General features: G+C 44.7%; 4 protein-coding genes across 7 annotated transcripts; 1 reads left to right on the forward strand and 3 right to left on the reverse strand.

The window, feature by feature from the left end:
• Positions 1–12,655: 12,655 nt before the first annotated feature.
• LOC125542752 (glyoxysomal fatty acid beta-oxidation multifunctional protein MFP-a) lies at positions 12,656–20,868 on the forward strand. 2 transcript variants are annotated; one of them, XM_048705925.1, is made up of 18 exons: positions 12,656–12,775; positions 15,234–15,305; positions 15,445–15,510; positions 15,606–15,662; positions 15,758–15,825; positions 15,910–15,991; positions 17,298–17,353; positions 17,448–17,750; positions 17,845–17,931; positions 18,005–18,179; positions 18,289–18,410; positions 18,493–18,656; positions 18,732–18,986; positions 19,127–19,248; positions 19,359–19,480; positions 19,933–20,081; positions 20,197–20,335; positions 20,603–20,868. In XM_048705925.1, exons 1-18 carry the CDS (start codon positions 12,679–12,681, stop codon positions 20,639–20,641), a joined length of 2,175 nt encoding a protein of 724 aa, XP_048561882.1. In that variant the 5' UTR covers positions 12,656–12,678; the 3' UTR covers positions 20,642–20,868. The 2 variants fall into 2 exon arrangements, with proteins under 2 accessions (XP_048561882.1, XP_048561881.1); XM_048705924.1 differs by lacking the exon at positions 12,656–12,775 and adding an exon at positions 14,067–14,386.
• A 1,593-nt stretch (positions 20,869–22,461) lies between these two features.
• Positions 22,462–26,461, reverse strand: LOC125542753 (putative uncharacterized protein DDB_G0270496). 3 transcript variants are annotated; one of them, XM_048705928.1, is made up of 15 exons: positions 26,281–26,461; positions 25,286–25,478; positions 25,185–25,196; positions 25,027–25,154; positions 24,850–24,922; positions 24,645–24,719; positions 24,431–24,541; positions 24,283–24,322; positions 24,146–24,209; positions 23,698–23,800; positions 23,499–23,594; positions 23,380–23,409; positions 22,982–23,081; positions 22,808–22,892; positions 22,462–22,731 (listed from the first exon to the last, which is right to left on the reverse strand). In XM_048705928.1, the coding sequence occupies exons 2-15, from the start codon at positions 25,457–25,459 to the stop codon at positions 22,605–22,607; spliced, it is 1,218 nt and encodes a 405-aa protein (XP_048561885.1). In that variant the 5' UTR covers positions 25,460–25,478; positions 26,281–26,461; the 3' UTR covers positions 22,462–22,604. The 3 variants fall into 3 exon arrangements, with proteins under 3 accessions (XP_048561885.1, XP_048561884.1, XP_048561883.1); XM_048705927.1 differs by having other exon boundaries at positions 25,027–25,196; positions 25,286–25,460; XM_048705926.1 differs by having other exon boundaries at positions 25,027–25,196.
• A 4,383-nt stretch (positions 26,462–30,844) lies between these two features.
• Positions 30,845–41,343, reverse strand: LOC125546637. Its single transcript, XM_048710815.1, has 11 exons — positions 40,739–41,343; positions 40,308–40,406; positions 39,617–39,720; positions 37,183–37,982; positions 36,967–37,089; positions 36,802–36,890; positions 36,510–36,710; positions 35,799–36,206; positions 35,360–35,443; positions 32,818–33,735; positions 30,845–31,336 (listed from the first exon to the last, which is right to left on the reverse strand). The coding sequence occupies exons 1-11, from the start codon at positions 40,916–40,918 to the stop codon at positions 31,040–31,042; spliced, it is 3,303 nt and encodes a 1,100-aa protein (XP_048566772.1). The 5' UTR covers positions 40,919–41,343; the 3' UTR covers positions 30,845–31,039.
• Positions 41,344–41,629: 286 nt separating this feature from the next.
• LOC125542755 (cysteine synthase-like) lies at positions 41,630–45,243 on the reverse strand. Its single transcript, XM_048705929.1, has 10 exons — positions 44,901–45,243; positions 44,487–44,596; positions 44,324–44,381; positions 43,928–44,191; positions 43,688–43,825; positions 43,546–43,597; positions 43,352–43,431; positions 42,936–42,995; positions 42,118–42,198; positions 41,630–41,999 (listed from the first exon to the last, which is right to left on the reverse strand). The coding sequence occupies exons 1-10, from the start codon at positions 45,141–45,143 to the stop codon at positions 41,907–41,909; spliced, it is 1,179 nt and encodes a 392-aa protein (XP_048561886.1). The 5' UTR covers positions 45,144–45,243; the 3' UTR covers positions 41,630–41,906.
• Positions 45,244–70,600: the final 25,357 nt, after the last annotated feature.

A 70,600-nucleotide genomic window follows, 5' to 3' on the forward strand; every position in this document is an offset into this window, starting at 1 on the left:
ATCCTCGAGGGATCGATGCCCATTTTCCGCACTGTATCCTGGTAAAGCAGGTTCAGGCTGCTGCCGCCGTCCATAAGGACTCTAGTGAGGTGAAATCCGTCAATAATTGGGTCTAGAACCAATGCGGCGAATCCTCCATGACGGATGCTAGTGGGGTGGTCCCTTCGATCAAAAGTGATCGGGCAGGAAGACCATGGGTTGAACTTTGGGGCGACTGGCTCCATCGCGTATACGTCCCTTAGCGCACGCTTCCACTCCCTCTTGGGGACGTGGGTTGCGTATATCATGTTCACCGTCCGCACTTGTGAGGGAAAACCTTTATGTCCACTGTTGTTCGGCGGCCGGGGCTCCTCCTCGTCATCGCTATGCAGCCCCTTGTCTCTGCTTTCGGCATTTAACTTGCCTGCCTTCTTGAACACCCAACAATCCCTGTTGGTGTGATTGGCTGGTTTTTCGGGGGTGCCATGTATCTGGCATGAGCGGTCGAGTATTCGTTCCAAACTGGACAGGCCCGGAGTATTTCTTTTGAATGGCTTTTTCCGCTGACCGGGTTTAGAGCCTCTGAATCCGGCATTAACTGTCGTATCCTCAGTATTGTCGCCGTTAATGCGGCGCTTTTGCTTGTTGCGACGCGACCTGCCACTGCTGTCCTTGGTATCCGAATTACCAGGGCTCTTGGTCATGTTATTGCTACTAGCTAGCCAGCTATCTTCTCCCACGCAAAAGCGGGTCATAAGTGTCGTGAGGGCTGCCATAGATTTCGGCTTTTCCTGTCCTAGGTGTCGTGCAAGCCACTCGTCGCGGATGTTATGCTTGAAGGCTGCTAGGGCCTCTGCGTCCGGACAGTCGACGATTTGATTTTTCTTGGTTAGGAACCGTGTCCAGAAATGTTTGGCCGATTCCTATGGCTGCTGAATTATGTGGCTTGGCTCATCGGCGTCTGGTGGTCGCACATAAGTGCCCTGGAAATTGTCAAGGAATGCGGCTTCCAGGTCCTCCCAACAACCAATTGATTCTGCTGGCAAGCTGTTAAGCCAATGTCGAGCTGGTCCTTTAAGCTTGAGTGGGAGGTATTTGATGGCGTGTAGGTCATCACCGCGGGCCATGTGGATATGAAGGAGATAGTCCTCGATCCATGCCGCTGGATATGTTGTGCCATCGTATGATTCGATGTTCACGGGTTTGAAACCCTCGGGGATTTGATGATCCATTACTTCATCTGTGAAGCATAGTGGGTGTGCGGCACCTCTGTATTGGGCTATATCACGACGCAGCTCAAACGAGCTTTGTCTACTATGTTCGGCCCGGCCGGATTTACTGTATCCGGCGTGATGAGTACCGTCTCGTGCCGTGGGGCACCCACGTGATCCGTAGATTGATCTTGTTTGTCTTGCCTTGTCTTCCAATATATCTCGCAAGTCTGGCGCGTTTTCCCGTTCCTTGGTATTTTTTAAGCGGCGCCGGGGTGCGGCTTGAGTGGAGGGCCGAGAGGCCTCTCTGTCGCGGCCACGAGGTGGCCGGTAGGCCACGTCATGCGCTGGTGATGTAGGTTTAGGTGCTTCCTCCTCTAATCGGGGTAGCAACCTGCGCTTTGGGTAGCTCTTGGAGGGGCGTTCGAGTTCATACTCTTCGGCCGCAAGGACTTCAGTCCATCTGTCGGCTAGCAAATCTTGATCAGCTCTAAGCTATTGCTGTTTTTTCTTGAGGCTGCTCGCCGTGGCCATAAGCCTGCGTTTGAAACGCTCTTGTTCGACGGGATCCTCTGGCACGACAAATTCGTCGTCGTCGAGGCTTGCCTCGTCTTCGGAGGGAGGCATATAATTATCGTCCTCGACCTCTCTGTCTGCCGCTCTCTCATGAGGGCTGGCTTCTCCATCCTCCTATGCTGAATCTTGCTGGAGGTGGTTGTCTTCGGCACTGTCCAGGGTGTTATTATCTCCCGTGCTGGAATCACCGTTTTTGCTTTGGCGGGATTTAGAGCGGCGCCGCTGACGCTGGCGCTTAGGCTGCTTCTTGGAGGGGTCATCCTCCGCTGTTCCATCGCCATTGCTTTCTTTTGGGGTGTCCACCATGTATATATCATACGACGAGGTGGCTTTCGAATGCCCTGTAGGCGCTGGTTCTTGATCGTCTCCTGCATCGGCGTCCATACCGTCGATGTCTTTGGAGTCGAAGTCGAGCATGTCGGTTAAATCATCGACAGTGGCTACGAAGTGGGTGGTGGGTGGGCTTATAATTTCTTCATCATCCGCATCCCAACCTTGCTGACCATAGTCCGGCCAGGGCTCTCCTGATAAAGAGAGAGACTTTAGTGAATTCAGAATATCGCCGAAGGGCGAGTGCTGAAAGATGGCCGCGGCGGTGAACTCCATGATCGGCGCCCAATCGGGTTCGATCGGTAGGGGCGTGGAGGGCTCGGATTCTGGAGAGGAGTCCGGCTCCTTGGAGTCATGGGCTTCGCAGAGAATAGGGCTGGTGTTCGGCTCGATCGCCGTAGAGATTGCAGCCCCCGAGGCGGTGTCCAACCACCCATCCTCGATTGGCGCAGTTGGCTCTGAATTAAGGGTCAGAGCTTATGCGGGTGCGGCCTCCAGGGCACTGTTCGGTGGCAGAGCTAGATCATGCCCATCATGACAGTGCGGCGCGCTTGGCTGCGGCTCGAATCCGTCGAAGATCAAGTCTCTGTGGAGGTCGGCCGTGTAGCTCAAACTTCCAAATCTGACCTGATGGCCAGGGGCGTAGCTTTCGATCTACTCCAGATAACCAAGCGAATTGGCCCGCAGTGCAAAGCCGCCGAATACGAATATCTGTCCGGGGAGAAAGGTCTCACCCTGGATCGCATCGCTGTTGATGATCGGAGAAGCCATCGGGCCTAAAAGTGACGACACAGAGGAACTCCCAATGAAAGCACCAATGTCGGTGTCAAAACCGGCGGATCTCGGGTAGGGGGTCCTGAACTGTGCGTCTAGGCGGATGGTAACAGGAGACCAGGGACACGATGTTTTTACCCAGGTTCGGGCCCTCTCGATGGAGCTAAAACCCTACTCCTGCTTGATTAATATTGATGATATGGGTAGTACAAGAGTAGATCTACCACGAGATCAAGGAGGCTAAACCCTAGAAGCTAGCCTATGGTATGATTGTTGTCCCTACGAACTAAAACCCTCCGGTTTATATAGACACCGGAGAGGGCTAGGGTTACACAGAGTCGGTTACAATGGTAGGAGATCTACATATCTGTATCGCCAAGCTTGCCTTCCACGCCAAGGAAAGTCCCTTCCGGACACGGGACGAAGTCTTCAATCTTGTATCTTCATAGTCCAGGAGTCCGGCCAAAGGTATAGTCCGGCTATCCGGACACCCCCTAATCCAGGACTCCCTCAGGCGGCAAGACCGCTAATGTTGTCATTGGAGACATTGACATGAAGGATGCTGGGTATGGTATATTTCCCACTATTCTTTCAATATGTCATTCTCCTGATTGGTTGATTGACACGGGTGCTAATGTGCATGTATGCGGTGATATTTCCATGTTTTCATTTTATCAGACCGCAGGGACTTCAACCGTGCTGGCGGGCAATGGTTCAAGTGCTTATGTTCGTGGTGTTGGCACGGTCGATCTGAAGTTTACTTTGGGGAAGATCGTGCGGCTGAAGAACGTGCATTATGTCCCCTCCGTCAATAAATATCTTGTTAGCGGATCTCTTATGTGTAGAGATGGCTACAAGCTTGTCTTTGAGTCGAATAAATTTGTAATATCCAAGTATGGAACCTTTGTTGGTAAAGGCTATGAGTCAGGAGGCCTATTTCGTTTATCCTTATCAGACGTTTGCAATAAAGTTGTTAATCATATTTGCAACAATAGTGAATCAAATGTGTGGCATTCACGTCTTTGTCATGTTAACGTTGGTTGCATGTCGTGACTAGCGAAGTTGAACTTAATCCCTAGTTTCACCATTGTCAAGGGATCCAAGTGTCAAGTGTGTGTGCAAGCTAATAAACCTCGTAAGTCTCATGTGACTGCAGAAACGAGAAATCTTGCACCACTAGAACTCATACATTCAGATCTATGTGAAATGAATGGTGTTTTGACAAAAGGTGGAAAGAAATATTTCATGACGTTAATTGACGACTCCACTAGATATTGTCGTGTGTATCTTCTGAAATCTAAGGATGAGGCTTTGAACTTTTTCAAGATCTATAAAGCTGAAGTGGAAAACCAACTTGATCGAAAAATCAAGAGGCTTAGGTCTAACCGTGGTGGAGAGTATTTTTCCAATGAATTTGATGCTTTTTGTGCGGAACATGGTATAATCCATGAGAGGACGCCTCCCAATTCACCTCAGTCAAAAGGGGTGGCCGAAAGAAAGAACCGTACTCTAATAGATTTGGTTAACGCCATGTTAGACACATCGGGTCTCTCCAAGGCATGGTGGGGGGAGGCGATATTGACTGCATGTCATGTCCTAAACCGAGTTCCCACAAAGAATAAAGAGATAACTCGATTCAGGAATGGGAGAAGAAAATATTAAAACTCTCTTATCTACGAACCTGGGGTTGTTTGGCGAAAGTCAATGTGCCAATTCCAAAGAAGCGCAAGCTTGGACCAAAGACCGTGGATTGTGTTTTCCTAGGATATGCTTTTCATAGCATTGGTTATAGATTCTTGGTTGTAAAATCTGAGGTACCTAACATGCATGTCGGTACGATCATGGAGTCGAATGATGCGACTTTCTTTGAATATATCTTTCCCATGAAGGATATGGCTACCTCATCTAATCAGGAGATGCCTAGTTCATCGAATCAGGAACCAGTTACAATTACTGAACCTGCCATTTCAATGGAACACTTTGAAAATCCTGTGGAGGAGAACAATGAAGTTTCTACTAGGAGCAAGAGACAGAGGACTGCAAAGTCCTTTGGTGATGATTTTCTTGTGTATCTCATAGATGATACTCCCAGTTCTATTCCAAAGGCCTATGCATCTGAAGATGCTGACTACTGGAAGGAAGCGGTTCATAGCGAGATGGATTCCATCTTGGCGAATGAAACTTGGGAGATAACTGATCGTCCTTATGGGTGCAAACCTATAGGATGCAAATGGATATTCAAGAATAAGCTTAGGCCTGATGGTACTATTGAAAAGTACAAGGCTCGACTCATGGCTAAGGGTTATACCCAAAAGGAAGGTGAGGACTTCTTTGATACTTACTCACCTGTGGCTCGACTGACCACTATTCGAGTTCTACTTTCACTAGCTGCCTCACATGGTCTTCTCATCAAATGAATGTTAAGACTGTTGGAAATATGCCCTAGAGGCAATAATAAATTAGTTATTATTATATTTCCTTGTTCATGATAATCGTTTATTATCCATGCTATAATTGTATTGATAGGAAACTCAGATACATGTGTGGATACATAGACAACACCATGTCCCTAGTAAGCCTCTAGTTGACTAGCTCGTTGATCAATAGATGGTTACGATTTCCTGACCATGGACATTAGATGTCATTGATAACGGGATCACATCATTAGGAGAATGATGTGATGGACAAGACCCAATCCTAAGCCTAGCACAAAGATCGTGTAGTTCGTATGCTAAAGCTTTTCTAATGTCAAGTATCATTTCCTTAGACCATGAGATTGTGCAACTCCCGGATACCGTAGGAATGCTTTGGGTGTACCAAACGTCACAACATAACTGGGTGACTATAAAGGTGCACTACAGGTATCTCCGAAAGTGTCTGTTGGGTTAGCATGAATCGAGACTGGGATTTGTCACTCCGTGTAAGCGGAGAGGTATCTCTGGTCCCACTCGGTAGGACATCATCATAATGTGCACAATGTGATCAAGGAGTTGATCACGGGATGATGTGTTACGGAACGAGTAAAGAGACTTGCCGGTAACGAGATTGAACAAGGTATCGGGATACCGACGATCGAATCTCGGGCAAGTATCGTACCGCTAGACAAAGGGAATTGAATACGGGATTGATTAAGTCCTTGACATCGTGGTTCATCCGATGAGATCATCGTGGAACATGTGGGAGCCAACATGGGTATCCAGATCCCGCTGTTGGTTATTGACCGGAGAACGTCTCGGTCATGTCTGCATGTCTCCCGAACCCGTAGGGTCTACACACTTAAGGTTCGGTGACTCTAGGGTTATAGAGATATTAGTATGCGGTAACCCAAAAGTTGTTCGGAGTCCCGGATGAGATCCCGGACGTCACGAGGAGTTCCGGAATGGTTCGGAGGTAAAGAATTATATATAGGAAGTGCTATTTCGGCCATCGGGACAAGTTTCGGGGTCACCGGTATTGTACCGGGACCACCGGAAGGGTCCCGGGGGTCCATCGGGTGGGGCCACCTGCCCCGGGGGGCCACATGGGCTGTAGGGGGTGTGCCTTGGCCTATATGGGCCAAGGGCACCAGCCCCAAGAGGCCCATGCGCCAAGAGAGAGAAAAAAGGGGAGAGTCCTAAAGGGGGAAGGCACCTCCGAGGTGCCTTGGGGAGGATGGACTCCTCCCCCCTTGGCCGCACCCTTCCTTGGAGGAAGGGGCAAGGGCTGCGCCTCCCCCCTCTCCCTTGGCCCTATATATAGTGGGGAAAAGGAGGAGCAACCATACCTAAGGCCTGGCGCCTCCCTCTCCCTCCCGTGACACATCTCCCTCCTCCCGCAGCGCTTAGCGAAGCCCTGTTGGAATCCCGCTACTTCCACCATGCCGTCGTGCTGCTGGATCTCCATCAACCTCTCCCTCCTCCTTGCTGGATCAAGGCGTGGGAGACGTCTCCGTTCCGTACGTGTGTTGAACGCGGAGGTGCCGTCCGTTCGGCGCTAGGATCATCGGTGATTTGAATCACGACGAGTACGACTCCATCAACCCCGTTCTCTTGAACGCTTCCGCGCGCGATCTACAAGGGTATGTAGATCCACTCCTCCCTCGTTGCTAGATGACTCCATAGATAGATCTTGGTGACACGTAGGAAAATTTTGAATTTATGCTACGTTCCCCAACAAAGACTGCTTTCCTAAATGGAGAGTTGGACGAGGAAATTTATATGGAACAATCAGATGGGTTTGTACTAGATGGTCAGGAAGGAAAAGTGTGCAAGTTGCTGAAGTCTTTGTATGGACTCAAGCAAGCACCCAAACAGTGGCATGAGAAGTTTGAAAGAACTTTAACAGCTGCAGGCTTTGTTGTAAACGAAGCTAATAAATGTGTGTACTATCGCCATGGTGGGGGCGAGGGAGTTATCCTTTGCTTGTATGTTGATGACATACTGATTTTCGGAACAAATCTAAATGTTATTAAGGAGGTCAACGATTTCCTGTCTCGCTGTTTTGAGATGAAGGATTTAGGAGTGGCTGATGTCATTTTGAACATCAAGTTGTTGAGAGACGATGATGGTGGGATTACATTGCTTCAATCTCACTATGTGGAAAAGATCTTGAGATGCTTTGGCTACAGTGACTGCAAGCCCTCTCCAACACCATATGATGCGAGTGTGTTACTTTGAAAGAATCAAAGAATTGCTAGAGATCAATTGAAATATTCTTAGATTATTGGCTCGCTTATGTACTTAGCCAGTGCTACAAGACCTGACATCCCTTTTGTTGTTAGCAAACTGAGTCGGTTTGTCTCAAAACCAGGAGATGTGCATTGGAAAGCTCTAGAGAGAGTTTTGCGTTATTTGAAAGGCACTGCGAATTATGGAATTCACTACACCAGGCACCCAAAGGTGCTTGAAGGGTATAGTGACTCAAACTGGATCTCAGATGCTGATGAGATAAAGGCCACGAGCGGTTATGTATTCACTCATGGAGGTGGCGTTGTTTCTTGGAAGTCCTGCAAGCAGACCATCTTAACGAGGTCAACAATGGAAGCAGAACTCACAACACTAGATACAGCTACGGTCAAAGTAGATTGACTTCGTTGGCTCTTGAATGACTTGTCGGTTGTTGAGAAACTTGTACCAGGTATCCTTATGAACTGCGACAATCAAACTGTAATCACGAAAGTGAGCAGCTCAAAGGATAACATGAAGTCATCAAGACACGTTCAAAGAAGGTTAAAGTCTGTCAGGAAAATGAGAAACTCCGGAGTTATTGCATTGTATTATATCCAAACGTCTAAAAATCTGGCAGATCCTTTTACTAAGGGTCTATCACGTAATGTGATAGATAATGCATCGAGGGAGATGGGTATGAGACCCACAATATGAGTTGTTCACAGTGGTAACCTATTCTTTGTGATCGGAGATCCCGTGAATTAGACGTGGAAGACAAGTTGTTGATCAACTGAGTGGAGAGTATCCTTACTATTAACAATACCACTCCATGAAGATGCAATACTCTCCTAATCTGCATGGCAGGTTGATATATATCTTAATGTGTTCTAAGAGGCTCATTGAAGCAGAGATGTCGTCCTGCAGAACATCTTTTGAAGAATGCACCTATATGAGTCTAATTGTTAAACGTCGCAATCTATGAGAGTAGGGTTCTCTCTAGTAAACTCATGAAAGGTCTCGGAGTATGACGCATAAGCTCCACCCGCGGGGAAGACCCACAGTAGCCACGTATCAGTCAAGGCTTTATGTGAAGCTAAATTTGCAGAAAACTTGCAGTTCAAGGCCCAGTCCACTGTTCAAGTTGCTTACTAGTGTAGCATAGAGTTCTAGCTGGAAGTTCAACTTAACAGTCTCCACTGCAGTAGCGGTATATAAAACAGTGTTTTGAAACCAAAGGCAAATTTTGTGTGCCTCTGGGATCTGGTGGGGGATTGCTGGAATTTTGTCTATTTTGGGCCTAGCCCAATAGCAGTTTCAGAAATTCCTAATAAATCCTAGAGGCCCATGCAGCCCATTCGTGCAAGGCAAGAGGTGGACTAAGGTTTAGTCCCACATTGCTAGTTTAGAGGGAGTTGGACCTCTTTATAAAGGAGGCTCTTTCTCCACATGTATGAGGATGAGAACAAGAGGGACATCCACACGCGCTCCTCCTCCGCCGCCCGCCACGCCACGCCTCGTCACGACGCGTCGCGCCGCGCGGTGGGTTGCGGGAATGAGCCGAGCCGATGTCTAAATTTTTGCCATGCACGACGGGTATACGAAAGGTCACACAGAAGTTGAAACGTTTTGTTGTAGTGGAGATTGAATACAAACGGCGCACCTCTTCGCCTGCTGTCTGTTCGTTTCGTCTCCCTCATTCTCTTCAGCTCCCGGCGCAGCCTCTCGCCTCCTTCTCTTGCGCCTATAAAAGGGAGGTCGCTCCTCCCAGAGAGATGCACCAGAACAACACAACCCTCTCGCCTCCAAGTTCCTGACCACTGAGCTACTGCTATGATCTTCCCCATCCTGGCTTGCGGCATGCACCGCAGGTCGGGACAGTAGGCCTTCGAAACCGCACCTTTTGAATCATGTATGGGAGAAGGGTGATAAGGTTTTTGGGGAGCTCTCAGCGCGACTACTGACTTCTTCGTTACGGACGCCCCGGACTCCGACGACTACTTCCCCGACGACGACTTCTTCCTCGACGTCGAAAACCTCCTCGACGACATGGCTGGCGAGGACACCGACCCCAAGTCCAGTGCTACTGCTGCTGTTGTCCCGTATGTGCTCCTCTCCTTTCTGTTCGAGGTCTTGCCACAGTTCCTGGTTCTGCTGTTTGTCCTAGATGTGTTAGATTCTACTTCATATATGAAACTTGCCCTACTGTCTGCTCTAGATAAGCTTGATTACAGTTCATATATGCCCATGTTATTTACCTTCTCTCTGTCAAATCACATGACTAGTTTTATCCCTGTTATATTAGTCATGCTTTATCTAATATTTCTGTTCATAAAATCATTCGGTAAATTGCTCATATTTCCAACAGGAAGCCCTATGTGGTTCTAATCTCCTCTCTCTAATTCTAGGGCGATGATTAGCTCTGGACGGCGAAGCGCTGCTGGATCGTGAAGACCGTACGCTTGCAACCAAGTAGAGAGGCTATGATTTCGGTCTTCAGTTCGAGGGATCGTTCGAGGACAGTTTGTGGGATCGTCATCAATGTTCGAGGGACTTCAAGTACGATCTACACCGACTCATGTACTTCCGCTACACTATGGAGTCGGTAACGATCGTTGATCACAACCCGTTATGCATCTTCATATTGTTCTTAGGTGATTGTAGGTGCGAAATTTTTGTTTTCTACTATGTTTCCCAACACCCCCTCTGGCAAAGGCAAGCCCCATACCCTCGCAAGACCACGGCGCCGCCCAAGAAGAAGCAGCTGACGCCCGGTCAACGGGCTGTGTAGTCGGCCAAGAGGAAGGACCGGAGGCACGCGGAGGATGCAAGGGACGAAGCAGAGGCCGTTGTCGCCCTCAGCACTGCCGCACAGCAGGAGGAAACCAACGCCCGAGTGGTGGCGGCAACGAGGGATGCCCTTCTCTACCTAGGGTTAAACCCTAGCTAGCACGGGCTCGTCAATGCCTCCGTGGCCGCGGTCAGCACCGACTCATCCGCGTTTCCTTGAATGGTGCTGCCAGAGTTGCGCCCGCATCTGCAAGCACCCAATTCCCAGCTTCCACGTCTATCCACAAGCCTCCCGGCTCTCCGAGGAATGCTCGCCGGAGGTGAGTGTGGTGGCGCCTTCCACTCCGCGCCTGTGTCCATCGACCTCAACGCCACGCGGTGGCCGACGGAACATCCGGAGGGTCAAGGAAACATCAGCGGGTGATGCCAGCCGACGTGCTCCTCGGCGCCCGCAACATGTTCGACAAAATGCCGGCGGCTGTCGACGAGGAAACGGCCAATCATTTCATCATGGAGAACATCATCTTCGACGGTGGTGCGATGGCCGCTGCCTCCGTTGGTGGTGCCGCCGCGGCTGCGTATGATCACGAGGAGACCCGAAGCCAGGACAGTCGAACGCCATTCACGCCGGCGGCCTATGATCAAGCTACCATGCAAGACGCCTACATGCAATATCAGGTCGGCTTGGACCTGGACGGCTTCCTGCTCGACCACGAGTTTTCAGAGGACTACGGCCTCGAGGAAGAGGATGAGTTGGACATCGACGGGAAGCCTTTGTTCGAGGATGAGCTCGCCAACCAAGCCACCAGGATGAAGCCAAAGCGCAAGAGCAAGCAGACGAGGGCATACACGACGGCCGAGGACAAGCTCCTTTGTGAGTATTGGAGGGACATTGGGCAATACCCCAAGGTCGGCGCCGAACAAAAGGCATCAACCTTTTGGATTCGTGTCCACCGTGAGTTCCATGAACGCAAGAAGTTTACGCCGTACCAAATGCATAGCACGCGCGGGTGGGTGTCCATTTTGAAGCGATGGAGGATGATCCAACAAGAGTGCAACAAGTTTTGTGCCACTCTTGAGAGCATCAATGCATGCCCCGTGAGCGGCATCGGCATGCAAGACATAGTATGCATGCGCCCTTCTTTGTTTTCATTCTGTTTATGCTTGCATATCCATTTGCCCATATGCTTGCATGCTATTCATTTGTAGGCATTCAAGGTCCAACATGAAGGCAATCAACGGGGAGGAGAAGTTCAAGGCACAATATGCCGCCCTCATGGCGCGTGGGGGGGGGGGGGAAGAAAGCCGTGGAGGAGGTTGGGGAGGGCGAGAAGCCACAGCCGCGGGGGAAGACCAACTCCAAAAAGGAGGAAAAGCGGGATGCAACGTCCATCGCCTTGATCGCAATCGTGGAGGGCATGATGACCAAGAAGGACTCAAGGGAGAGAAGCGTCGGCAAGACAAGGAATAGAAAATGAACGCCTTCATGGAGATCCAGAGGAGGAGGCTTGAGATGGAGGCGGAGAAGCAAACAGGGATGCTTGACATGGAGGCGGAGAAGCAAGCGAAGATGCTAGAGATCGAGCCCTCCAATGCCAAGGCCAAGGCGAAAGAAGTGGCTCTTGCTAGCATGATGACGGGGGTGGAGAACATGAACGTGGACCTCAACACCATGTCGCCGAGGAAGAGGCTGTGGTTCGAGGAGATGCAGGGCGACATGCTCAAGTTCGACGACAAGTGATCTATGGCGACATGCGCCATCCCTTTTTGTATGCCGGCAAGTGTGCTGGCATGACCACGCCCGAGATGGCGTGGTCGAACTCGCGCCCCTATTTTATGTGTTGGCATATGTGCCGGCCGCTGGCAAGTGCGCCAGCAAGAACTGTGTGATGCTCTTTTTGGAGGCTGGCATTGTATGCCGGCCGCTGGCATGGTGCTGGCATGAACTTGGAGCATCCGCTGGCATGATCTATGGCCGCGGGCCTCTTAAAATTTGTACGTAGACATGAAATGGGTCACTTGCGTTGGACGCACGACCAACCCCAAAAAAATAAGGCGGACGGCCGACCCAAACGAATGAAAAGCAGACAAAATCGCCGTCCGTTTGGGTCGGCGTGTTGGAGTTGCTCTAAGTGAGATGAGATGGAGCGGATTGGCCTCCACAACCGCACTCCAAAGCTTGCAAGGGTGGGAGGTTTGATGGCGCCAGCGTAGCGCAACAGCCTCTACAGTAGGCCGCTATAAATAAATTTCGGAGGATAGCAGATAAATCCTGCAACCGCAAGCTCCCAACTCCCCCAAGCAACCTCAATGAGACCTGCAAGAAACAAATACCGGGCGGCAGGAGGGATAAATCTTGGGAACCAGCGGAGTCGATGGCGGCCAAGGGGAGGACCGAGATGGAGGTGGGCGGCGACGACGTCGCCGTCATCACCATCTGCAACCCGCCAGTCAACTCCCTCTCCATCGATGGTCCGTACCAGCAGCATCCATCCTCGTCCTGGACCCCATCCCAGTCTGTTGCTCTGCCTGTTTTATTTCTCTTTTCTGTTGAATTCTCCGTGCGTTCGATAGGAGCAACTATAGTGTATAACTCCACCAATAAAATAGGTTGGTTCGCTAAAGAAACTAAAATAGATTGGTTATCGCCTCAGTATCTGGATCTTGTAGGTCTATTAGCTGGAATACAAGTTGTCACAACGGTATGGAAATATATTTTTTAATTGCTAGCTCAATGTATTATTAACCGTCAATGCATTCTATCAAGTCCTGAGCAGTATTTCTTTTGGACAGATCACTCTTTTTAACCAAAATTGATCCCAAAAATCATGCAATCATTTTTTTTACTAAATTTAAAGAGGTTATATAGAGACGGGGAAGATTTGATACGAACTAATGAATTCTTTCCAAACAAAGAAATTCTATTTTCAACCATTTTGTTGGCAAAACTGCTAGGCCTAGAGCAATATAAATGCCCCTAATCATCATGTATTATCTCCCAGCAAATACAACTCGCACCTTACAGATATAGACTTGCAATAGTTAGTACCAAGGCGTCATCCCAAGCCAGACCATGGGAAATAGCCTCCTATTTGCTGTGGCCATTGTAGCCATTTGCGCCATGGCTGTTCTTGGTGCAGGTCCACCAGTAGATATCAACAATCCACACATCCAATGTCTTGGCAGGTGGGCGGTGGAAGAGCACGTCAGGCTAGTACAGGACGGGATCAAGTTCAACAAAATGCTGAGAGCCGAGAGTGACGATGAGTCGGAACTAGGCGTGCTCCTCCACCTCTTCATCGATGCAACCAACCGAGATGGCAAGGAGCCAAGTACGAGGCGGTTGTGGACCAGATTCACGGGATATATAAACCCGATCTCTTGGAATTTAAGCCGGCTAACTGAGAAAAAAAAGCACGATGATCATGTTGATGCAATGATTAATTATTTGACGCAATAAGCAATGTCTATGTGCATTTCGTATAGTACGGAAGTTTATGGACTCAATTTTGTATCTTTGATGTTTCATAGTCATATAAAAAGTTTCTTCACAGTCATGTCTCTCTCTTCTAGATTACCTAGTACTTTCTTCGTATAAATAAAGAAATATAAGAACGCTCTTATATTTTTTTTACGGAGGGAGTATTTATTTTACTCATTTACTCATTAGCAATTCATCATGGAGAGGATCATCTCGCTCAAATCCAATGTCCCTGGCCAGATCTGACGTGACGTTTAAGTGAGATGAGATGGAACGGATCGGCCTCCGCAACCGCACTCCAAAGCTTGCAAGGGAGGGAGGTTTGATGGCGCCAGCGCAGCGCAACAGCCTGCCTATACAGTAGGGCGCTATAAATGAATTTCGGAGGATAGCAGATAAATCCTGCAACTGCAAGCTCCCAACTCCTCCAAGCAACCTGAGCGAGACCTGCAAGAAACAAACACCGGGCGGCAGGCGGGATCGATCTTGGGAACCAGCGGAGGAGATGGCGGCCAAGGGGGCGACCGAGATGGAGGTGGGCGGCGACGGCGTCGCCGTCATCACCATCTGCAACCCGCCGGTCAACTCCCTCTCCATCGATGGTACCGTACCAGCAGCATCCATCCTCGTCTTGGATCCCGTTCCAATCTGCTGCTCCGCCTGTTTTGTTTCTCTTTTCTGTTGAATTCTCTGTGCGTTTGATGGGGAGAGGCGTGATTCGATGCCAAGAATTGTGCTTTCTAGCTGTCGCTAGGCTTACTTAATTTTCACTCCTTGAGGTTGAGGGTGGTGCCTGGTTCAACAAGATTGGAGGTCTGTGTGATACTGGGGCAACTCTCTGGTGGAGGCGCACACACACAGCCACAGCCACTGGTACTCAACTCCGGCCGGCGAGATTCCAGGTCGGAGACGCACACATACACAGCCAAGACAAGGATTTGGTCCTTCAACATTGGGGATTTTTTCTCTCAGCTCACTCTGCTTTGCTGCTGGGGCAGAGGGCCTTAGTAGTAGTACAACTTAGCGCTTTACAAAATCAGAAATTCAGTACTAGTATCTCCTTTGCGCGCGCACAAGCGCGCGCGTTGCTTTTAGCGTGATCTAACTGCCGCCTCTATAGCCAAAACTGTTGCTGTTACCTGTTAGGCTGCTGTTACAACAACTATGCAACGAGTAACATTTAAACTTGACTGTTTTGCCAATATTTTGTACCAAAATCACATGGCATTCTACGAGCCGTAAGTACTGCGTTTGTATCTGATGACCACATGTTTATGCACCAAACAATTGGCCAACATTAGCGCTAGTTTTCTTCTCCTAACATAGCGCATGTGTAGGATAATTAGATGGAATGTAATTAGAATCTGTTGCCTCTGAAGATTATGCAAAACATTATTGAAAAATCTTTTGGCGATAGTTCTTTTTTCACCATGACTTTTTTTCTTTCAGTACTCCTAAGCTTAAAGGAAAGCTATGAAGAAGCTCTTCAGAGGAAGGATGTCAAAGCTATTGTTGTTACAGGTATTTGTCAGTTCATTTTTTTCAGGCAATATAAATGCCACAACTGGGGGCGCACTAGCCCATGTCTGTGCATTTGAAGAACAAAACACTATTTGTTCCAGTGAGGAAGCCGTTTCTTATTATTTCAAGCCTTTCACAGGGAAAGGAGGAAAATTTTCTGGAGGATTCGATATTAGTTCCTTTGGGGATCTTCACAGTGGAAAAAGTATGTTATACTCGTCTCATTGTGTTATTCTTCTCGTTTCATTACTGTTTGAATAATTCTGTAAATCTCATCATTTTTATATATGTTTCTAACAGTTGAGCAGCCAAAGGTTGGTTACATATCAATAGACATTCTCACTGAACTTCTGGAAGGTATATGATTAGTCTGCCTCGTCTCTTCATTCATTACTGCCATTATGTTAAATTATTTTTTGTTGAATATTTCCTGTACTTATTGTGTTAAACAGGTGCAACAAAGCCATCGGTGGCTGCAATTGATGGTCTTTGTCTTGGCGGAGGATTAGAAGTTTCCATGGTACTTTTCTTCTTTATCCTTCCCTAGATCAGTTAAATCAAGAGGTTTTATCTTATATGAATTTTTTTTTTGGTGCTATATTAGGCATGCCATGCACGTATTTCAACTCCCACTGCTCAATTAGGTCTTCCAGAACTTCAACTTGGGATCATTCCAGGATTTGGAGGTAAAATTATTTGAATCCTTTTATGCATAAAGTGAAGTGGCTCTTAAACCATGCATTTTCCTGTTAGTTTTGTAGCACAGAAACTTTGATGTAATGTTTGTGTTCGTTTAACACTCAGAAATATATTAGGAGCTAACCAACATTCATAATTGCTAACAGCCAATTCTTCCAATTACAAAAAATTGGCAATGCATTAACAGCCCGATTAGCGTCCCACTTACTCTTCACCAAGCTTACGATTTGAAGACACCACATAAGTCCAAGAACCTCCTTTGAATCAGAAAAAGGTGATCTGTTCATTGTTGGCACAGAAAGGAGACAATGCACATAGAGGCAATCAGTTTCTAGGATTATTGGAAGGTGCAAATCAAGTGCCAACTGAAGACACCCCCATCCCCACCTGCAGAATCCAGCGACACATTACATCCTGCATTAACGATCCCAGAGCCCAGCTCCATGGTGGGGGATTCCATCTCTCCTTGACCAAATATCCCAGAGCCTTATGATTAGTAATCCCCACAGGTGAAACAAACAAAGGAGCCTTTCATTCTGGTTGGAAAAAAAGAGAGCCTTTGGTTTGCTGCCACTAGAATAGCCATCCCTACTCGACAAACCAAAGAATGAAGAAACATTGCTCTCAAGATAAAGAACCGATGCTGCAATTGAAGCCTTTCCTGTCTGAAAATCACATCATTTTGAAGGTGCCAAGCTCTTTAGAAGAGGAAGAATAACTTACAGCCAGTTCATGTGTTTTCATTCATCTTTCATCTATACATTGAGGAACCAGTCTGGGCCAGAATTAAAGAAACAATTCTCACCTTGAAGCTCCCATGCTGAACTGAGCGTGTATCGGGGGGCGACTTCGTATAATTGATCAAAGGATGGAAACCATCCTCATCTTCACTTCTTCAGTACCACAGATACTACAAATTGATTGTACAGCAAGGTGCCTCCTGCATCTATTAGATTGCACCACAAGACTTGTCTGTGGCCACTTTCCAAGCAACCATTTTAATCTTCCAAGAAACATCTGTTAGTCAGATTGTATTCCAATTTTTTCTATCTCCATTGGTTGCCCCACTGTTTTGCCCAGGGTCATCACTTCTCATAATATGAGACGGGTACTGAGCATTGCATCCGCATCATGATTTGCTTTTCATCCCTAATTTATTTAAATATGAACGATATGAAATCCACTGTTGCTTTGTATCTTTTCTGTCATATGCTTATCCCCAATGTGAACAGAATTATATTCAGCCTTTTTTTTTGGCTTTTCAATGTGATGACCCATATACATAATTTATAGGAACACAGCGACTCCCACGTCTTGTTGGACTGACAAAGTCACTGGAAATGATGTTGGTAAATACTGCTTCGGAGCCTATGGTTTTCTTTTCTGTGGCTGAACTGGTTTAATTCAACTACTTCACTTAACTAAATAACCCATTTTCATCAGCTATCCAAGCCAATTAAGGGCGAAGAGGCACACCAACTGGGTCTTGTTGATTCCTTAGTTTCTCCTAATGATTTGGTGAATACTGCTCGTCGTTGGGCTTTGGATATCTGTGAGCTCAGAAAGCCATGGATCAAAAGCCTTTACAAGACCGACAAACTGGAACCCCTTGGCGAGGCTAGGGAGATTCTCAAGTTTGCAAGGGCTCAAGCTCGAAAGCAGGCTGCAAATCTTGAACACCCACTTATTTGTATTGATGTCATTGAAGAAGGTATAGTTTCAGGACCTCGAGCTGGGCTCTGGAAGGTACTTGATGCTACTTATGCTGTTACTGCTACTTCATTTAATTTTCATGTTGTGAATACAGAATTTTGGATTCACTTCTGTAATGTAAATGCAGGAAGCAAACGCATTCCAGGGCCTTCTTTTCTCAGATACATGTAAAAGCTTACTTCATGTATTCTTCTCTCAGCGTGCAACATCAAAGGTATGAAGGACATTTTTTTTAATTGTTTACTATCAAATTACACCATGTCTTAACCCTCTAAAATATGCGACAGGTTCCTGGTGCTACAGACTTGGGTTTGATGCCTAGGAAAATAACGAAAGTCGCCATTCTAGGTGGTGGGCTTATGGGTTCTGGAATTGCTACCGCAATGATACTAAGTAACTATCCTGTGCTGCTGAAAGAAGTAAATGAGAAATTTCTGAATGCTGGAATTGACAGGATCAAAGGTACTACAAACAGGATTAAGCCTCATCATATCTATTTTTTGCTGGGAATCTCTTACGTTGCATCTTTGTAATAAAAAGATAAGATTATCTTACTGGTTCGCTTCACCAGCCAATTTGCAGAGTCGTGTGAGGAAAGGAAAAATGACAGAGGAGAGATACGAGAAGGCTTTATCTCTTCTCAGTGGTGCCCTTGGTTATGAAAAGTTCAAAGAAGTGGACTTAGTTATTGAGGCAAGTCTAAATCTTATTAATGACCCGGAATTAATTACAGTCACCCATTTATGCTTATTTCTTTTATTTCTCACAATCGCAGGCTGTTATTGAGAATGTGAAGTTGAAGCAGCAAATATTTGCTGACTTGGAGAAGTACTGCCCTTCCCATTGCATCCTTGCTACCAACACATCTACGATTGATCTTAATCTAATTGGAGAGAAAACAAAGTCCCAAGACCGTATTGTTGGTGCACACTTCTTTAGGTAATGCAGCATATATTGATTGATGCACAGTAATTCTGGATGTACATCCATTAACTGATTGCACCATGTATGCAGTCCTGCGCATGTGATGCCACTCTTGGAAATAGTTCGTACCCAGCACACCTCAGCACAGGTTGTTGTTGACTTGCTGGATGTTGGGAAGAGGATCAAGAAGACACCAATAGTGGTTGGGAATTGTACTGGTTTTGCAGTCAACAGGATGTTCTTTCCTTACACCCAGTCAGCACTCCTGTTTGTTGATTATGGCATGGATGTTTACAAGATTGATCGTGCATGTACCAAATTTGGAATGCCCATGGGTCCATTCAGGTCAGATATATAGTTCTGTATTGTTTTCCTGAATATATATAAGCTCCTACGACATTCTTAACGTTTCTTATGATAGTTTTCTAGCAATGCCAGATGGACTCAGTCTAGCTACTAACTATTTTATGTGTGTATATATGCAGGCTTGCAGATCTTGTTGGTTTTGGTGTTGCTGTGGCTACTGGTATGCAGTACCTTGAAAATTTCCCAGAGAGAGTCTACAAGTCCATGCTAATCCCTATTATGATGGAAGACAAAAGATCAGGTAAAATTTATCAAACAGCACTAGTATATCATGCATATTTGTTCTTTTGCAATTAATGATTGTACTGGTTTCTGAAATGTGTTACCATGATTGACCAACCATTCATCTAGGCGAAGCCAGTCGGAAGGGATTTTACAAGTACGAGGATAAAAGGAAGGCAACTCCTGATCCTGAAATTATGACGTATATTCAGAAATCTAGGAGCATGGCAGGAGTCACTCCAGATGCTGAGGTTTGGTTTGGTTCATCTTTTGATTTTTGGCTAATCTCTGTTGTATTTTCCTAGAGAATTGCGCAGCTTTTTGATGAAAGCATGTGCAGTAATAGAATTACTGTAGCGGTTCATTCTTGGCATTTATTTTTCTGGTCTGCTCTTATGATTCTAGCATTGAGATGGGGATATTAATTAGGAATAGTTCTAAAAAAATGTCTTTACCTTTTGTTAACTACTATGTTGCTGGTTGTGTTTTTGTGGAAGAAGCAAAGCAGAAGTAGATATTTATAGTGTCCTGTACTAGCTAGATGAGCAGATATAGCTTGGGGGTTTATATTGAATGGATGGTTATATATAGTGGTAGAAATATCAAGCCTAAATCAACAAGATCCTTGTAGTGGTTAAAGTAGCATTCTTGCAAAAGAAACAAGTTATTTAGTGCTAAAACTTACTGCATAAATATATGCCAGTTGATGAAGCTAAGTGACAAGGACATAGTAGAGATGGTGTTCTTCCCAGTCATAAACGAAGCATGCCGTGTCCTTGATGAGGGCATTGCGGTCAAGGCGTCGGATCTTGACATCGCCTCAATCTTTGGCATGGGTTTCCCACCTTACAGGTCCGTTTTTAAGACACCTGGTCAAATATCCCTCTCACTATGAACCTTACAAGCCCTGTGTAGAGATTTACTAGTAGCAACTACTTAATTGCCTGTCTATTGGTGCAACAACCAGGGGAGGGGTCATGCTATGGGGGGATTCCATCGGCGCAAAATACATCCACGGCAAGTTGGCGGAGTGGGCGAAGCGGTACGGCAGCTTCTTCGAGCCTTGCTCCTACCTTGCCGAAAGAGCGGCAAAAGGGATTCCTCTGGTGAGCATGCGTGCCATTTCATTTCAGCTGAAAACTTTAATGCCTATTTTCTTCAGTACTACTCCCTCCGTTCCAAAATAGATGACCCAACTTTATACTAAAGTTAGTACAAAGTTGGGTCATCTATTTTAGAACGGAGGGAGTAGTAGTTTCTGTTTGTTTCAGAGAATGAAAGCCTGTACCTCAATATTAGACTACCAATTAATTCATCTTGTTCTGATACAGTGAAATGTGATACAGTATATGATACTAAATTTTCATGTGCAGAGTGCACCAGCAGCAAGTCAAGTCAAGGCCCGGCTATAGGTGTTGGTAGGTCTGGTATTTCTGTCAGCTGAAGGAAATTATGTCACCGAGTAATAATGCGCGATGAAGGTGGTGATTAGTGTAAGGGGCTGAATAATAATAACAACACGTGAGCTGTATATTAGGAAGCAAAGGAAACCGTAACTAATTGCGGTTGGACCCTTGAAGAGTTTTATGTAATATATGTGCAATGATTCTTAAATAATATTGCAAATATGCTCTGTCAATTCTTTTGTTATGCACCGAATCTGTCCCGCAACAGCGTGAATGTCAAAACCTGAATTTCTGAAACAATGTGTGCTCAATGCGCTGGTGTGCTGAACCTCAACTGCACAACCTAAACCTGAACTCCTTTTTATCTTAGGTAAATACTGCAAAGCTTTATTTATCCAGTTATGATGTTTACAGGAACTAACATAGGATCACAAGGATGGCCTAACCAGACATGGCAGCCAATACCGTGAGAAAGAGCTTTGCGGGGACTCGTTGTGAGCTTCAAAATTGAAGTTTCTAAGTTCATGAATAAAACTACAGAAAAGGAACATACCACTGCCCGCGACCGCCAGGCCATGCTGGGAGGCCCGTCCCTTTGCATTGAATTGCGACCCTAGGCGGCTAGGGTTTCTCTACCCGCTGGCTCTGAGGTTCGAATGATCACTTGTGGAAGGGAAAATGACAACGACTGTGTCATGCGCTCCTTTCCTGTGGAAAATTTGCATTTCTTGAGCTCCCCGTTTGGATTTGGTGACGAGGGAGAGGAAAGCGACGACACTGCACATTTGTATTGGGAAAAGGAAAGCCTACAACGCTTTCTTCCCATTGCCCACGGCCGGTATGACTATCTCATGATCTGACCCTTTTGGCCTACAATGCTTTCTTTTCACCACCCATGACAGAATATACTCCCTTTGTTTTTATTTACTCTGCATATTAGTCTTTTGTTGTTGTAAGTCAAACTTTATAGAGTTTGACTAAGTTTATAGCAAACAATATGAAACATTTGGAATAACAAATATAATGGTACTGATTTAGTATTGTACTAGATGTTATTTTTTTTATAAAGTTGGTCAAAGTTAATAAAATTTGATTGAAGATAAAGCCAAATATACAGTAAATAAAAATGGAGGGAGTAATAATCCCCATGATGTTGTTATGTCAATTAGTTGCTCAAATAAGAGACATGCACCATGAGAGCTATACTTATTAATCTGCAACTTTTATGTCAACATTACACAACTCAGAGAAGAGGGCGTTGATGTTTATTGCTTTGCAGAATACAGTGCTATGGCCTTGCTTTCATTCCCCGAGCGCAAAAAAAAAAGAGTGGAAAGTACTTGGTTTCGTAATCAACAGTTGAAGAATACATAGATAACTCTCTTGCTAATTCTCTTTTTTATGTTTAACAGATGAGATCAGCAACTGATATTCATAACACTCATCATCATACATAGGGCAGAATGCAGATTTGCAGCACCCGAGCTCCATTGCTATCTATATTTGAACATTTTGAAATTTGTTTTTGAAGTTCCGAAAAACTGGGAAATTTTTCCCAGGGATACATATACACATTCCAAATACCAGTGGCAAGTTTCGGTAGAATCTCGTTTTGTTTTGGGATATAGGGAAAAAAACAAATTTCTGACAGCATACAGGAGAAAAAGGGTGCCATTTCTGTCAGAAATTTCTCTTTTTTGTATTTCCCAAAATACAAAGTATTTCTTTTCCAGATTTTTACCTGGACTTAGGAATATGCGTATGTATTCATGTATTTGTTTTAAGATTTTTTTGCGCACCGGAAGTGTGTTTTAAAAAAAAACAAATACCAAGAGCCATGAAGCTTGGTAGCTGTTGGCACTTTTCGATGGATGTGCGGGTACAAATTTTGTGGTATTACTTCAGTTTCACATACTACCATCCATCACGTGAAAACTAACTTTAACAACATTTTGGACATCTCTTAAAATCAGACCACGGCTGACTTCTGCAGGTTGCCCATTCCAAACAAATTCTCGAACAATTTTGAAGCCATTGGAGGAACCGTCATAGGCACCGGGGCCATGAAATTAGCAATCTTCTCGTGAACGCTGTACCTGAAAACTCACATAATAAACAAGTTAATACACAATTGCCTGCAAGAAAAACCAACTGCACCGAAAGTCACTCTACCTTATCTTTCTGCTCTTTGAAGCGCGGCGATCGACGAGTTTTCTCTTCTTGTTCTGCTTCTTCCTCAGAGCATAAAATGCAGACTCTGCAACAATTGCAGCAGTATGGCTCATACATGCATTCAGGGCTTAAAAAAAAGTAGCGCAGATGCACAATTGTTGGATATGAACTAACCAGATGCTCCATTATCGCATGACTCGAGAAACTCCTTGAGAAGTTGATGGTAAAATTCAGAATCATCAATAAGTTCAGGATCACCTTCCACATCCTTCCCCTGAATTGAAACAAGGGGTGAGCATATGAGACCAGCAAGTGCACTACACATACAGTGTATATATAATTCGATCGGTGGTGGAAATATCCCTGAAATCAGTCTAACTTAATTAATCGGTTAGATTGATAACTGAGTCTAACTGGAATACATAACACGAAATTTGAATAGAACAAAATGGGAGACAGGCAGGCAACAACAACAACAACAAAGCCTTTAGTCCCAAACAAGTTGGGGTAGGCTAGAGACAGGCAGGCAAGCTTGAAATTATTCCAAGTAAAGGATGAAGTATTGCTCAAACCTCAACGGTAGTAGCAGGCTCTGCTGCAGTCTGCAAATTGAATGAGAAGACACAAATTATTCACTATAATGAAGCAGAAATATGACTGGTGGCCCTCATAATAGATGCATATAAAATACCTCCCCAAATACACCGACATCAGATTTCCGCAAGTACATCCGGTCAATCATCCTGCTTGGGTCTCTCATGTAACCAGCAACTTGGTCACTTATGTTCTGTTCTCATACAACATGGAAAGCAAGGGTCTTAGCTTTTTAAATCCAGGCCTGTTCCACAATAAAAAATTACTAGAAGTAGTTAAATAGGCATTCAACCAACCTGATTAAATGCGTGCAACTTTCCTTTCAGTGCAGCAGCTCCAGTTGTGACCTGTGTTTTCCTCTGCCATTTATCTATCTCGGTATTTCTGAATGGGGTTATCCTGTACAAAAATCATGGCATGTAGCAAATTAGCAATCCAGAAAACAAAGGTCTTGTAAAGATGAAACCAATTTTTTATACTTATAACAGAGCCAAACAAACAATTCACTAACTCAAAGACATGTAAGAGATTATTATAATAAAGGACCAGGGAAGAGTTTAGATCATTAGATGGTCCGTATTAAAGCACAAAAGACATACTACTAACATGATATGGTAAGCATACAAGGGCAGAACTGCACAGTGCTGATTAACAAAAGATCTTCTGCTACGCAAGACACTGTAACACATCGAAGAATATATCCTGCAGTACTTCATCAGAGTTTCTATTGCTGCAAAAGGTTACCTTGTATGCAATTTCTGTACTTGCGACCACTCGTCACTCTCTCCATTCGAGTCAGGCAATGTATCTGTCATTAAGTCAGGATTAACGAATGTTTCAAGGCATCTTTCAGAATGAGAAAGACTGGATAGCAGTTCTACCATTCGCACCCTTTGCAGCCTGGTTCTGCTCCAGTAAAGCCTACAGGTAGTTTTGGAAAGCATATTGCGCACAGTAAGAAAACCTGGAACAACTACAGTATAGCGGTAGCATAGCACTGAAGCAAAAAACATGAGCAGGTAAGTGAACCTTCTGCAGGTCCAGCATGCAACCGAGAGTCTGTTTCGATGAGTCCAATAGATCAACATATGCTTGCTCTATCTCCTGATCATGACTGCAGAACCTTGACTTGGATGGATCCTGCAACAACAGAATAAAATATATGTTTCTTCAGAAGTAAAATCAACGAAGACGAAGAAACAAAGGTGCATGTTCTGGCAGTCATATGAGAGAAACAACAGACCTTGGGAAGCTTGTTTGAAGTGGAGAATGCCTTTTGCAGCAAGAATCTCATTTCCAGGGTCTTATCCCATAGCGCCTTCAGTAAACAGCAATTGGATGTAGAGGTTAATAGTTTGAAAGCATAAACACTGAATGTAAAGGATAGCTGTGCAATTGAACATGATCATGTTGAGTAGATGTTATGCAAAGCACATATAAGAAAATACCTTTTGGTTTTTGACTGCCTGGCCTCTTGAGACATCGTCATCCCTGTGTTGCTTCAGGGTTTGAAGAATGCTTCTGCAAGGTAGAAGAGAAGAATATAAGTGAGATGATGAAACAGATTCTATAGTAAACCGTGTGAAAGGGAGGCATGGGGAAGAAGGGCCGAAAGGAGACATTACTGTTGATTGGCCTGGAGGGTGCGATACTGCTGCTCGAGCTCTCCCATCTCACCATCATCCTCCTCCTCATGGAGGCTCTCCTCCTCATCATCCTCATCATCATGGAGGCTCTCCTCATCGTCATCCTCCTCATGGAGGCTCTCCTCATCGTCATCCTCCTCCTCGTCACTCTAACAAGAGAGAGAGAGAGATAGGCACAAAACAGCTAAGCAACCTATACCCCTCAGAGGAAAAGGAAAATGAGAGGGGAGGGTGGTACGGTGGAGGAATCCTGGACGTCGTCATTGGCGGCGCTCCCTGTGGAGAAGAAGCTGTCCTCTGGGTCGGAGTGGTCATCAAGGTGGAGTTCACAGTCGCTGCCTGAATTGGAAGAAGCCTCCGAGGGGGAAGGAGAAGGTGATGCCTTGAGGTGCTTACGTGCAAGTGGCGCCATCCTGTATCGTCAACTAGGCCTGAGTGTTCAGTATAAACCGGAATTTTGGTTAGTACATTTTGGTTTAGTTTTTTTGGACAGATTTGATTATTGACTAAAGCTAACAAAAAATGTCAGTCAAAAACGCAAAGTCGGTATTTCGGTTAATCTAGAAAATCGGTTCAGTGGCCGGTCAATACCGAACTGTACAGGTTCCAGAAATTCAGGTTCAGCACACCAGTACATTGAGCACACACTGTTTCAGAAATTCAGGTATAGACAATCACATGTTTCAGGACAGGTTCACGGTTTAACAAAAAAATTGACAGAGTATATTTGCAACATAATTTCAGGCGTTATTTACAACTTAACAATCCCCAACTTAATGCTATTGTGTTTTGCCAACCATCGTACTCACTGGTGCAAACAGTACGTCCCTCAAGTAAACTGAAAGTCGACCTCCAATCCATGGACTTGTTTTGGCGACAATTTGTCCCTCGTCTCAAAACCGGATGAATTTCGTCCAAAACCAGAGTAGAGAGACAAACCGGCCACGTGGAAGTGGGTTCTCTCTTCTCCTCACTTGCCACCTCATCTTCTTCTTCCTTCTCATTCCCTCTGCGTAGTGGGCATTTTATCAAGCAGTTGGCGTGCTTGCCTGCAAGCTCCATCCATCTATGTACCATCTACGTACGGAACCAGTGCAAGCGCTACTGCTAAAGTCTCCACGGGAGGCATATGAGCAAGCATCCATGTATGACCTACATACAGAACTAGTGCAGGCAGCCAGGGACAGCTGAACAAGGATTTGAGGTGGAGGATGAGAGGAGCTGCGGACTTACGTGGCCTGATTGCTGAGTGACTGCCGCGGTTGAATACGTGGGGGAGAGGAACGCCGAGGTGCGCCGCCGGTCGCCGGAGAGGAGAGCTGGGCCGCTGTCGTCGGCGGCGGGGAGCACGCTAGGTTTGCGGGGTGACGACGCCGAGGAAGGAGAGGGTACTTCCTATTCCGCGCATAGGGTGGGGGGTGGGCCGTCAAGCAAATGCGCACCCCCGCGCGTACATGGGCCTACCCGACTGGGCTTCCTGTGTTGTTTTCTTGACGGTTCTTGGAAAGGTTTCGTTCAGTTTTTTTTTATTTTCCTTTTTTGTATTTTCTCTATATCGGTTTCTTCTCGTGTTTTCAGTTTTTCTTTTGTTTTTCCTTTTTTTCTCCTTTTTGTTCGTATTTATTCCTTATTGATTTTCTAATTTTTTAAAAGATCAGGAAAGACTTTCTTAATTCATAAAAAAATCAATTTCATGACCGTTTAAAAGAAATCATGAACCTATTTTAAAATTGCCAATATTTTTTTTACATTTTTTAGCTTCCCAATATCTTAAATTAGTGAACTTATGTTAAGTATGTAAATTTGTAAATTCACGGATATGTTTTAAAAATATTTGTATTTTAAATATTTGAAAGTTGTAGCTTTGCATGTGTTACGCCTTGTAGGTGATAAGGCCGACACGATGGCCATCAATAGTGCTCCCATAATGGGTGGTATGTGTCCTCGACTTGACACAATGCCTCGTCACGGCATTGAGTCTCCATCCTAGTCCAGCCAACAAAATTCCAACGTTGCGACTATGGCTCGGTGGGTGAAGCCGTCGAAACACTTCATGAAGGTGAAGATCGATGAATCTTTAAGCGGATCGAGCAAATTGGGGGGAGGGGGTGTTGCTTCAAAGACTGTGATGCGTGGTGCAGTCATACTTGGTCCATGCACTTCATGCTCATGCGACTTCATGCATTGTGGTGGCAATTCAACTTTTTTTTTTGCAAATGCATGGATGGAGCTCCCTCTTTTCTCTGAGATTGCATGCTTGTGGATGTGGGTTCTACAGATGCCTTGTCGGTGGGCAAAGCAGCCAAAACACTTCGTGAAGGACTCCCTCTTTCTCTGCGCCTCCAAGCATATTGTGTGAATGACAGCCAAGGTCTCCCTTGAGGGTGAGCCAGAAGTTATTGTATATTTCTTCAAACAAATTAATAAGAATTAGAAGAAATGCAATGCAGATGCTTAGATGATCACAAGATGCACCAGCTCTCCTGGGTAAAATTGTCAAAAACCAGAGGCAGATGATCACAAGTTCTACATCTTTCTCTAGTCATAAAGTGACAATTCATCACGCCGCAACAAACACACTAAGCATTAGATTGATCACAATCATGTAGGGCAGCTCATGTGCGCTTTATACTGAGAAACAAGGAAGAGAAAACCATCCAGATACTACTATGGATCCATAGTCAAAAGAAAACTACTCACTACTCATGAGTGATGATGGTGGCAACAAGGTTGATGTAGATGGCCACCGAGATGATTTCCCTCCGGCAGAGTACTCGAAAATGCTTCCAGATTGGATCACTTTGGAACAGAGAGGTGCGGCGATGGACAAGTTCCAACTCCTCGATATTTAGGATTTTCAAAGCGAACAAAAAATATAGGCATCGAGAGGTGGTGGAACGGAGCACCAAGGGGGCACGCGGCCTCACCATGCGACCCCCTGGGTGCATGGGGCCCACAGGGATCCCCCAGGTGGGCCCCTAGGTCCTACAGAAACTTCTCGATGCAAAACTTTTTCTAGAACATTTTTAGATTTTTTTAAGAACCGTAAATTTGTTTGTTAAGCTTAAAAACATACAGAAAACAGACACTGAGCACTGAGTTAATAGGTTAGTCCAAAAATAAATAAAAGTTGTCAAAAACTACTGCAAAGTGATATAAACATAGCATGAAACAATAAAAAATTATAGATACGTTTGAGACATATCAACGTGTTGTTTCAGATGTTCCGGTTCGTGCCTGTAATGGGCCAACAATTGTTCTGGTTAGCACGTGTGTGATCGTATAAGGGGAATATTGGTGCACCCTTGTAGGGATAAATCAGTTCGAATAACTGTGTCCACGTTTACGGACGATTTGAAGCTCGATGACTTCATCATAACACAAGTTCAAGTTGTAATCTCTAGGACTTACCCACCCTTAATATGGTTACTAATAGAGTGTGCACAACTTTAACCAATTAATAAAACTTGCTAACTAAACGCCTCAGGGACTCTTGTTCGGTGCGAAGGAGAATGCAAGGCTCTGTCATGTTTACGATGGGATAGATGCTCAGCGTGGGCGCAACCATGGGGTTGCGTTGCACAACATTTAGTGTAGCTGGTTCTCATACACTTTTTTTCCTTATCTTTGATAGACGCAAGTTGTAGCATGTCTCTATAAGGGCTAGTGCTTGCTGCCGCTAAACTCCTTGCCCTCTTTTGATACCTGATGCATAAATACTGTGGGACTCCGGTAAGTCCTGCAGCGTACGTCATGTACTCACCTTGCTATAACAAAACACTTACATGTATGGTGATGGACGCCGTTAGCCAGTTATCCCACAGACAACGGTCTGGCAGGGATATGGACGCATTTGCTTTCGTTCCCGTCTTCTTAGCACAATTTGTATTCTTACATGTCTAAGGTTTATTTGCTGTTACCCACGTTTGCAGAATTGAGCCACTCGAGGTTTTCCACGTGGAGATGGTCAAGGCATTGGATCACCCGTATCACGTACGCGGCCCCAACACGGTGATTTGGGAGGAGCTGCGCGCGCTGAATCAATTAGCGGGGCAAATCTCGCGGCGATGGCGATCGATTAGGAATGAGATCACGGTGCCATGGCGCAATTGAGAGAAGCAAGTCAAGATCCCGTGATTTGGTGGCTCGGCCGAGGCATGTGATCGATCCTGCCTTCAGATTGGTATGCATGCGACGCGATCAAATCGGGGATCATTTCCATCTTCCTTGATAATCTGGCGCCAAAACCTTTTTGGGTTTCCCGCCGTGCTCCATGGCCTTTGATGTCGGCGTGCTATATATATAAGTACCACGGCGTAGTCTCCCTCTCCGGACAAGTCATGGCGCCTCTTCTGCCTCGCTACGTCTCTCCCGACGACATGCCCCTCCCCTCCGACTCCGACGACGATGAGAGCCGTGACTACGACGTGGTAGTCATCAGCGACTCCGACTCCGACGACGGCGACACGGTCATCCACGATGGCGCCTCGTACGCCAAGGCCGTGTCCGGCGGCACCGACCCCAACAACGCCCCCGACCGCGGCGGCGGCGACAATGATGACGGCGGTGCCGATTCCGACGAAGGTGACGGCGGGCATCTGGTGCGAGGCGCAGGACCGCGCACGACTGCTGGGCCCTCGAGGATGAGCGCCGGCTCGTGGTGCCGCCGGCGCCCTTTGATCCGCCGTGGCGAGTTCACCTCAGGGAACGCGCCCGCGCCCGAACTGACGACGGGTGGTAGACCAGGCGCAGGCACAGGGTGGTGCTTCAGTTTAATCCTGCTCGTTACTCTTTTCCTTTTTGCGGGTTTTCTTTTCTTGATTTCCTGATGTAATCGCCTGAAGAATAAATGTTATCAGTAGTACTTATGTTCCCAGCCGTCGCTTGAATTATCAAACTGCCTTCTTTGGTGGTATAAACTGCAAATTCAGACGAACAGAGAGAACCGACCGAGCAATTGATCTTCTCTATTTCAGGCCATTCACACATATGCCATGTCGATGTTTCGATCTTACCAAAGGTCCGTTTTCAGTGGAGACCGGAGACGATGGGCACAATATATCACGAAAATCTAGTCTGATTTAAAATATATTTTTTTCCAATACAGTAGTTATTCGTTTTTCTTTATAGTTTAATAAAGAATTATTATACTAAGACTGTCTAAGACGCATCTAAATGTGTTATTGCACATCTAAGTGACTCAATCGAACTATTCCTGAAAAGGTAAAGAAAAATGAAAATGTATGCATGAATCTCCGCGTAAAATCAATGACATACGACTTAGATGTGCAATACTTATGGCACATCATAGATGTGTTTTAGCAAAACTGCATTAGATTTTTATAACAAAAGGACAAAATCAAAAAGTTTAGCAATCAATAAATTCAAAGATTTTCTTCTTTTTATTTTACTTTAAGACAAATTCCTAATTGTATGAATTGTGTAATCTCCCATCATGGAGATTGGTAACCGACTTGAAGCAATTTGATTGTAGTTTAACTCATGACGATCATAGGTAGAAAGTTCATAATCTTCAGGTTGTTAGACAGTACTCAACACAATTGCCACAAAATATAGAAACTCCAAAATCAATACTATAATTAAGCAATTGTTTTCTTTTAATATCCTTTTCAAATCTCCAATCCACAACGGGTAGATGCACCAGGCTCTATTGCCAAAGAGGTGGATATTTGGGCTTGAGGGATCAATATTGCCAAATTCAATGGGTGACAGAATTTATTTTGTAAGAATTAACAAGAATACCTGATGCGCATTCAAAAAAAAAGGAAGACGGCGATGCGATGCAGATACTCACCTCTACACCCAGAAGTTGAGTATAATAACAACTCTACAACAATAAGTGGCAATAGGCCAACATTCACCAACATGTTGTAAACTGTCCTCAAAAGGAAAGAAAAACACTGCGTTCATGCTCTAGATTAAGTTACATCCGAGACACCAACGTCCAGTTCTTTAGTCTGCTTATTAAGGTTTAGTCGAACCCTGGTACTTCCCCGGGCATCGGAGCAAGCTCGTTCCTCTCAAACCTTCCCTCGTCGAAGAAGGTCGCGTGCACTATGCGTCCGCCAAAGTAGCGCCCTTCCAGTTCAACCAACGCCTTGGTCGAGTCTTCTGTCCTCTCGAACAGCACAAAGATCCTCACTGCTTCGTCCGCGGGGAAGTTTGCCTGGGTGATCTCGAATATCAGCACGCGTAACACAGCCCCAAACTTGGAGCATTCCGAGGCAATCTCGTCTTCCAGCTCGTCGTCAACCTCGCCCGGACCAATCTGCACATGTTTCATGGTGACGATTAACATGTTGCACTAGACAAGAACTCGCACCTTAACCAGAAATAAATCATGTACATGTATTATGAAGCAACATAAAAAAATTATGGTATCATCACTATATCCCAGCATAAGGCCCCAGTTTAAGCAGTCAAAAACAAACATACAGTCAAACAACACAGTAGATCAGTGGGCAAACCCTGATCCCACAGAAGACAACTCTTCATCATGTATGATCAAATACCACTTGACAGATAAAACTATAACTAATCAGAAAACTCACAAAGCCGAATGCATTCTGTGATAAAAAAAAACCTAACCTGTTTGACCTATACTTTTGTATCACAACCCTCAGTGGTCAAAACCGGGTAACACCATTGTAGTACCCAAATTCAACAAATTCATCAGGTTCTATGCCCATCAAGTATTCAAGATTATACTAATAAAATAAGCAGTACTGTTTTCCAGAAGTACGCCTTCCAGAATAACACAACATTCAAGTTTAATGATTATATTGCAGAGCTCATATAAACCCACTGGTAGAGAACCAATCATACGCTGAACTTTCTTTACATGGAATTGGACCTTAAGTTCACGTTTTCTATTGAACTAAAAAGCAACCAGCTTATATTGAATAAGCCAACAGCAACCTGTAAAGACTAAAATTCTTAGCTGCCTATTAACCAAAATTACCATGTATAAACTGTCTTTGCTATACAGTGGTTAGATTTGGAAGCTAATGCAGTCAGCAAACTATTTAGTTGCGATTTTGCACTACCTTGTCCACCCCAAGTTCTCTAATAGATATACAAATTACAATTAGCACAAATAGATTCTCAAACTCTATATATTGCTAATCACCCTTCATAATTTTAAGTCTTTACAGTTCATGTGTGTATCAGTATCATCTGAAAATAGATCAAACAATAACCTGTGCACTTCAACCATAACAGAAACAAAAATTTCTGAAATACATATGCTACCTGATACCTGTCTATGTGTTTACTGGACATGCTACTGCAAATTATCACATATCAGTCAGCACTAACAAGGCAATTATGTCACATTAACTACTAATTTCATTTTGCTAGATGGTATTAGGCTACCAGCACACGAGTAGAGACAATGCTAAAAACTATATGCTCAGCATTGGATGATGATATTCTAGAATAGCCGCTGTCTATGTATGAGAAACCAGTAATAATGATAATAAATCAACAACAGCAGCAGATGTAAGGTTGGCGGTTGCTAAGGTGATATCTAAATTACACAACCAACGAACTTCAGCTTAGATATTCGCATAACAGCATAATACATGTCAGCATATATAAACACACAAGGAAGCATTTTGCAACTCGGTGCCTAAGAGGGGAAAACAGGCATAACACATGAACCACTACTTCATCCTTGTTCATGCAAACCTGAAAATGCTGACAAAATGTGGTACTCTTATTACGCAGAAGTCATGGGAAAATATTTACCATATTGCGCAGAAGCACTACTCTGGTGGGCTGGCCTTCAAAGTTGGCTGATCTGGGCCTCCTGGAACTGCTCTCATCGACAATAACCCCTGCCCTCCGGTCGGTCTTCCTAGCGACCAGAGGCGCTGTGATTCCCTGCTCCTGCTTGCCAAGCCCCTGGCCTTCCTTCCACCCCATCTTGGCCATCATTCTCTGGGCAGCGGTCATCTGGCCGCCAGCGCCCAGGCCCAATCCAGAGGAGGAGGAGCCTGGGATGGAGAAGCCACTGGCATCGCCGTGGGGCGGAGACGAGGCCCTCTGAGGAGTAGCGCCGCCGCCAGCACCGCTCATGGCGGCCCTCCTCTTCCAGGCCTCCTCGCCGGATATGTTGAGGGAGGAGGCCCTGGACTGCTCCTCGCGGAGGCGGGCCTCGGCCTCCCTCAGCTCGCGCTCCCTCTCCCTCTCCTGGTCCTCGCGGCGCCTCCGGTCGAGCTCCTTCTTCATCTCGGCGTCCTTGGCCCGCTTGAGCTTCTCCTTGCGGTAGTCCTCGTAGTCGTTGGGCCTGGCGGGGTCGTACTCCTCGAGCACGGTGGACTGCACGGCGACGAGGGCGGGGTGGAAGGAGGCCGCGGTGGTGGTGGTGGTGGCGGCGGAGGCGAGGGGGAGGGGGTGCGGCGGCTGCGCGGCGCTGGGCTTGGGAGCGGCGGGGCGGGGGTGCTGGTTCCTGAGGAGGGACGTGGGAGGGGCGAAGGTCGCTGAGGGCTTGCGGAGGGTCGGCGGCGCCATCTTGGTGGCGCTCGACCAGACGGAGGCCGTCGGCTTGTCGTCGTCGCCGGCCGCCGAGGTGGGCGGCGGGAGGTCGCCGTACAGTCCGCCCAGCATCTTCGACAAAGCAGAGGCCGCACCGGCGGTGGAAATTAAGTCGTCGGGTGGTTGATTCTACCGGAATCAGAGGAACAAGGTGGATGTAGCAACCCACCTCACGATCCGAGAGGCAAACCCTAACCCTAATCGAGTCCACTGGAGCGGATCTCGGTCGGAGCAGGGAGGAAGAAGAAGACTCGCACTATCTTCTCGAGGGAGACAGCCGGCCTTCTCTTGTATGGGCCGAGGCTGTTCGACTGGGCCATTATCAACGTTTTCTCTCTTATTAAACCCTTTGTCCCAGATTCTAAAAAAAAGCCCTTTATCCCTAGTCAAGAAATAATACCATTCTCACAAAAAAGAAAAGTCAATAAATAATACCATTCCCTAAAAAAGCCAAGAAATAGTACCCTTATACTTCCTCAAAACAATCAATTTACCAAAAGAACCTACTAGTATTAATTTCCTAAATGTTAACAATCCGACATTAGCTTAGAGGCGTTTTTTTGAGCGAATGTGACGTGACACGTTCACGAATCTCAAAGCAAGACACGTGGCAATTTGAGCGAATACATCTAGGATGAGAAATTATGTTTTTAAAAGCATGGCCATTTGTCACCGATTATCTTCGACGTAAGCATGACAAAAAAAAATATAGTAGCATGGCAATTTCTGAATAAATTGGAAATTTCCTTTTTAGGCTAGCAATTCTCCATGTTGCATCATGAAAAATCCTCGAAAACCCATGACAATTACTCTGTTGCAGCATGGCAAATTCCTCGCAATATTTTTGCTAGTGTGGCAATTTTTTCTTTACAAGATAGCAATCTTTGTACAAAATAGCATGACAAGCATATCTATTTCAGCAAAACAACTCTCTGAGCGTTTATTGGGAGTGGTTTTTTGATGATACGCTCTCAGATTGCAGCATTCGCTCGGAATAATAGTTTGCTAGGGTGACCTCGTGAACATCAACATAATATTGAGGTCCATTAATTTAGAAAAAATATAAAATCTTTTTTTCACTTTCAGAAAAACAAAGCATTTTTCTTTTCACTTCTAGAAAAACGTAACATTGCGTACGCGACAACCAGGCTCTTTGTATTATTCTTCTATATTGAATACACTGCAATCGATTACAGATTGATTTATACACATCATCCATTCCTCTCTTTTTTTCGACGCCATAAACAGTTGCTCGAGAATTCATAAATAACTTAATCATCATGATTATTGTACAACAGGAACAATGACAGCATCAAACATTGTGGAATCCTTTTTCTTTACTTTCCCTTTCAACCGCTGATTCTTCTACTACTGTTTTCAGGTATTACCATTCTCATATGTACAATTTATCCTGAAAAACAAGAAATGCAAAATTCTGTCAATCATCTGCAGCCAACTCCAGAGGCAGAGATATTTATATACCTAACCTCGCAACAGAAAATCCTGGAGATGCTTAGGGCTGCTGCTCCGACGCCGTCCTCCTTTGGAGGTCAAATTTATGGTTGAATATAATTATGGAAACTTTTCTAAGGGGAAACATGAATTCTTCAATTTCCTTTATTTTTTTCATCACTCTGAACCTCCTTTTAGTAACTGCACAAGAACAAAGCTCAAAACCCCAACCATGTAGTGGATGATGCTCATGTCCACAAGGAACTCATCAAATATCCAATGCAATCATGTCAGAACATACCTTGTACTGGTACTTCTTCCTCAGCCTGACAGCCAGGCGCACGCATCTTTTTACATTGATTTTCAGTATATTGTCGTTGAACATCTGAAGACAAATGGACCAGCTCAGTTCCAAGGAAAATGAAGAGTACATGTATACAGATGCAGTTGCAGTAGATCTAAACTTGACGAAATCGACATGCCATAATCCATCCAATTTCAGCTTGAGAGCAACTTATATACACATATCATACCAAATATAGAATGACTAGCAGCTGTCCTAACTTGCAAATGTTAACCTGGCAAAACTGAAATGTGCAATCCTAACCATAAACTGGAATGCACAAAGTCTGCCACAATTTTTTTTTACTACTAGTTATTTCATGGGCCCAAGGCTTTAAATAACATGAAAAAAGACAGTGACTGGAGATTCGAAACGAGAAAGTAGTGACCGAACTTGCCTTGATAGCATCATCTATTGAGTGAGTATCTCTAATAATCTTGTGTCGATTGATTATCAAGATTGCTGCTACACAGAATATAGGCAGTTCGTCGTCTCCATTCTTTGTCAAGACATTTGTACTCAAATGAGGCATATGTTGATGCCTTGCCCAGATAGTGGCACCTGACAAGCCACACAGGGGATTTCTTGTACTAGATTTCACTCCAGGGTTGCAAGACACGCGGATTTCACCATTTCTACGATGGGATCTCCTACTTTTGGATTTTCTTCTCGTGTACTTGTTCACCCGGGACTCTTCTTTGACCTCACATGACAAATCATTCTTCACATCCAGTAGCAATGGTTCTAGGCAGTTTGCTTCCAAATTCCTAATTGCATCTTCGTCAAAATCAGCAGCCCACATCATCTGAAGACAGAAAGCACAATTAATTAACCGAACAAGACTATACTATGAAGAGCCTTTAAAATATAATTGTTGATTTATGTGGGTACTTCCCCGTGGTTAGTGTAATGCCAAATAAAAAAATAGTTAGTAGATTCTGCAATGCATGTACACTAACTTAACCATCTTGTCACAATCAACTATTTCAAAGATTTCTCATATAAATTTTGTGGAACACTAGCGACTAAATATCCAAGAAAAAAATCTCTATACGAACTAGGAACCGTCCAAACTAAATCACAAATATCTTTGAAGTGCCTGACAGACCTCCCACATGCTCAGCGACTCCTCAAAAGATAGCTCTCGACGAAAAAGCACTAGCAGCATCCGGAAAGCAAAATGGAGGCTTTCCGCACCAATTGCTGATAAATGCTCAAATAATTCCGTATCGGTCAATTCCATGATCTTCCACAATGCTTCCAACTGCTTCATAACTCCTGTCGGTCCCTCGAGCTGGAAATTTTCACGCTGAGATGCAACAAAATTTATATCATGCATTAAGTCACGCAAAATACCAACCTAACATATGCCAGTATAGTTTGACATAGATGCAAATTACCATCCTTCTCAGTAACATCTCAAAACACCAAAAGGCATCTGCATCATCCTCGTATAGAACAACAAAAGGGGAAAGCAGATCGCTCATACCTACAATCAACTTGTACCATTTAGACAGTTTAAATAATTGAAGCAAAATGATGTAATGCTCCATTGACAAGCAAACCTTGACAGTATCCAGTGGAAGGATCAACCCATGCATAAACTGCAAGTATATCTGACATTCTCGCCATATTTCTTGATTCTCCATAGAAATCAAGATGGCTATCTGTTCTGACAACATCGACCACTGCATAAGCCATTTTTGGCAATTAGAACACAATATGACAATAATAAGAGGCCTTTGTAGTTGTGTGGTGTGAGGGGGAAAGAACAGGCATACCAATTCTATGCAGTGTCCATAGCCACTCGGCGACTCTGTCTTTGTTTGCGACTGGACTGTCGGATTTGGTTCCGTCAACAAAATCTGCTTCTGGCGCATCAGATATCTTCAAAGAATCTACTATTTCCCTGTTGTAGCCAATGTCATCTAACCATCTATCCTGTTTGAACGCATCAGAGTGAAAGATGGCTGAGTCGCTGTTGCTAGCCCGAAACAGATCACTGGAATTGGACTCCATAATGAGATCTATGTTATTATTGATTTGGAAGCTGTGCATGCGTTCGTCACGTTGTCTTAACCTATCTTCAGGAACTGAGAAACTACAAAGACTTTCGTCAACCCCATTGACATCCCCACCATCATTTGCGAACAAGTTTGTACCAGGCAGGGAGGGATACTCCATGAATGTCTCACTGTCATATCTTGGTTCACCCATGTCATTGTAATCCCCAGAATCTGACAAGCAACTATTCACCACTGTGGAGGACACCATAAATTTGGATGAATTATATACAGGGCTATCATTATGTGTGTTGAAACCAGCTACTTCAGCTGATTTGCTACAGCTTTGTGACTGTGGTGCTCCACCAGAGTCATAATTTAAGTTGGAGTTTTCTACTGTACTGCCAGGTGCATTTTCTGAGGCTCGTTGACTTGTGCTGACTTCTTCTCTACTGTCATTTTCTTTTGGCATAGTCCTGACATCCATCAGCTTTGAGCCAACAGCATACGCAAGCTCACCTGTACCAATGCTTGGGTGCATACTCTTGCATTGCCTAACTAAACATTGATATCTCTCCCTTCATAGAAATAGAAAAAAAATCACTAGGTTAGATGCTTCTGAAAATGCTCTACAGCTCACATGTGTAAAACTATAAGAGGGAAAACATCACAGTAAATTGCAAAAGTAGGAATTTGATCACCCTGCTTGCAACATAGGAATACATAACAAATGCAAAACACAAAATATAAAACATTCCAGCCTCCTAGGTATTAAGAAATATTACTATATAACCAACCAGGGTATAATGTTTGAATGAAAAATCATGTAGAGATACCATATAGATTGAAACTAGGATCCTTGTAGCACTACTAGGAATGGATAACCATTGGTCAATAATGGTTCAGACTTTCAGTTGTTATACATTGGTGGCTCAATAACTGCACATTCAGTTGTTATATACTGGTGGGCGTGAAGCAAGAAAATTAGCTATATTCACCCAAGCTACCTATTCGTGTCACTTCGATTCTACATATTTCATTTACCTACTCTCCAGTGTACGCACAAAATATCTTGAGTCATCAAGGGAATGAAGGGCCTAATAGAAGTGCGGAATACAAGGTTAAACCACAAAACTGCAGGTGAGGTGGACTACCAAAGAAAATCCAGTTATCAAGCCAATCATGCTTGTCTCAGCGCTGCGTAAGCGCAAAAGCAGTCAGGGTAGATAACCGGAGGCCACCCCTTGCCCAATTATGACAGTGGCCAGCTATTCTGGGTTTCTGGCAGTCCATCGCTTTATCTGTGCATCCATGGTGAGGAGCTCGGTTGTCACCATGACTGGGTGGTATTAGTCCCTTGTGACTTAAGGGTCTTTGCAACATGGGTGATAGGCTCCTAGATGGCACTGCTGCCCCTCATTGCATACCGCAAGTATGCTCCCGCCAACGGGCTTCCGCCCACTCCCTTCCTGGGTGGCTGTCTCTAGTTCTGCAGCATTGCCTTGCCCCGCCTGTGTTTCACTTCTATTCCCACTTTTTCCCCTTCTCAGCTATCTGTTTCTCCCTCTGTCCTTCTGTTCCCCGCTGTTTTCACTGTTCTTTTATTTCCCCCCGCCGCCTCTGTCTGTGATCCACTGCTATGATCTCCCCAGCCTGCTATGCCTATGCTCTACTGCTATGATCTCCCCAGCCTGCTATGCCTATGCTCTACTGCTATGATCTCCCCAACCTCCTCTGCGTTTGCTCCACTGCCATGATATCCCCAACCTTCTCTAGCTTTATTCTACTGCTAGGATCTCCCCACCTGCTTATCTGCTTTTATCTACTATATAGAAGTGTAGAAGTAGAACTACTTCTCTCCCTAATTGGTGTTGACCTCTCTAATCTATTGTTCAAGACAGCTATTTATGGCCACCTTATGCCACCCAAGGAACAGTCAGGTAACATGATTGCCTAGTCCGCCATGAAAGCCATGGAGCCAATTACATCAAATGCTTTCAAATGAAGGCTGGTTTTAATGCTTCATATGTACTAGAAGATAACAAGGAAAGGATGTGGAGATTTAGCTACAACGGTTCCAATTTCAGTATAATGCATAGATGACCAAATCGAAGCTTGCTACAGCCTATTATTCAAGATAATAAAATGGAAAACAATCACGTTTCTAAACATAAGGTAGCATCGTATGGAAAACAGAAAAAAGGGATCAAACCTTCGAGCGGCTCTTAGTTTCCTCCTATACTCTGTTGTGCTACTTAAGGCATAGCACCCAAGAAGAAACTCCCAAACTTCTGCTCGAATAGAGGGATCCATGCCCTGCACATCAATAATAGAGGTAAATGGTTGCTTTAAGAGCAGAAAACCAATGTGTTCTGTTCTTAAATTATTAACAGTTGTAGGCAGTCCATTATGTATGAAAAAAAATCCTACTACACAAAGATTAATAGCAGTGCATCACAGGAGTTGCTTTGAAGGAACATGATTCTTTTTCCCCATTGTTTACATCAAAGGACAGCACTAGCCCAAGAAAGTAATCTGATTCATTCATCTCATGGTGTAAATTTAACAATCAGCTAGAGTAATCAGATCGGCATTTAAGGGAAAATTACTACAATGAGCATAGTTAATCTAAATTTCTGATAAGGAGATGAATGGTGCATCTAATGTCAAATGAACTGTCTAAGGTGCGGTCAACGTATGAAGTAACTGATATTTCCTGGGTTCTGATACAGAATACAGCTTTAATATAATTTTCCTGGGGCATAATAAAGCATCGCAACACGATTTCTTATCATGCATTGAAGGTGATGCCTGAAGGCTCGTAAAAGGAATAACAGACATGTCTACAAGGAGATGAAAACTAAGTCTTTGAAGCACTAAAGGAATACTACGAGTCCACTCACCCCTAAGACAATGAACTTGAGGGCCTTACGGAAGCCGATGACCTTTCCGTCGGTGTCGAAACACGCGTTCCATTTCTCTGGCCTGAGCATTTTGCCCCCCTGTAGAATCGCAGATAGAGTTAGAAAGAAAGAATGCAAAACATGACTACATGAGTCGTGGCAAAAAAGCTGAATATGAATCAAGCTGCGCACAGCTGACAATGCCATAGAGACTCTGGTTCTGGTGCGGTAGCCGGTAGGTATCGATACAGAGTCTATGCAGTATGCTGTGTGCTAAATATAAACATTGCGCCGACTGCAAAGAAGAGTGCCTAAGCTATATTTAGAGGAGTGGCGATGCTTAGCATTGACAATGAGGATTGGTCATCCTGACGGCATTGGCGTACAGGCGACAGGGAGATGTGTAGTTGAAGGAGGAGGCGGAGGGGGACCTTGAGGTAGTAGGGGTCCGGGTTGAGGCCGCAGGGCTCGCGGACGAGGGAGCCGAAGCCGCGCTGCAGGTTGCCGCACATGATCCATGACTTGATGTAGTCCCCTCCCCCGCCCGCGCCCGCGCCCGCGCCTGAGACCGCCCCGCCGTTCCCGGTGCTGCGCCTGTGCGGCTGGGACATGGATCCCCCCCTCCCTTCCCCTCCCCTGTACGGCGGCGCGGCAGGGGCGAGGGGAATCCGGATCTCCGGCGCGCGCGAATCGCAAGAATCGCCGGCGGGGGGATCCGAATCGCCGACCTTGCTGCCTGCTGGAGCAGAGTCGAGTCGAGTCGACGGCTCAGCTCCCCTCCGCCCCGCCCCGCTCCTGGCCTTAGGCAATGGATGGAGTAGGTAGGGTTCTCTCTGGGTCTCGTCGGCGGGTCAGGGATCCGCCGCCTGTGGCTGGCTTTCTTTTCCGGCTTGGTCTCCGTCCGTCGGTCTCGGGCTCTCGGCGCCGCGGTTGCTTGGCTCGAGGAGTCGTGGGTGGGAGAGGGGAGGGGAGGCAACGAACCAACCTAACTGCAACTGCTCATCATTCGTCTCCTCTCCTCTTCTCACTTGCTTCCTCGCTTTCCTACCTTGTCTACGTGCCAACGACCCAAGAAAATGAGTGCCACCAAGAACAAAAAATGGAAACTGAATTTCTCCATCACTTATTATTTTTTATTTTCCTATTAGTATTACTTTACTTTATTTATTATTAGTAATTCGTTTTATTTATTACGTATTACACTGCAAATTGAGAAGAAAAAACGCTGATATTGTTATTTTTCCTTACTATTATGTCACCGAGCCTACAAACAAAACAATTAAATTACAAACAGCATCGAACCTCGAGATAACCCCAGCTCAGAAAAAACACCAAACACAAACATTTTCAAATTTCAATGTACACAGGCTGCCTGATTTCTGCTTTGAGAGAGTGAGTGAGCGTTGCTCATCCAAAAAAGAGATGTAATTGTTTCCTTACAACCATGCGTGTCATCATCATATCAATCAATACCAACAAAATGTGAGCGACGGGCGTAGGTCAACCGTTCGTTCGTTTCCATGCCGCCTTATTCTTATTCGGTTCGACGGAGAGGAAGACGGAGCAGAAAAGCTTCTTCGCCAAGCGTGGAAATGGTCCTCACGCTTCGGCCTCCATCTTCTCGCACTCTTCTCTGATGGACTGGAACAGGACCGACGACAGGTACCTCTCGCCGAAGCTCGGGAACACCACCTGTTTGTTGCGCACACAAAGCAAACAACGATGTCAGCGTCAAACATCATTGGATGTTTTCAAGAGAGGAATTCTATGAGCTAGAAATATGACATGTTGTAAGATTAGCCGTATTTACCACTATCAGCTTCCCGGCGTTCTCTGGTCTCTGGGCGACCTTTATGGCAGCGGCCGCGGCTGCCCCAGATGAGATCCCGACCTGCACAACATACATTCGTATATAGGTTCAGGTTTGCTGATCTCTGATTCATAGACGACTGACTGACGGGTGGGAGAAACAAAAAATGCAGGATCCTACTACTACTTATTAACCACTGCATATGAGAAACAGAACAGCCATACATATATGAACAATTGGTTCATGATTTTCGCAACAATGAGATTATGTGGTGGTCTCCTACACCCTGGCCCCACATGAGATTATGTGGATGCGATGCAACAACAAAACAACATCAACAATTGTCCTTCTGAGGTACCACCTGCCCACCGGCTAACCTCCTCCTCCTCCTCATGCACAGTAGTACTGAAACTGTACCTCATGTACTCAGTTTTAGTTCTACTGAGCCTAAAACCTTTCGATTACAAAGTCTGTCTCCACAACTCTAACTGGCACTATGATGCACCATAGAAAATTTGTACTGGGATGCATCGTACATTTAGCAACACTATGATGGGAGAAATGAACAGATAAACTGGCTCAAACATGTTGCCTACCAGAAACCCACTATTTCTAGTCTAGATCTACAGAGAAGACCGCCAGGTGCTTACACTTAAATAGCAAGCAAGGGAAAAAACAGAGTAGCATGATGTGAGTCATGATTCGCCTGATTTTTTAAGCATATGAACGTTTGCAACTAGAGGACGATATCTCAAAAAGAACGCCGCATAAATGTATGGAACACAGAAAAATTGCATCAACATGTGAAATTACAATACCAGCAATCCTTCCTGAAGAGCCAACTGCTTTGCTGTCTCAACAGCCTCATCGCTTGATATCTAGAACATAAGCAGAACGTGGTTAGATATAACTATAAGAAAAGAAAACCCTGCAGTAATAGTCCTAAGAAAGTAGTACCACACAACCCTAACATATGCATTGTACCAAGCAGAGCAAAAGGAGGGACGATCCACTCATGCAAGGACAACATCCACATGACTGAAGACGTAACCACAACAGAACTAGCATATGCAATTGTACTTGTATAACTACATAGAACTAGCATAATAGAACGTACAGTGAAATGGAATAACTGGCACAGTTCAGCTGAATTCAAGAAAGAAATTACAACCTTCATGTCTTGCTTTTATTCTAAAAAAGGTGAAACATACTGACGGATAGGAAAAACTCTGACCTCAATTACTTCATTGAGAACATCACTGTCCAAATTCCTAGGAACAAATCCTGCTCCAATGCCTTGAATCTTATGTGGGCCTACACAAGCGGATAACAGTTGTAAGGCAAAGAACATAAGTTTGACAAGCTCAAAGGAAGTATGTCTTTTTAAAGGAAAACTCAAAGGAAGTCTTTTTCTGATAACAAACATACCAGGTTTACCACCAGAGAGTATGTTACTTTCAGTAGGTTCAACACCAATAACCTAGAAAAAGATAACGGTATGAGCACTATAGAGTACTCTTTTTTTATAATATAACAGAGTACATTTTATTTGGGTGGAATTTGAAGAAACCTTGACATCAGGATTTTTCTCCTTCAGGAAACGACCAGCACCAGATATTGTTCCGCCCGTTCCGATTCCACCAATGAATATATCTACCTTCCCTTTTGAATCCTCCCAGATTTCTGGCCCAGTAGTCTCATAATGTACCTGATTGAACATGAATTAAGATAAACATCAGCCTCAAGTAGGCTAGAAGTAATAGCACACACTTACATAGAGTAGAGACACACAGCTACTTCTCCTTGTTACCTTTGGGTTGGCAGGGTTGTCAAACTGCTCAAGCATATATGAATTGGGTGTCTTATTCAAGATCTCTGTAGCTTTATCTAGGGCCCCTTTCATCCCTTTTGCAGCATCTGTGAGCACAAGTTCAGCGCCAAAAGCCTTGAGTAGAACTCTCCTCTCCATGCTCATAGATGTGGGCATTGTCAGTATCAACTTATATCCCCTGGAAGCAGCAATGAACGCAAGACCAATGCCTGTGTTTCCACTTGTTGCTTCCACCAAAACACTCTGAGAGCAGAGAACATTAGTTATATATGCTTGTTACTGAATACCCTTTCCTTGTTGATAACTGTTAGAAAGGGGTAAACCATGATAAAGGAGCCAGCGAGTGCATATGCACACAAACAGAAGATGCCTCACCTTTCCGGGTGTTATCAAACCCTTCTCCTCAGCGTCGGATATCATACTGATACCTATCCTGAAGCATAAATCGGTTGGGAGCTGCTTAGCTGGTCGGTCCATCAGGGGAAGAAAACGACCTCAACACTGAACTGAGGAGGACAATAAGAATTTGTAATGTAACCTGTCCTTGACACTGCAGCAGGGCTCCATAATCTCGAGCTTGGCGGCGACGTTGGCGACGCAGCCCTTGACGATCTTGTTGAGATACACCATGGGTGTCTTGCCGATGAGCTGCGATCAAATTCAACAACAACAACAGAAAAATCCTGAGACAGATGCTTAAACTCCGAGACAGATGATGTTTTGTTTTGTTTTGTTGCTGAAGAATTTGTCCGTGTGAAACTAGGATGATTTGAGATGTGATGAACGAAGGATGCCGCAGGGTCAAACTAGATCTTTACTAGTTGAGGCTTTGTGGCATCAGTAAGCTATAAAGCTGTAGGTAGCAATCCTAACAACCCCACTACTCCTGACTGGGCAGAGAGTGGAAATGGAGTGATTGAACTGGACGCGCTGGATAGACGGTGTTGGTTACCTGGGTGACGTCGTCGGCGATGTTGAGGCCCTCGACCTCGGTGGCGAGGGCATGGCGCCTCCACGAGGGGGCGGGGGCGGGGGCGTTGACGGCGAGGAGGGAGGAGCCGGGGAACCTGCGGGCGAGAGGCGGCAGGGCGACGGCCTGCCGCGCCTGCGCCGGCCGGGCGGCCGAGAAGCCGACTTGGGCCTGGGAGGCGGCGGCGGCGGCGGCGGCGACGGGCGATGGTGTCCACGGCGCCATTCTCCCTTCCTGCCTTTCCCCTCGGATTCTTGCTTCGCTGGGTGTGATGGCGCCGTCTGCCTTCTGGGAGTCCGAGGGGATGGAAATGGATGGATGGATGGATGCTGGATCGAATATGGGCCTCTTTTCGTTGCGATGGAGGGTTGGATGGATGGATGGATGTATTCGGACCTAGAGATGGTGTTAGTGCATTCATGCATCGGCCATCACACACCAGATATCTCTTCTCCACTAATTCCAAAACCATCTGCTAATAGTGCTAAGGCTATATTCCCTCTCGTTAGGGTTTCTCTTTTCTCCCGGGGCGACTCTCGCCGCCGTTGAGATTTTGCTCCCCTACCGCCGCCGATCAACCCCTTCACCCGCCAGTTGCGCGGGGGTGGCCACCAGGGCTATCTCCACGTTCGTGTCGGGGGAGGGAGCGGTGGAAATCAGGGTTCCCACACCAAACCCGATCTGTCTCTTTTCGGGTGAGAGATACAATGGCGAATTCCGGGGACTCAAGTTCTTCGGGGATAACTGAAGTTAAGAAGATGATGCAAGAGCTGGGACTGAGAGAGGAGGATCTGGACGATGTGATCTTCGATGAGCAAGTCGCGCCGCCGGAGGGGCCGAGATGGGTTGCCCTAGCTAGGGTTAACACGACGAAGAGCTATAGCCAGACTTGGTTTTACAGAAACATGAGAGCGGCATGGGACATCACGCAGGAGGCTAAGTTCAAACCTCTAGAGGAAAATCTGTATACTATCCAATTCACTTGCCTAGGTGATTGGGGGAGAGTCATGAACGAGGGCCCTTGGAACTTCAGGGGGGACGCGGTGATCCTGCTGCCGTATGACGGAATCACGAAGCCTTCCACTATAAAGCTTGAGACAATCAAGATATGGATTCAAATCCATGATGTCCCAGAACTGTATGCTCATCTGGTGGCTCCGTTGGCAGCAAAAGTGGGAGAAGTTCTTTTCTCAAAACCGAACTCACATGACTTTGTGGGCAATTTTCATCGAGTTTGGGTCAGCATCAATGTCCATAAACCCCTCAAGAATGCGGTATCTATGATAAGAGATGGGAAGAGGCAGATTTATAGTCAAGTATGAAAAGCTACCGGACTGGTGCGCGGTTTGTGGCGTGCTAGGTCACTTATATAAGGAACACGACAATGGCATCCACCCTGCATCGGCGCTTGTTTTCAAGGATCTCCGAGCCAGCTGGGCCATGCGTTCTGGTCGTGGTCCAGGAGAAGGCTGCAGCCAGAGGGGTGGACGGAGAGGAGGCCGATCAGGGGGCCGTTGCAGTCCTCGGTCAGGGGAAGGCAGGGGTGATGCGACAGATCAATATGTTCATACTGCATATCAAGTGGGAGACCCAAGCAGGGGGGCAAGTGATGCGAAGATGGAGGACTGGAACAGAAAGAGGAATGCGGGAGCCGAGCTGGGAGCCAAAGTCACCACGCCTCTAAGCACTGAATCTGCAGGGGTGGCTGTGGACCTGCTGGCAATTGTGCCAGCAGCCTTGGCGGCTGTTAGCCCACCGCCGTATAGAGATCTGAAGAGAACCAAGAAGACGGAGGAGGATACCGAGGGTGCAACCTCAAAAGTGAAGAATTTGGCGGGCTCCTTCGAGGAGCACCGCCAGGCCCAATGAGTGCGCTATGTTGGAACTATCGTGGCGTGGGCAAAGCCGCGACAGTCCGAGAGGTTCGCGAGTTCGTGAACAAATTTGCCCCTACCCTCTTATGTATCATGGAAACTCAGTTAGAAGGCTCGAGGGTAGAAGCATTAGCAGGCACTTTTGGTTATGATAATAGTTTTGCTATTGATAGTCGTGGTAGAAGTGGAGGTATTGGCATTTTCTGGAACAATAAAATAAAGTTGGAAATCCTTGGTTACTCGGACTACCATGTTGATTGTTCTGTTGAGGAGGTAGGATTTGAGCCTTGGAGAGCTACTGTGGTTTATGGCGAAGCGCAGACACATCTTCGATATAAAACTTGGGACACTTTGAAAAATATTAGCACCTCTAGCAGTCTACCTTGGCTTTTGCCTTGGTGATTTTAATGAAGTTCTTCGTCCCGATGAGCATGAAGGAGTTGGGCAAAGGAGTAATGCACAGATACAGCATTTTCGTGATACGGTTGACGTGTGCATGTTGCTAGATGTTGGCTATGTGGGTCGTTTCTGGACCTTTGAAAAGAAGGTGGGGGGGATCCTACACTAGGGTCCGGCTGGATCGCGCCCTAGCTAATGCTGATTGGCGTGCAAGGTTTCCCCTTGCAGACCTGACACACTTGACGGCAGCATCCTCTGATCATTGCCCCATAAATGCTGCGTTTGAATAGAGAGCAGCCACGGAGCAGGCAGCCAAAAACTTTCCGGTATGAAGTAATGTGGGAAGGCCACGAATCTTGGAGAGACACTATCAGTGCAGCATGGACGGGCGGGGGGACCAACAATAGAGTGGACGATCTTCGGGCTAAACTGCAAGCTATATCCCATGACTTGGGACGATGGAATAATGAGACCTTTGGAAACGTTCGAAAGGAGATCAAAAAACTGAAATCAGAGCTTGAGAAGTTGCGGGCTGATCCTAGCCGAAGGGCTCCGTCACACGTCGAGCTCAAGATAAACGAGAATCTAGTTGAACTATACCATCGGGAAGAAATATTATGGAGGCAGCGTTCACGGATTGAGTGGCTAACATCCGGCGACAAAAATACAAAGTTTTTCCACTTGAGAGCAAGCATCCACAGGAAGAAGAACATGATTAAGGCGTTACAAAACTCCCTTGGAGTCTTGACAAATGATCCAGATGAGCTTAAAGCAATGGTACACGAGTTTTATAAAACCCTGTATACTTCAGAAGGTGTAAACAATATGGACGCAGTCCTAAACTGTGTACCAACCAAGGTCACGGTAGAGATGAATGAACTACTAGTCGCACCGTACAAGGGAGAAGAAGTAAAGGCAGCCCTCTTTCAGATGTTTCCGACCAAGGCACCGGGGCCCGATGGTTTTCCAGCTCAGTTTTATCAGCATCACTGGGATCTTTGCGGTGCCGAGGTAACGGAGGCGGTTCTCAGGATCAGTCGGGGAGAGGAAAGTCCGGAAAGCATCAACGATACGGTCCTGGTTCTCATCCCTAAGGTAATGAACCCTACTATGCTATCTCAGTTCAGACCCATCAGTTTATGCAATGTATTATATAAGATTGCATCCAAGGTGATTGCGAACAGATTGAAGATGATTCTTCCGGACATCATCTCAGAGGAACAATCAGCATTTGTGCCAGGCAGGCATATCACAGACAATATCATCAGTGCTTATGATTGTCTTCACTTTATGAAACGCAGCAAGGCCAAAGTTAGCAGTTTTTGCGCGCTTAAACTCGATATGATAAAGGCATACGACAGATTAGAGTGGGATTATCTTCAGGCGATGATGATAAAGCTTAGCTTTGCCCCATCTTGGGTTCAGATAGTAATGAACATGGTTCGGTCAGTGTCATTTTCAGTACTGTTTAATGGTGAGAGGCTTGACACTTTCAACCCATCCAGAGGTATTCGGCAGGGAGATCCGATATCCCCATATCTCTTTTAATCGCATCAGAGGGCCTTTCATGCCTACTGAAATCCAGTTCGTCATCGTCTCAGCTAGAAGGGATCAAGGTGGCATCCACGGTGCCAGCCGTGAACCATCTCCTTTTTGCTGATGACAGCCTGCTGATGTTTAAATCGAGTGTTGAAGGGGCTGTTGCAGTATCAAACTTGCTGGAAAGTTACTATGTAGCATCTGGATAGCGGATAAATCATGAGAAATCCTCTATTTTCTTTAGTAAAGGATGTCCACAAGTTATGAGAGAGAGAGTATCAAGAACACTTTAAACATTCAGAATGAATCGCTCAGTGACAGGTACCTGGGGATGCCTACTGATGTTGGGCATTCAAAGAATGGCACATTCAGATTTCTGAGAGATCGTGTGTGGGAGAAAATCAGAGGGTGGATGGAGAAACTGTTATCTTTAGCGGGCAAGGAGGTTCTTATCAAATCGGTGGCTCGGTCAATACCAGTTTTTTTTATGTCTTGCTTCCGCCTCCCACGAGGTTTATGTGAGAATATTACTTCCCTGATCAGATAGTTTTGGTGGGGGAGCAAGCAGGGAAACGCAAGCCGAGCTGGGTAGCCTGGGATGAGATGACAAAGCCAAAGCATCTAGGCGGCCTCAGTTTCAGAGATCTGGAGATCTTCAATCTTGCCCTACTGTCGAAGCAGGCATGGAGGATGCTACAAAACCCTACATCTTTGAGCGCTCGCATCCTCAAGGAGGTCTACTTCCCTGATGTATCTCTTTTTGAAGCAAGTCTTGGGAATCATCCGTCACAAATTTGGCGGGCAACCCTAGATGGGCGAGATATCATGGTGCAGGGACTTGTGAGAAGAATTGGAAACGGTGAAACCATGGACATCTGGCACGATAATTGGTTACCTCGCACACACATGAAGCGACCATTAACATCTCTGGTTCAACATCCTCCTCACAAAGTGTCTGAACTCATAAATAGCACCACTTGCTCTTGGAATGAACAACTAGTCCGGGAAACTTTTGTTCCAATCGATGCGGAAACTATTTTGCAGATTCCTCTCTGCACTAGACATATTGAGGATTTTTGGGCATGGAGCAGGACAGACGGGGCATTTTCTTTGTCAGAACTGCTTACCACATGATCCACCAGAAGAAACTAAGCAGAGAAGCCTGGTTATATGAGCAAGGGGGGTCGTCTCATTCACAAGCTGATAGCAAGATCTGGACTAACCTATGGGGTTTTAATGTACCATCGAAGCTTAAGATGTTCCTATGGATATTTGCGAAGAACACCACACCAACCGCGGCACTATTGCATCATAGGAACATGGCGGACATGCTAGCGTGCGTCCTTTGCGGAGCGGAAGACACCTGGAGACACGCTTTGCTAAACTGCATTGTATCCCGGAGTACGTGGGCTTTGTCATCTGAACATATCATCGATGCATTAAGTAAGAATGAAGAGGATGACGCGAAGAGATGGCTCTCCGCCATGCACCAGGCGCTATCCCAGGAGAGTTTTACTACTCTCGTGGTCTCACTCTGGGCCTTGTGGGGAGCGCGCCGAAAGGCGATCCATGAGCAAATATATCAAAGTCCATTTCACGTGCATGCGTTTATTTAGTCTTACATAAGGGAACTGGAAGCTATAAAATCTGCTAATACGAGGCCGGATGGCGATTCTACTCCCCGCCCGACGAGCTGGATTCCCCCACTAACAGGGCTGACAAAATTGAATGTAGACACTGCAGTGGGGAGGGGAAGTAGACACGGCTCTGTTGCAGCAATATCAAGAGACTCTGCTGGCCTTTTTTTGGGAGCTTCGGCTGTGGTTTTTGTAGGCATTTCAGATCCGGCCACTCTTGAATGCATGGCGATCAGGGAGGCGTTGGCCCTTGCGGATGATCTGAATGTTTCAACTATACAAGTGGCGTCCGACTCGAAGGTGGTGGTTGAGGACATCCGAGACAACAATCCTACAATATATGGTGCGATCATACATGAAATAATAGAGCATAGATCAAATTTCCTTTTGTGTAATTTTTGCCACGAATTTAGGAGCTCGAATATCGAAGCTCACAAGCTCGCGAAGCATGCTTTATCCCTTCCGGCTGGCCGACATGTTTGGTTGGGTCAGCCGGACGGACTCTCTTTCGTCCATGTAAACATTGTGACGTCATAATAAAAGCTTCGGAGTTTGCCTAAAAAAACTAATTCCAAAACACACACTTTTTTGTCTTACATTTTAAGCACAAAAAAGTATGGTCCGAGGATGATCCGCCACACTGGGACTGAGACACGGCCCTGCTCCGGTTTGAAGCGTGGGCATTCATATTCAACGCTACTAAAATTTGTAAAACCGTTTATATTGAGACCTAGCCTGGTTTTTAATAGCGGTTTTGACTCTCTTTTTTGCAAGTTCTACAAATATGTGCAGACATTTGTAGATTTACGACATGTTTGGGGTTTATAGCATGCAAAATTTCATCACAAGAGTATGAGTATTTGTTTCACGTGCAACAATGGAAAATGATAGATAATCTTGTACCCAAGATAAATTTAGGGTTTGGAGATAAATTCTCCTTGTTCTTATACAAAGATAAATTGCAATGTTTTCTTGATGAATTTGTATGGTTCTTAATTAATTAAGTACATGTGTTTGTGTTTTCTCTATTTATTTTCAAAATTTTCAAGTTGTAGTTACCCTCTATGACTGGTTTATTTTTTGTCCCTATGTTTCAACAAATGAAACAATTCACATGTGTCGAGATTGTTGGTGCAGTCATGTGTGCTCCATAAATAACGCAAAAGATAAGAGAGCTCTATTGTTGCTTTCTAAACATGGTATAAAATGGTCATATGTGGGAATGAACTATGGGTTACATTTCATCAAGTTTGCTAAGGTTTTATAATTTTCTTGAAACATAAAAAACTATTTTTTGAAATTGGTTAGGGTTTTAATTTATATGATTTTCTAAAGTTTGTGGTTTGATTTAGAGAGTCATATTGTTCAAGGCTCAAGCTGCACCAAGCACTACAGTTCGGCATTTAGAAAAAAACTCTTGTTTTTAAGCCACTCGCGTTTACTTTGATGGTCAAAGGTTGAACTTGTTACCTGATACGTCTCCAATGTATATGTAATTTTTGATTGTTCCATGCTATTATATTATCAATCTTGGATGCTTATATGCATTTTTATACAATTTTATATCATTTTTTAGGAACTAACCTATTAACCCAGAGCCTAGCGTCAGTTGCTGTTTTCTGCTTGTTTTTTGGTTTCCCAGAAAATCAGTACCAAACGGAATCCAAACGCTACAAAGCTTTTTGATGATTTTTTTTTCTGGACAAGAGAAACCCTAGAAGCTTCAGGAGGAGACCAGATAACGAACAAGGAGACGACAAGGCCTTGTGGGCCCTCGAGGCTCCGTCTGACCTAATTCCACTTCTATAAATTCTCAAATATTGGTAAACCCCCAGAGAGCCACCCGAAACACTTCTTTCCGCCGTCGTAAGCTTCTGTTCTTCCGCGATCCCATCTAGAGGCCTTTTTCGGTACTCTGTCGGAGGGGAAACCGATGATGGAGGGCTTCTACATCACACTTGTTGTCTTCCAATGATGTGTGAGTAGTTCATCACAGACCTGCGGGTCCATAGCTAGTAGCTAGATGCCTTGTTCTCTCTTTTTGATCTTCAATACAATGTTTGAAGGAAATATGCCCTGGAGGCAATAATAAAGTTGTTATTTATATTTCCTTATATCATGATAAATGTTTATTATTCATGCTAGAATTGTATTAACCGGAAACTTAATACATGTGTGAATACATAGACAAACATAGTGTCCCTAGTATGCCTCTACTTGACTAGCTCGTTAATCAAAGATGGTTAAGTTTCCTGACCATATACATGTGTTATCATTTGATGAACGAGATCACATCATTAGAGAATGATGTGATGGACAAGACCCATCCGTTAGCTTAGCATTATGATCGTTTAGTTTTATTGCTATTGCTTTCTTCATGACTAATACATATTCCTCTAACTATGAGATTATGCAACTCCCGAATACCGGAGGAACACTTTGCATGCTATCAAATGTCACAATGTAACTGGGTGATTATAAAGATGCTCTACAGGTGTCTTTGATGGTGTTTGTTGAGTTGGCATAGATCGAGATTAGGATTTGTCACTCCGAGTATCGGAGAGGTATCTCTGGGCCCTCTCGGTAATGCACATCACTATAAGCCTTGCAAGCAATGTGACTAATGAGTTAGTTACGGGATGATGCATTACAGAACGAGTAAAGAGACTTACCGGTAACGAGATTGAACTAGGTATGATGATACCAACGATCGAATCTCGGGCAAGTAACATACCGATGACAAAGGGAATAACGTATGTTGTTATGCGGTTTGACCGATAAAGATCTTCGTAGAATATGTAGGAGCCAATATGAGCATCCAGGTTCCGCTATTGGTTATTGACCGGAGTCTCGGTCCTTTCTACATAGTTCTCGAACCCGTAGGGTCCGCACGCTTAACGTTCGATGACAATTTGTATTATGAGTTATGTGATTTGATGACCGAAGTTTATTCGGAGTCCCGGATGAGATCATAGACATGACGAGGAGTCTCCAAATGGTCAAGAGGTAAATATCGATATATTGGAAGGTTATATTCGGACACCGGAATGGTTCCGAAGTTATTCGGGTATTTTCTGGAGTACCGGGAGGTTACCGGAACCCCCCGGGAAGTATTGGGCCTTAATGGGCTTTAGTGGAAAGGAGAGAAGGGACACAAGGGGTGGCCGCCCCCCATGGCAAGTCCAAATTGGACTAGGGAGTGGCGGCGCCCACCTATTTCCTTCTCCTTCCCTCTCTCCCCCTCTTGGAAAAGGAAGGGGACTCCATCTAGGATTGGGAATCCTAGTTGGACTCCCCTATGGCACGCGCCCCCCTTGGCCGGCCTCCTCCTTCCCCCTCCTTTATATACGTGGGCAGGGGGCACCGCAAAGCACAACAGACAATCTCTTAGCCGTGTGCGGTGCCCCCTCCACATTTCAACACCTCGGTCATATCGTCATAGTGCTTAGGCAAAGCCCTGCGCCGGTAACTTCATCATCACCATCGCCACACCGTCGTGCTGACAGAACTCTCCCTCATCCTCAACTGGATCAAGATCTCAAGGGACGTCATCGTGTTGAACGTGTGCTGAACACGGATGTGTTGTATGTTCGGTACTTGGATCGGTTGGATCATGAAGACGTTCGACTACATCAACCGCGTTACTAAACGCTTCCGCTTTCGGTCTACGAGGGTATGTGGACACACTCTCCCCTCTCGTTGCTATGCATCTCCAAGTTAGATCTTGCGTGATCGTAGGATTTTTTTTTGAATTACTACGTTCCCCAACAGTGGCATCCGAGCCAGGTCTATGCGTAGATGTTATATGCACGAGTAGAACGCAAAGAGTTGTGGGCGATAATAGTCATACTGCTTACCACCAACGTCTTACTTTGATTCGGTGGTATTGTTGGATGAAGCGGCCTGGACCGACATTATATGAGCGCGTTCATGAGACTGGTTCTACTGACATGCTTCACACGCAGGTGGCTGGCAGGTGTTTATTTCTCCAACTTTAGTTGAATCGAATTTGACTACGGTCGGTCCTTTTTGAAGGTTAAAATAGCACACTTGATGACAAATCATTGTGGTTTTGATGCGTAGGTAAGAAGGGTTCTTGCTAGAAGCCCGTAGCAGCCACGTAAAACTTGCAACAACAAAGTAGAGGACGTCTAACTTGTTTTTGCAGGGCATGTTATGATGTGATATGGTCAAAACGTGATGAGATATAAATTGTTGTATGAGATGATCATGTTTTGTAAAAGTTATCGGCAACTGGCAGGAGCCTTATGATTGTTGCTTTATTGTATGAAATGCAATCGCCATGTAAGTGCTTTACTTTATCACTAAGCGGCAGCGATAGTCATAGAAGCAATAGTTGGTGGGACGACAATGATGCTACGATGGAGATGAAGCTGTCAAGCCGGTGATGATGGAGATCATGACAGTGCTTTGGAGATGGAGATCAAAGGCACAAGATGATGATGGCCATATCATGTCACATATTTTGATTGCATGTGATGTTTATGCATCTTATTTTGCTTAGTACGATGGTAGCATTATAAGATGACCCATCACTAAATTTCAAGGTATAAGTGTTCTCCCTGAGTATGCACCGTTGCTACAGTTCGTCGTGCCGAGACACCACGTGATGATCGGGTGTGATAAGCTCTACATTCACATAAAACGGGTGCAAGCCAGTTTTGCACGCGCAGAATACTCGGGTTAAACTTGACGAGCCTAGCATATGCAGATATGGTCTCGGAACATTGAGACCGAAAGGTCAAACGTGAATCATATAGTAGATATGATCAACATAGTGATGTTCACCATTGAAAACTACTCCATCTCACGTGATGATCGAACATGGTTTAGTTGATATGGATCACGTGATCATTTAGATGACTAGAGGGACGTCTATCTAAGTGGGAGTTCTTAAGTAATATGATTAATTGAACTTTAATTTATCATGAACTTAGTACCTGATAGTATTTGGATGTCTATGTTGTTGCAGATCAATGTCCCGTGCTACTATTCCCTTGAATTTTAATGCGTTCCTAGAGAAAGCCAAGTTGAAAGATGATGGTAGCAACTACACAGACTGGGTCCGTAACTTGAGGATTATCCTCATTGCTGCGCAGAAGAATTACGTCCTGGAAGCACTGTTAGGTGTACCACCCGCGCCAGCAACTGCAGACATTGTGAATGCTTGACCGTCGCGTGTTGATGACTACTCGATAGTTTAGTGTGCCATGCTTTACGGCTTAGAATCAGGACTGCAAAGACGTTTTGAACGTCATGGAGCATATGAGATGTTTCAGGAGTTGAAGTTAATATTTCAAGCAGATGCACGAGTTGAGAGATATGAAGTCTCCAACAAGTTCTATAGCTGAAAAATGGAGGAGAATAGTTCTGTCAGTGAACACATACTCAGAATGTCTGGGTACCACAACCACTTGACTCAGCTGGGAGTTAATCTTCCTGATGATAGTGTCATTGACAGAGTTCTTCAACAATTGCCACCAAGCTATAAAGGCTTCATGATGAACTATAATATGCAAGGGATGGAGAAGACTATTCCCGAGCTCTTCGTGATGCTAAAGGCTGCAGAGGTAGAAATCAAGAAGGAGCATCAAGTGTTGATGGTGAACAAGACCACTAGTTTCAAGAAAAAGGGCAAATGGAAGAAGGGGAACTTCAAGAAGAACAGCAAGCCAGTTGCTGCTCAAGGGAAGAAGCCCAAGTCTGGACCTAAGCCTGAGACTGAGTGCTTCTACTGCAAAGGGAGTGGTCACTAGAAGCGGAACTGCCCCAAGTATTTGGCGGATAAGAAGGATGGCAAAGTGATAGTATATTTGATATACATGTTATTTATGTGTACCTTACTAATGCTCGTAGTAGCTCCTGGGTATTTGATACTGGTTCTGTTGCTCATATTTGCAACTCGAAACAGGGGCTACGGATTAAACGAAGATTGGCTAAGGACGAGGCTACGATGCGCGTGGGAAATGGTTCCAAAGTCGACGTGATCGCCGTCGGCATGCTACCTCTACATCTACCACCGGGATTAGTTTTAGACCTAAATAATTGTTATTTGGTGCCAGCATTGAGCATGAACATTATATCTGGATCTTGTTTGATGCGAGACGGTTATTCATTTAAATTAGAGAATAATGGTTGTTCTATTTATATGAGTAATATCTTTTATGGTCATGCACCCTTGACGAGTAGTCTATTTTTGTTGAATCTCGATTGTAGTGATACACATATTCATATTATTGAAGCCGAAAGATGCAAGGTTAATAATGATAGTGCAACTTATTTGTGGCACTACCGTTTGGGTCATATTGGTGTAAAGCGCATGAAGAAACTCCATGCCGATGGGCTTTTGGAACCACTTGATTATGAATCACTTAATGCTTGCGAACCATGCCTCATGGGCAAGATGACTAAAACTCCGTTCTCCGGAACAATGGAGCGAGCAACTAACTTATTGGAAATAATACATATTGATGTATGCGGTCCGATGGGTGTTGAGGCTCGCGGCGGGTATCGTTATTTTCTAACCTTCACAGATGATTTGAGAAGATATGGGTATATCTACTTAATGAAACATAAGTGTGAAATGTTTGAAAAGTTCAAAGAATTTCAGAGTGAAGTGGAAAATCATCGTAACAAGAAAATAAAGTTTCTACGATCTGATCGTGGAGGTGAATATTTGAGTTATGAGTTTGGTCTTCATTTGAAACAATGTGGAATAGTTTAGCAACTCACGCCACCTAGAACACCACATCGTAATGGTGTGTCCGAACGTCGTAACCGTGCTTTATTAGATATGGTGCGATCTATGATGTCTCTTACTGATTTAACGCTATCGTTTTGGGGTTATGCTTTAGAGACAGCTGCATTCACGTCAAATAGGGCACCATCTAAATCCGTTGAGACGACACCATATGAACTGTGGTTTGGCAAGAAACCTAAGCTGCCGTTTCTCAAAGTTTGGGGCTGCGATGATGATGTGAAAAAGCTTCAACCTGATAAGCACGAACCCAAATTGGAGAAATGTGTCTTCATAGGATACCCAAAGGAGACTGCTGGGTACACCTTCTAACACAGATCCAAAGGCAAGATATCTATTGCTAAGAATAGATCCTTTCTAGAGAAGGAGTTTTCTCTCGAAAGAAGTGAGTGGGAGGAAAGTAGAACTTGATGAGGTAATTGTACCTTCTCCCAAATTGGAAAGTAGTTCATCACATAAATCAGTTCCAGTGATTCCTACACCAATTAGTGAGGAAGTTAATGATGATGATCATGAAACTTCAAATCAAGTTACTACCGTACCTCGTAGGTCAACCAGAGTACGATCCGCACCAGAGTGGTACGGTAATCCTGTTCTAGAGGTCATGTTACTTGACCATGATGAACCTATGAACTATGAGGAAGCGATGATGAGCCCTGATACGCCTCGAACGTATCTATAATTTTTGATTGTTTCATGTTGTTTTATTATGAATCTTGGATGTTTTATAATCATTTTATAGTCATTTTATATCATGTTTTGGTACTAACCTATTGACATAGTGCCAAGTGCCAGTTGCTGTTTTCCCATGTTTTTTACATCACAGAAAATCAATATCAAACGGAGTCCAAATGCCACGAAAATTTACAGAGTTTTTTTATGGACCAGAAGGAAGATGTTGGGCCCTGGTTGCACCCGGGAGGAGTCCTGAGGAGGGGACAACCCACCAGGGTGCGCCAGGAGGCCCAGGCGCGCCCTGGTGGGTTGTGCCCACCTCGGGTGCCCACCAGACCGCCTCTTAAATCTATAAATACCACAATATTCCAGAAACCCTAGGGAGTCCACAAAATATTCATCCAGCCGCCCCAGAGTCCAGAACCACCAGATCCAATCTAGACACCATCACGGAGGGGTTCACCACTTCCATTGGTGCCTCTCCGATGATGCGTGAGTAGTTCTTTGTAGACCTTCGGGTCCGTAGTTAGTAGCTAGATGGCTTCATCTCTCTCTCTCTCTCTCTCTCTTGATTCTCAATACAATAGTCTCTTGGAGATCCATATGATGTAACTCTTTTGCGGTGTGTTTGTTGGGATTGATGAACTTTGAGTTTATGATCAGATCTATCTTTTTATATCCATGAAAGTATTTGAGTTTCTTTGATATCTTTTATGCATGATCTCTTATAGCCTCGTATTTCTTCTCCGATATTTGGGTTTTGTTTGGCCAACTTGATCTATTTATCTTGCAATGGGAAGAGGTGCCCGATAGTGGGTTCAATCTTACGGTGCTTGATCCCAGTGACAGAAAGGGAACCGACACATATTTATTGTTGCTACTAAGGATAAAAATATGGGATCTATATCTACCGCCATAGATAAACGGATCTCTTCTACATCATGTCATCGTTCTTATTGCATTAATCCATTTTTCCATGAACTTAATACACTAGATGCATGCTGGATAGCGGTCGACGTGTGGAGTAATAGTAGTATATGTAGGCAAGAGTCGGTCTACTAATCTTGGAGGTGATGCCTATGTAATGATCATTGCCTGGATATCATGATAATTATTTGAGGTTCTATCAATTGCCCAATAGTAATTTGTTCACCCGCCGTTTGCTATTTTTCTCGAGAGAAGCCACTAGTGAAACCTACGGCCCCCGGGTCTTCTTTCTCATATATTTGCCTTTGTGATCTACATTTCTCTTGCTTTTATTTTCAGATCTATTAAACCAAAAACCCCAAAATACCTTGCTGCAATTTATTTTATTTGGCGTTCGATCTATCAATATTTACAATTTTCCCCCGTCCACGCACCGTTTCTGGCGCCGTTACCCGAAAGGGATTGAGAACCCCTTTAACACGTCGGGTTGCAAGGTGCTGTTATTTGTGTGTAGGGGCTGTTTACGTTGTGTAGATTGGTTCTCCTACTGGTTCGATAACCTTGGTTTCATATCTGAGGGAAATACCTACCGCCGCTGTGCTGCATCATCCCTTCCTCTTTGGGGAAAAAACCGACGTAGCTTCAAGCGACATCAAAAGGAATTTCTGGCGCCGTTGCCGGGGAGCATCTTCATCATAACCAATTTCCTAATCAGAAATCTCATCTCCTTGCAATTTACATTATTTTCCATTTGTCTCTTGTTTTCCCCTCCCCCACTTCACAAAAAATTGCCGTTTTATTCGTCTCTCTTTTTTCGTTCGCCGTTTTCTCGTCAGATCTATTCTTTGCTTGCAATCATGAGTGATTTCGGTATGGCACCAATAGATGATGGCCTGACTCCTAAGATTGGACGTATAGGAAATCTGGATGCTAAAACTTTTATCTCGGGGCAAGGGAACGTTATGGGAAAAGAACGTATCCAAGAATTTTTCAATTGTGTTGGAAATTTAAGTCTTGACGATACTCCTATACTTAAAACTACTAGATCTTATGCGGATGCTGTTTCAACACTAGTTCTGAAACTTGAGAGTAAATTTATTCATACTCATCCTACCTTGCAAAGATTGATTTTTGAGCTTCCAGAAATAAAGAATCCTAGGGCTAAAAAGTTGGCCACTCTCGTTCTTATGAACGAGTTTGACTACATAATTCGGGAAGCTAGGGAAATCTTTGATTTTTATGGTATGAATCATGGAAAACCCATGATAGATGAAATTCTTTACAATAGTGACTATGCACTAAGGCATTTTCTTGGGGACAATAAGATCTTTTATGAGAATCTTAAAAAGGAAGTCCCCATTCTAGATATAATCCAACAAGTTTTTAATAATGTTAATCAACACTACTCTTGGATTATTGCGGGAAATCAAAGGGGTTATAATGAAAACCAACTAAGGAATGCTAAAGTTTCCATGGATAATATGTTTTATGTTTTGCTTACAAAACCTCATGATGGAAACACCTCTAAGAGAACTAAGAAGAAGAAGGATGACAAAACTTAGATCCTTGTCTTATGTCTAGCTAAGGGCGTAAAACTATAGCGCTTGTTGGGAGGCAACCCAATGAATAAAATTTATTTTTGCTTTTTGCTTCATGTTTTTGAGTGTTAGCACAATTATGCTACTGTTATGATTGTGTTCTTTATGTTTTAATTAGTGTTTGTGCCAAGTAAAGCCTTTAGGATCTTCTTGGGTAATAGTTGTTTGATCTTGCTGAAAAAATAGAAACTTTTACGCTCACGAAATTAATTTTAATTTTTTTACCAGAGATCGATAAAATACCCATTCCAATTGTAATAGACCATTATACAAATTTCTCAGGTCATCCTAATTTTTTAGAATTTTGGAGTTACAGAAGTATTCGAAATAGTCAGATTGCTATAGACTGATCTGTTTTCACAGATTCTGTTTTCTTTGTGTTGTGTGCTTATTTTGATGGCTCTATGGTTTTCTTTGATGGGTTTTTGCCATAGAAAAGTTGGAATATAGTAGATATAATACAAAAACAAAATATGAATTGGTTTGATACAACACTTATAGTAGTGGTTTATTATTCTTATACTAACGGATCTCACGAAGGTATTGTTGAGTTTTGTGTGATTGAAGTTTTCAAGTTTTGAGTTATCTTACGATGGATGAAGGAAGGATGTAAGAGACTAAGCTTGGGGATGCCCCGACATCCCAAGCTATTATCCAAGAATGAGCAACCAACTAAGCTTGGGGATGCCCCCGAGTGGCATCCCCGCTTTCTTCCAACAACTATCAGTATTTTACTCGAGACTATATTTTTATTCGTCACATGATATGTGTTTTACTTGGAGCGTCTTGTATGATATGTGTCTTTGCTTGTTTTATTTTGTGTTTTAAGTCATCAATCTTTGCTGGACACACCTATTTGAGAGGGCCAAAATTATGTTATGACTTGTTAGCATTGCTCTCTATGCTTCACTTAAATTTTTTATGAGCAATGGACTTGCTCTAGTGCTTCACTTATATCTTTTTAAGCACGGTGTGCTTTGTTATTTTTGAAGAAATGCTCTCTTGCTTCACTTAGATTTATTTGAGAGTTAGTAAAATTTTGAAGAATTTCTCTCTTGCTTCAGTTAAATTATTTTGAGAGAAAGAAAATTTGTTATGCTCCTGATCTTCACTTATATTTGTTTGAGCTTTCGAAAAGCAAGACGTGAAAATTAGTCCCAAAGTGATAGATATCCAATAAGGATAAAGAAAAAAAGATGTCATGAAGATCATTGGACAAAATAAACTTGATTCTTAGTAATAGTTTTGAGATATGATGATGTGATATGTGAGTCATCTTGATGAGTGATTATGCTTTAGTAGGAATATTGGTGTTAAGGTTTGTGATTCCCTATGCAAGCATGAAAGTCAATAATCATGCAATGAAATTATATCCTACTTATGGTGCATTATTCGGTATTAATTATGCTTAATGCTTGCTTATGAGATTATTTGTTTCTTGGTTGGTCTCTTCCCAATCTTTTGCTAGCCTTCATTTTGCACTAAGTATGACCTCTACTTGTGCATCCAAAATCCTTTAAACCAGTTTTGCCACATGATTCCACTATATCTACCTATATGCGGTATTCTTTTGCCGTTCTAAGAAAATTTGCATGTGCCATCTCTAATTTTCAGAATAAACTTCTCTTTTGTGTGTTTGTTTCGCTCACGGAGCGGTGAGGGGTGGCTAATATTTTCCATGCTAGATGTGTTATTCTCAAGATGAGTGTTTATTCACTTGTCATTGCACGAGAGTAAGGCAAAGGTATTAGGGATGCCCAGTCCTGAAATGCAAAGACAAATGAATTTACTTTATGTTGTCAAATAATAAATTCCTTGGAAAGTATTGGTATGGAGGGCACCCGTGGATACGGTTAGACATGGAAAGTGAAAGTTATGGTGGAAAAAGGAATAAACTTTATTTTCTATTTGGGAACCGCCTATGATATATCTATGCATGGAAAGTATTGGGATCTCTAAGTCATTTTCGTTGGTGGGATGGATACACCTCCCAAAATATTTTTTTATCTCAATTTTTTCGCTTTGAGCTCTGGCACCTCTACAAATCCCTACTTCCTTCTGCGAAGGGCCTTTCTTTTACTTTATGCAATTTTTATTTTGAGTCCCCATCTTCTCTTATAAAAGCACCAACTAGGAGGCAATATGATCGTGCTTAAGTATTGGGTGTAGTTAATATTTGAGTGTGTTTCATGAATGGATCAATGTTTGAGCATGATGGGCTAGGGATAACTTATTTTAGCGTTGATATTTTGAAAGACATGGTTGCTTGTTGATATGCTTGAGTATCTAAATTATTATGTCAAAACTAGACTATTGCTTTAAATCACATAAAAGTCCAAATGTCCATGCTATAAAGAAAAGAATATGATATGACATGATGAACAACACTCCTCATCAAAAATTCTGGTTTTATCACTTACCTACTCGAGGACGAGTAGGAGTTAAGCTTGGGGATGCTGATACGTCTCCAACGTATCTATAATTTTTTATTGTTCCATGCTATTTTATTATCAATCTTGGATGTTTTATAATCATTTTATATCATTTTTTGGTACTAACCTATTGGCATAGTGCCAAGTGCCAGTTGCTGTTTTTCCATGTTTTTTACATCACAGAGAATAAATATCAAACAGAGTCCAAATGCCACGAAACTTTACGGAGATTTTTTATGGACCAGAAGGAAGATGTTGGGCCCTGTTTGCACTTGGGTGGGAGTCCCGAGGAGGGGACAACCCACCAGGGCGCGCAAGGAGGCCCAGGCGCGCCCTGGTGGGCTGTGCCCACCTCGGGTGCCCCCCGGACTGCCTCTTTGCTCTATAAATACCACAATATTCTAGAAACCCTAGGGGAGTCGTCGAAATATTCATCCAGCCGCCGCAAAGTCCAGAACCACCAGATCCAATCTAGACACCATCACGGAGGGGTTCACCACTTCCATTGGTGCCTCTCCGATGATGCGTGAGTAGTTCTTTGTAGACCTTCAGATCCGTAGTTAGTAGCTAGATGGCTTCATCTCTCTCTCTCTCTCTTGATTCTCAATGCAATGGTCTCTGGGAGATCCATATGATGTAACTCTTTTTGCGGTGTGTTTGTTGGGATCGATGAACTTTGAGTTTATGATCAGATCTATCTTTTTATATCCATAAAAGTATTTGAGTTTCTTTGATCTCTTTTATGCATGATCTCTTATATCCTCGTATTTCTTCTCCGATATTTGGGTTTTGTTTGGCCAACTTGATCTATTTATCTTGCAATGGGAAGAGGTGCCCGGTAGTGGGTTCGATCTTACGGTGTTTGATCCCAGTGACAGAAAGGGAACCGACACATATGTATCGTTGGTACTAAGGATAAAAAGATGGGATCTATATCTACCGCCATAGATAAACGGACTCGTCTACATCATGTCATCGTTCTTATTGCATTACTCCGTTTTTCCATGAACTTAATACACTAGATGCATGCTGGATAGCGGTCGATGTGTGGAGTAATAGTAGTAGATGCAGACAAGAGTCGGTCTACTAATCTTTGAAGTGATGCCTATGTAATGATCATTTCCTGGATATCGTCATAATTATTTGAGGTTCTATCAATTGCCCAACAGTAATTTGTTCGCCCACTGTTTGCTATTTTTCTCAAGAGAAGCCACTAGTGAAACCTACGGCCCCAGGGTCTTCTTTCTCATATATTTGCCTTTGCGATCTACTTTTCTCTTGCTTTTATTTTCAGATCTATTAAACCAAAAACCCAAAAATACCTTGCTGCAATTATTTTATTTGGCGTTTGATCTATCAATATTTACAACTTTCTCTCGTCCACACACCGTTTCTGGTGCCGTTACCCGAAAGGGATTGAGAACCCCTTTAACACGTTAGGTTGCGAGGTGTTGTTATTTGTGTGCAGGGGTTGTTTACGTTGTGTTGCTTGGTTCTCTTACTGGTTCGATAACGTTGGTTTCATATCTGAGGGAAATACCTACTGCTGCTGTGCTGCATCATCCCTTCCTCTTTGGGGGGAAAACCAACGTAGCTTCAAGCGACATCAAGCCCAGATTCCGAGAAATGGCTAGAGGCCATGAAATCTGAGACGGGATCCATGTATGAGAACAAAGTGTGGACTTTGGTTGACTTGCCCGATGATCGGCAAGCCATAGAGAATAAATGGATCTTCAAGAAGAAGACTGCCGCTGACGGTAATGTTACTGTCTACAAAGCTTGACTTGTTGCAAAAGGTTTTCGACAAGTTCAAGGAGTTGACTACGATGAGACCTTCTCACCCGTAGCAATGCTTAAGTCTGTCCGAATCATGTTAGCAATTACCACATTTTATGATTATGAAATTTGGCAAATGGATGTCAAAACTACATTCCTTAATGGATATCTTAAAGAAGAGTTGTATATGATACAACCAGAAGGTTTAATTGATCCTAAAGGTGCTAACAAAGTGTGTAAGCTCCAGCCATCCATTTATGGACTGGTGGAAGCCTCTTGGAGTTGTAATATACGCTTTGATAGTGTGATGAAAGCATATGGTTTTATACAGACTTTTGGAGAAGCCTATTGTCAGTGTCAAAACCGGCGGATCTCGGGTAGGGGGTCCCGAACTGTGCGTCTAGGCCGGATGGTAACAGGAGGCAAGGGACACGAAGTTTTACCCAGGTTCGGGCCCTCTCGATGGAGGTAAAACCCTACGTCCTGCTAGATTAATATTGACGATATGGGTAGTACAAGAGTAGATCTACCACGAGATCGAGGAGGCTAAACCCTAGAAGCTAGCCTATGGTATGATTGTTGATGTGTATGATCTATCGACTAGCCTGGCCTCGGTTTATATAATGCACCAGAGGCCTAGGATAACAAGAGTCCTAGCCGAATACGCCGGTGGGGAGGAGTCCTTGTCTTGATCCCCAAGTCTTGTGGAATCCTCCTTGTATGCGGTAGTTGTCCGAACTGGCCCATGAGCATACGGCCATGGGGGTCCTCGACCCAATCTAACAGATCGGGAGATGATGTGGTGAGTACCCCCTAGTCCAGGACACCGTCAGTAGCCCCCTGAACCGGTCTTCAAGTTAGGGACGCTCCTCGATTCTTTCGAACTGTTCTTCATCTTCGGTCGTCGGTCTTGAAAACTGGTTCAACAAATCTTCTCATCTTCGATCTTGAGGATCACCGAAATGCATTCGACGAGTTTACACGTCGGGTATCCGAGGAGCCCCTTTAAGTTTCCGATATTTATCAATGCCTTTTTATTTTTATGCCACACCTCGGGTTTGAAGTTGTTCCCGGGCGGCAGCGTCCTCTTGCGTCCGAGCTCCAACGCCGGACTACATTCGAGGTATCTTTTGCAGCCGAGCACCAACCCCGAACCGCTTCCCAGCTCTAACGCCAGAATGTATCTGAGCTCCAACGCCGGACTATGTATCCGAGCTCCAACGACGGACTGTATCCGAGCTCCAACATCGGACTATGTATCCGAGGTATCGTAAATCACCTTGGTTCAAATAAGTTTGAAGGAGTTTAGCCGAGCTTAATGCCGGAAATGCCCTCTATGGAGCCACCCACTAGCGCCCGAGCTTTATGCCGGACTGCTTCCGAGGTGGTGCACCACCCCGAATGTGGGCTGATTTTTGTCAATATTTTTGATTGGTGCAATTTATTCTCTACCGAGATATATAGCCAGTAGCCCTCAAGGTGGGTATCGGTCTAAAACCCGAGATGCACATGAAGGATGACATAAGACTGCTGATCCCAGTAGCCGCTGAGACTCAGGTTGATTTGCAAAATCGGTCTGAGGATCAAGTCCTAGCTCGGCAGAATACTTAGGGACACAAAAAGCGGCGTGCTCAGTCCTCGAGACTCAGGTTGGGTGCGGCGGACCAACCTGAGGATCAAAATCTCCTCGGAAATTGTATTACACTTAAAATTTTCTGCATTGGACAGGCAATGCAGTAGCCCCCAAGACACTGGTCGGGTGGAAACACCATATCAGGGGATCGATGTGCCCCTTTAATATTTGTAAATAATAAGCCCGAAGCCCAGTAGCCCCCGAGCCTTAATGCGGGCACGGGTGGCCGAATTAAGGATCGATATCCATAGTAAAATCAAAAATTATGTGTAATGACTCTGTGTATCCAAGTACTTTACGTCATTAATGCTCGGATCCGCATTGTACAAAACTTTGTTGACCGACCATCGGCTTCCACCTCCTCGGCCAGTAGCCGAGGAGTGTTTGTCCTACTTTATAAAGCCTTTATGAGGGCAAAGATTTACGACAAACAAGGCAAACTGGCCATACGGTTTTATAAACAAAGGTACGTAGAGAGATATGTTATATTACTGTTTAACAGAAGAAATGTCTTCCAAAGAAAATAATCCTGCTATGGGTTCCTTTCTTTGGGTTGTCATGCTAAGCATGATCATGAACCCTCAGCTCGAATGTAAGAGAAAAATATCGAGGATTTAGTTTGGGAGGCCAGTTAATAGCCCCCGGTAGTGTTCAGCGACAGTCGAGGTCAAGCCGTAAACACTTTGGCCATTGTTATGAATGGCCCGTCATTTAACACCGTCATCGGATCGCTGACCAGTTTACGCTTATTGTGACAGTCAGTTTTTGGCTTTCTCCACTGAGGTGCTTAACCATGTGAGCTGGAAGCACAATCGGAATGGTTCTCCCTTTGCACACCTAGCCGAACAAAGCGGAACGTAGGAGGCAAGCGCAGGAGCCGGGCAACCCAACTATTGACCAAAGAAACAATTCGAAACCGATGCATATATAGCAATATCCGAGAATGTTTTTGACGAATCTCTAAAGGTGTCCGGCGTTGCACTGCGAGACTTGTGCTGAAAACACACAAATAGTTTAAAAGTGCCACAAGCTTGGAAAACCAAAAAAACGTCAGTAAAAACTTGACATCCGAACAAGATCAAGTGTTCGGTGCCAATCCGAAAATTGGCCTTAGAAAAAAAGTGCTCCTGTCGTGCTTTAACATGACACATCCTATCTCAAGACTTCAAGCGGGTCAGCCTACGGCTTCAACCTCCTATCCCGAAGGCGGAGTACTTCTCGTTAGGCCAGCTTAGCAAACTAAACTCTAGCGGCTTTAAGAGAGAAATTAGGCTCCCCGGCTAGTGACCACACACTCGTGTCGAAAAAAGGAGTGATAAATAATAATAATAATAATAATAATAATAATAATAATAATAAAACTTTGCAACGACTAAGAAGAAGAACACCTATTATAAAACGGCTCAAATAAACTTAAGAGCCCCCAAGTGACTTGAGTAAAAGAATGATTCCACGTACCGAAGTACTTATATCATATCTATGTTCAACCGAACTTTAAACGCGTCTTAACCGACCGTCGGCTTCTCCCTCTTCGGTCAAGGACCGAAAAGTGTTATGTACTCCATCTGTCGAGAATATCGACGGTGTTTCCAATAACCAGGCAATCAGGCCATAAGGCTGTAACAGACAAAGCGCGCTCAGGGAACTTATGCTATATTACTGCAAAGTGTAAGAAGCATCTTCGAAGAAAATAGTACCCCCACCGATACCTTTCTTCGGTGCTCATTGTTATTATGAGACTTGTGCAATAGATTTTTTGTACTCATGAGTTCCTTTGTGTGCCGACCATCATTGAAAACAATAAGAGCGCTAGCTTTCGGCTTCACCCAGTCTGAGGTCCGGCTTGGGTGACCCGATTGTGACAATCGCAGAGGTGCTCCCTTTACTCCCTAGCCGAACAATCGGGAACATAGGGGTAAACACAGGAGCGAGGCAACCCAGCTTGCAAATCGCTTAAGTCAATATGGTGCATATTGTGGCGTAATACACGAACAAGGAACGAAGCCGTACAAGTATAATCATATGCAAGAGGAAAAGCTTCATAAAGGAAGCCCCAAGTAAACGGGGTATTTGAATTTATGCGTCACAAACAAAGTTTGGACAAGGAAATTTTTTACAAGCAACTTTTTTCCAAAAAAGTATAATTCTTGGTCGAACCGAACACAAGTTAGAAATTAAAGCTTTGAGCATGAAAGCGACTTAGCTGGTTAATATGTTCGGTATTGATGATGTGGTCCGAGCTTGATGCGGGGCAAGGTTCCATCCCCCAAGCCGGTCCCGAGGTGGCGGAGCGGAGAGCTCGACACGCCGAAGTGGTGACATAGCATGGTCAATGCAGACTGACAGAGTGGCGCCGAAGTCCCCGGATCATTTTCCTGTGCACAAAAAATAGTGCAAACCGGACATAATAGTGATAATGATAATTAAAAAAAATTGTTGCATAATAAATAATTTATGCAAAGTGAGTAATAAAAGAAATATGGCCTGGCGCTGAAGTCAATGTTGATGCAGGGCATCGGCGTGATGCGGTAAAGGCATGGCAAAGCCTGAATTCACAGGTCGGTCCGAGTTCCGGATGCGGCATTCGCCGGACTATGTACGGAGACTGACTGAACCACCATGCGACCGTTGTTAATGCGACCACCATTTGATAGACCTGTGTACATATGATGGACAAGCCAGAGTAATAATTCCTTGGAAAAAATGAACCCAAACAAGCAAAAAATACTGGGATTAATAGCACCTGGTTTATTTGTTGTAGCAATCCGAAGGAAGGTGATTCCCGAAATTGGGACTCGGTCCGCACACCCATTGCCTGATGGGCGATAAAACGATGGCATGGCAATGCTGGCAAAGGTTGGCTCGCCGAGGCAAAGCCCTCGGTCCAGCTAACGTGACGGAGCTGGTCGGCTAGTGACGCCGAAGTGTCCGGAGTAGGTTGATGAAGAGAAGGCGAAGCCCCCGGTCCAGCCGAGATGTCGAAGCCTCGATGTCAGCCGATGAGTCGAAGTAGGTCGGCGTGATGGACACCAGCTTGAAGAAGCAATAGTGCGGCCCTGCCGATGCAGGTCGTGACGTGGTCGATGCCGGCTTGATGAAGCGACCGTGCGGCGATGCCGGTATTCCTGCTCCGTGTAATCCGTGGGGCGATGTTGATGATGATTTATCCTTCATGATGCCGGGCTCTTTTTCGGCTTGCCGAGATGATGATCCGAAGAAGTTGAGCTTAGCTCAACAAAGTGACGACGTGTCTAGCGCAGGTCGACAACCGTGGAACAATATTGCCGGACTGGTTTGACACCAGCATGATGTTGAAGATCATGTTCAAAAGATCTTAAAGTTAGTGGGATGTGTTCGGGAACAAAACACAATACTCCATACAAAACTTCCTTCAAAAGGGATGTCCGAAATCTCGTTCATAAAAAGACAAACTCGGGTCGGATTTGTTTTCGTGCAGAAAACAGATCCGAAAAGTGATGCACTAATTGGAAGGTTCCCGGAGTTTGGACGGTCGGATCGAGCTGAAATTTTGAGAGGTGGTAGATATAGGAATTCTGCAGCCGATCAACGGTTGGATCTTCCAAAGGACGTCCGAGCTGGAAGCTGGACACCACGCCCTAAACTCATCCAGATTCCCATCCAGATTTGACAGGGCTCCTATATATCGTGGATTGCTAGAGATTCCTCCATCGAAACTCGACGAAATTTTCCAGGGTTGTTGTAGACTCAATTCCGCATAATTCATCAAAGTGATCGTTAAAAAGACACTTGAGGAGGTGGTGGCGGAGGACACAAGTTTGCTATTCGGAAAAACAGCACGGTCGCCCGAGGGCAATGTTGACGTTGAGCCCCGGGCTCCATGGATGATTCCTCCATGATCTTGATAGAGATCGGAGTTGATGTTGATGAAGGCCCTCGTCTGAACATGACAATCGGAGATGGAGCACGGTCCTCGGTCGAGCCAAGGTGACCAGTCGAGCCGGCGATGAAGATGCCGGCATCGCAGTTGACCTGCAGACGAGCCATCGATCCTTTTGCCGATCACACAGCGGAACTCCCAATGAAAGCACCAATGTCGGTGTCAAAACTGGAAGATCTCGGGTAGGGGGTCCCGAACTGTGCGTCTAGGCCGGATGGTAACAGGAGGCAAGGGACATGAAGTTTTACCCAGGTTCGGGCCCTCTCGATGGAGGTAAAACCCTACGTCCTGCTTGATTAATATTGATGATATGGGTATTACAAGAGTTGATCTACCACGAGATCAGAGAGGCTAAACCCTAGAAGCTAGCCTATGGTATGATTGTTGATGTGTATGATCTATCGACTAGCCTGGCCTCGGTTTATATAATGCACCAGAGGCCTAGGATAACAAGAGTCCTAACCGAATACGCCGGTGGGGAGGAGTCCTTGTCTT

Source organism: Triticum urartu, chromosome 3, assembly GCF_003073215.2.
Source record: "Triticum urartu cultivar G1812 chromosome 3, Tu2.1, whole genome shotgun sequence".
In the NCBI taxonomy this organism is placed as follows: domain Eukaryota; kingdom Viridiplantae; phylum Streptophyta; class Magnoliopsida; order Poales; family Poaceae; genus Triticum; species Triticum urartu.

Excerpts from the sequence above, each read along its gene's own strand:
- LOC125542752 (XM_048705925.1), top strand. The coding sequence starts at position 12,679 with ATGGCGGCCAAGGGGAGGACCGAGATGGAGGTGGGCGGCGACGACGTC. Across the intron at positions 15,511-15,605 it reads GGATCTTCACAGTGGAAAAA|TTGAGCAGCCAAAGGTTGGT; the intron begins GTATGTTATACT and ends TGTTTCTAACAG. Across the intron at positions 19,481-19,932 it reads GAGTCACTCCAGATGCTGAG|TTGATGAAGCTAAGTGACAA; the intron begins GTTTGGTTTGGT and ends AATATATGCCAG.
- LOC125542753 (XM_048705927.1), bottom strand. The coding sequence starts at position 25,459 with ATGGCGCCACTTGCACGTAAGCACCTCAAGGCATCACCTTCTCCTTCC. Across the intron at positions 24,720-24,849 it reads AGGCAGTCAAAAACCAAAAG|GCGCTATGGGATAAGACCCT; the intron begins GTATTTTCTTAT and ends TGTTTACTGAAG. Across the intron at positions 23,082-23,379 it reads AGCCTGCTACTACCGTTGAG|GGGAAGGATGTGGAAGGTGA; the intron begins GTTTGAGCAATA and ends GTTTCAATTCAG.
- LOC125542755 (XM_048705929.1), bottom strand. The coding sequence starts at position 45,143 with ATGGCGCCGTGGACACCATCGCCCGTCGCCGCCGCCGCCGCCGCCGCC. Across the intron at positions 43,432-43,545 it reads ACTCTCTGGTGGTAAACCTG|GCCCACATAAGATTCAAGGC; the intron begins GTATGTTTGTTA and ends CCGCTTGTGTAG. Across the intron at positions 42,199-42,935 it reads CTCTTCAGGAAGGATTGCTG|GTCGGGATCTCATCTGGGGC; the intron begins GTATTGTAATTT and ends TATGTTGTGCAG.
- LOC125546637 (XM_048710815.1), bottom strand. The coding sequence starts at position 40,918 with ATGTCCCAGCCGCACAGGCGCAGCACCGGGAACGGCGGGGCGGTCTCA. Across the intron at positions 36,891-36,966 it reads TTCCACTGGATACTGTCAAG|GTATGAGCGATCTGCTTTCC; the intron begins GTTTGCTTGTCA and ends AGTTGATTGTAG. Across the intron at positions 31,337-32,817 it reads TAGTGCTTCTGCGCAATATG|ATTGGTCCGGGCGAGGTTGA; the intron begins GTAAATATTTTC and ends AAACATGTGCAG.